We start from the raw sequence: 64,202 nt of genomic DNA on the forward strand, positions 1-64,202 counted from the left end.
GAGTTCTTGCAACAAACTATTACCACCCGACGGAGAATTTAATTCCGCATCCTTTGACGCCGCGCTGACGTTAGTGAGACGCCTAGATCGCGCACAAACCCGAAAAAACAATGAAAAATTACAATTTTATGCAAATTTTCGCGAGTTACAGGAGAATTCCTGCAACAATTTATTACCATCCGACGGAGAATTTAATTCCACATCCTTTGACGCCGCGCTGAAATTAGTGGGACGCCTAGATCGCGCGCAAACCCGAAAAAAACAGGAAAATTTATATTTTATGCAAATTTTCGCCGGTTACTGGGAGAATTCCTGCAACTATTTATTACCATCCGACGGAGAATTTAATTCCACATCTTTTGACGCCGCGCTGAAATTAATGGGACGCCTAGATCGCGCACAAACCCGAAAAAACCATAAAAAAATTACACTTCAATGCAAATTTTCGCGGGTTACAGGGGTATTTAATGCAACAAGCTATTACCATCCGACGAAGAATTTAATTCCACATCTTTTGACGCCACGCTGAAATTAGTGAGACGCCTAGATCGCGCGCAAACCCGAAAAAACCATAAAAAATTACACTTTTATGCAAATTTTCGCGGGTTACAAGGGTAGTAAATGCAAGAAGCTATTACCATCCGACGAAGAATTTAATTCCACATCTTTTGACGCCACGCTGAAATTAGTGAGACGCCTAGATCGCGCACAAACCCAAAAAACACATAAAAAATTACACTTTTATGCAAATTTTCGCGGGTTACAAGGGTAGTTAATGCAACAAACTATTACCATCCGACGAAGAATTTAATTCCGCATCTTTTGGCGCCACGCTGAAATCAGTGAGACGCCTAGATCGCGCACAAACCCGAAAAAACCATAAAAAAATTACAGTTCTATGCAAATTTTCGCGGGTTACCGGGGGAGTTGATGCAACAAACTATTACCATCCTACGAAGAATTTAATTCCGCATCTTTTGACACCACGCTGAAATTAGTGAGACGCCTAGATCGCGCACAAACCCAAAAAAAACATAAAAAATTACACTTTTATGCAAATTTTCGCGGGTTACAAGGGTAGTAAATGCAAGAAGCTATTACCATCCGACGAAGAATTTAATTCCGAATCTTTTGGCGCCACGCTGAAATCAGTGAGACGCCTAGATCGCGCACAAACCCAAAAAAAACATAAAAAATTACACTTTTATGCAAATTTTCGCGGGTTACAGGGGTATTTAATGCAACAAGCTATTACCATCCGACGAAGAATTTAATTCCACATCTTTTGACGCCACGCTGAAATTAGTGAGACGCCTAGATCGCGCACAAACCCAAAAAAAACATAAAAAATTACACTTTTATGCAAATTTTCGCGGGTTACAAGGGTAGTAAATGCAAGAAGCTATTACCATCCGACGAAGAATTTAATTCCGAATCTTTTGGCGCCACGCTGAAATCAGTGAGACGCCTAGATCGCGCACAAACCCAAAAAAAACATAAAAAATTACACTTTTATGCAAATTTTCGCGGGTTACAGGCGTATTTAATGCAACAAGCTATTACCATCCGACGAAGAATTTAATTCCACATCTTTTGACGCCACGCTGAAATTAGTGAGACGCCTAGATCGCGCGCAAACCCGAAAAAACCATAAAAAATTACACTTTTATGCAAATTTTCGCGGGTTACTGGCGGAATTCATGCAACAAACTAATACCACCCGACGGAGAACTTAATTCCGCATCTTTTGACGCCGCGCTGAAATTAGTGGGACAACTAGATCGCGCACAAACTCGAAAAAAAAACATGAAAAATTACAATTTTTACGCAAATTTTCGCGGGTTACAGGGGGAGTTTCTGCAACAAACTATTACCATCCGATGGAGAATTTACTTCCGCATCTTTTGATGCCGCGCTGAAGATAGTGAGACGCTTAGATCGCGCGCAAACCCGAAAAACAATGAAAAATTACAATTTTATGCAAATTTTCGCGGGTTAGAGGGGGAATTCCTACAACAAACTATTACCACACGACGGCGAATTTAATTCCGCATCTTTTGACGCCGCGCTGAAGATAGTGAGACCCTTAGATCGTGCGCAAACCCGGAAAAACAATGAAAAATTGCAACTTTCTGCAAATTTTCGCGGGTTAGAGGGGGAATTCCTGCAACAAACTATTACCACACGACGGCGAATTTAATTCCGCATATTTTGATGCCACGCTGAATTTAGTAGGATGACTAGATCGCGCGCAAACCCGAAAAAACAATAAAAAATTACAATTACATGCAAATTTTTGCCGGTTAGAGGGGGAATTCCTGCAACAAACTATTACCACCCGACGGCGAATTTAATTCCGCATCTTTTGACGCCGCGCTGAAGATAGTGAGACGCTTAGATCGCGCGCAAACCCGAAAAAACAATGAAAAATTGCAATTTTCTGCAAATTTTCGCGGGTTAGAGGGGGAATTCCTGCAACAAACTATTACCACACGACGGCGAATTTAATTCCGCATATTTTGGTGCCACGCTGAATTTAGTAGGATGACTAGATCACGCGCAAACCCGAAAAAACAATAAATAATTACAATTATATGCAAATTTTTGCCGGTTAGAGGGGGAATTCCTGCAACAAACTATTACCACCCGACGGCGAATTTAATTCCGCATCTTTTGACGCCGCGCTGAAGATAGTGAGACGCTTAGATCGCGCGCAAACCCGAAAAAACAATGAAAAATTACAATTATATGCAAATTTTTACGGGTTGCAGGGGGATTTGCTGCAACAGACTATTACCACCCGACGGAGAATTTAATTCTGCATCTTTTGATGCCGCGCTGAAGTTAGTAGGATGACTAAATCGCGCGCAAACCCGAAAAAACCATGAAAAATTACAATTTTCTGCAAATTTTCGCGGGTTAGAGGGGGAATTCCTGCAACAAACAATATCCACCCGACGGCGAATTTAATTCCGCATCTTTTGACGCCGCGCTGAAGATAGTGAGACGCTTAGATCGTGCGCAAACCCGAAAAAACAATGAAAAATTACAATTATATGCAAATTTTCGCGGGTTGCAGGGGGATTTGCTGCAACAGACTATTACCACCCGACGGAGAATTTAATTCTGCATCTTTTGATACCGCGCTGAAGTTAGTAGGATGACTAGATCGCGCGCAAACCCGAAAAAACCATGAAAAATTACAATTTTCTGCAAATTTTCGCGGGTTAGAGGGGGAATTCCTGCAACAAACAATATCCACCCGACGGCGAATTTAATTCCGCATCTTTTGACGCCGCGCTGAAGATAGTGAGACGCTTAGATCGCGCGCAAACCCGAAAAAACAATGAAAAATTACAATTATATGCAAATTTTTACGGGTTAGAGGGGGAATTCCTGCAACAAACTATTACTACACGACGGCGAATTTAATTCCGCATCTTTTGATGCCGCGCTGAAATTAGTAGGATGACTAGATCGCGCGCAAACCCGAAAAAACAATGAAAAATTACACTTCAATGCAAATTTTCGTGGGTTATCGGGGGAGTTGATGCAACAAACTATTACCATCCTACGAAGAATTTAATTCCGCATCTTTTGACGCCACGCTGAAATTAGTGAGACGCCTAAATCGCGTACAAACCCGAAAAAACCATAAAAATTACATTTTTATGCTAATATTCGCGGGTTACAGGGGTAGTTAATGCAACAAACTATTACCATCCGAGGAAGAATTTAATTCCGCATCTTTTGGCGCCACGCTGAAATTAGTGAGACGCCTAGATCGCGCACAAACCCAAAAAAACCATAAAAAATTACACTTTTATGCAAATTTTCGCAGGTTACTGGCGGAATTCATGCAACAAACTAATACCACCCGACGGATTCCGCATCTTTTGACGCCGCGCTGAAATTAGTGGGACACCTAGATCGCGCACAAACTCGAAAAAAAAAACATGAAAAATTACAATTTTTACGCAAATTTTCGCGGGTTACAGGGGGAGTTTCTGCAACAAACTAATACCACCCGACGGAGAACTTAATTCCGCATCTTTTGACGCCGCGCTGAAATTAGTGGGACACCTAGATCGCGCACAAACCCGAAAAAACAATGAACAATTACAATTTTATGCAAATTTTCGCGGGTTACAGGGGGAGTTTCTGCAACAAACTATTACCACCCGACGGAGAATTTAATTCCGCATCTTTTGGCGCCACGCTGAAATTAGTGAGGCGCCTAGATCGCGCACAAACCCGAAAAAACAATGAATAATTACAATTTTATGCAAATTTTCGCGGGTTAGAGGCGGAATTCTTGCAACGAACTATTACCACAAGACGGCGAATTTAATTCCGCATATTTTGATGCCGCGCTGAATTTAGTAGGATGACTAGATCGCGCGCAAACCCGAAAAAACAATAAAAAATTACAATTATATGCAAATTCTTGCCGGTTAGAGGGGAATTCCTGCAACAAACTATTACCACCCGACGGCGAATTTAATTCCGCATCTTTTGACGCCGCGCTGAAGATAGTGAGACGCTTAGATCGTGCGCAAACCCGAAAAAACCATGAAAAATTACAATTTTATGCAAATTTTTGCGGGTTAGAGGGGGAATTCCTGCAACAAACTATTACCACCCGACGGCGAATTTAATTCCGCATCTTTTGACGCCGCGCTGAAGATAGTGAGACGCTTAGATCGCGCGCAAACCCGAAAAAACAATGAAAAATTACAATTATATGCAAATTTTTACGGGTTAGAGGGGGAATTCCTGCAACAAACTATTACCACACGACGGCGAATTTAATTCCGCATCTTTTGATGCCGCGCTGAAATTAGTAGGATGACTAGATCGCGCGCAAACCCGAAAAAACAATGAAAAATTACAATTATATGCAAATTTTTACGGGTTAGAGGGGGAATTCCTGCAACAAACTATTACCACCCGACGACGAATTTAATTCCGCATCTTTTGATGCCGCGCTGAAAATAGTGAGACGCTTAGATCGCGCGCAAACCTGAAAAAACCATGAATAATTACAATTTTATGCAAATTTTCGCGGGTGACAAGGGAATTCCTGCAACAAACTATTACCATGCGACGGCGAATTTAATTCCGCATCTTTTGATGCCGCGCTGAAATTAGTGAGACGCCTAGATCGCGCACAAACCCAAAAAAACCATAAAAAATTACACTTTTATGCAAATTTTCGCGGGTGACAAGGGAATTCCTGCAACAAACTATTACCATGCGACGGCGAATTTAATTCCGCATCTTTTGATGCCGCGCTGAAAATAGTGAGACGCTTAGATCGCGCGCAAACCTGAAAAAACAATGAATAATTACAATTTTATGCAAATTTTCGCGGGTGACAAGGGAATTCCTGCAACAAACTATTACCACACGACGGCGAATTTAATTCCGCATCTTTTGATGCCGCGCTGAATTTAGTAGGATGACTAGATCGCGCGCAAACCCGAAAAACAATAAAAAATTATAATTATATGCAAATTTTTGCCGGTTAGAGGGGGAATTCCTGCAACAAACTATTACCACCCCACGGAGAATTTAATTCCGCAGCTTTTGACGCCGCGCTGACGTTAGTAAGACTACTAGATCGCGCGTAAACCCGAAAAACCAATGAAAAATTACAATTTTATGCAAATTTTCGCGGGTTAGAGGGGGAATTCCTGCAACAAACTATTACCACCCGACGGAGAATTTAATTCCGCATCTTTTGATGCCGCGCTGAAGTTAGTAAGATGACTAGATCGCGCGCAAACCCGAAAAAAACAATGAAAAATTGCAATTTTATGCAAATTTTTGCGGGTTAGAGGGGGAATTCCTGCAACAAACTATTACCACCCGACGGAGAATTTAATTCCGCATCTTTTGATGCCGCGCTGAAGTTAGTAAGATGACTAGATCGCGCGCAAACCCGAAAAAAACAATGAAAAATTGCAATTTTATGCAAATTTTTGCGGGTTAGAGGGGGAATTCCTGCAACAAACTATTAGCACCCGACGGAGAATTTAATTCCGCATCACGCCACAACGCCACACAAAAAAGTTGTTTATACACAAACGCAATGTCCAACGCAGAAATTAAAACGAAAAATATAATTGAAGTATAAACTTACCAATGCAGAAGTCATCAGGCTCCAAGGCACGGCAAATACTGTAAATAAAAAAAGAAAACATAAGTAATATTATATTCACACAGCGGAGAAAAACAAACAATCTATGCTGTTCAGTTAAAAGTTACTTACATCAGCACGATAAGTCATCCAAATGATGAATGAATCAATATGGCCGCGATACACTTACGCGCAAATAATAAATAAATTTACTAAAGTTACTAAAGTCAAGTTAAAATTAAATAGTTGATTGATGATCGAATATAATACGAATTGAAAAGTAGAAGTCCGGATAAATGATACGAGTCGCGCAAAATACGTCTAAACCATCCCGAGACCGGCACGAAACTGGCCGCAAACTACATAAGCAACACCGAGACAGTTTATGATAAGTAAGCAAGAGGTGGGCAAGGCCAATCGCGTCAATCGTAAGAGACCTTGTGCGTGAATTGCAATAGATGCGCAAACTCAGCGGCGCGTCGATAGCTCGCGACCTTATGCGCGAATTGCATTTGGCAGTTTTCCTGGGATCAAAATTAAACAAGTTGCGACACACGGCAACGCGATAAGAAAGTGTATATTATGTTCAAACATACACAATTCTTGTGTCGAAGGTTCCGCCTGCTGATAAATATAGAAATATACAATACAAGTTAATTTTACAATTTTTAGTCCATGTTATTGCCATCTATAAATGATACAATACCTAGTTTCGAAATTTAGATTAGTCAAGGTAATAAAATATTAAAATTCGATTTGCGTAATTCTGTTTTCTTATGCTGACAGATTGCCAAATTTTACATTAAATATTTAAGTAGGTAATATTTAATTTGAACATGCATCGTCTCTCGTTTACCAGGTAACACTGCTGATAATAAAAATGTCTTGCTTTTTTGATGATTTTTATAATAAAGTATTAGAATTAATATAAAATTGTTAGTTATATTCATGAAAGAATTGAAGAATATTTGCTTAAATTTACGATGCTAATATAATAAACAGCAACGGTGTGTTTTGATTCCACGAAATACAGATTCTATACTTGCAGGTAAACAAACTTATCTCTTGCGCGAAATCGGGTGATCGCACACGGACACGGTGTGCACTCACTACCACCAACAAGCAATATTTAATGCAAAACCGTGCATCGTAGCGCCATCTACCCGTTGATAATATTTATCAACTTAAAATATTCAAAACACATTTATCAATATGCAACAAGGTTGATATTGCAATGAAATTGAATACAACAAAAGTCATACACGAAGCAAACCCGTATTTAATAAATGATTCATTTAATTTTTTGTACAACAAACAATAAACATATCAGGTAGTGCTAAGTTGTTTCGTTTACATACATACATTTTTCTGCCGGTAGAAAAACCATATACCTACATGATTGAGTGATTGTCACATTTCTATCGAAATCAAGTAGTGTGGTTGTAAAAAAACTTTTCATCCGCTCTTTTTATCTGAAGTTACTGAAGATGCCCTCATTTACAGATAGAATTAAGATTCAAAAGCAAAAAGCAGGCACGAAAAACGCGATCTAATGGGAACGAATACGCAGCCGACGGAACGCGACAATATTGCAACGAAAATGTTACGACTATTTCTACTTATTTTGTTAATTGAATATAATATTATATTAATGTTACACCCTTCCTTACGTTTTCGTAGGTAAAATATTCCACACGGGGCACAAAAGATCTTGATTTAAATTAGCTATGAAATGAATACATAAAACAAAACCACTAAGAATTTTTAGCCGACGGAAGATATCCAAGACCCGATCATAAACAAGTGCGTATCTTGTAAAACCATGCAATCCTGCGCTCCACACGCAATAACTCATTAACTATACGTGCCATTTACGCGTTAATTTTAAATCTTATCTTTGCTGACCGATTCTTATCAAACTACCTACTTAAAATCACAAGAAACGCGATAAGCCGCCACGAAGACCGCCGCGCAAGTAAACGCGTGCACACCACGCCGCAGCGCACGATCGACTAAGTAAGTAATAGCACAAACAATGCTAGGCGCGCCGGACACGCTGCAACGTGATAAAAAAACATGTTGTTTGTACACAAACACCGATAAGAGTCAAAGGTGAAAACTATGAACAATTCATGTTGAGGACACAGTCTAACACAATGAAACGATTTTATATTGTGAACGTACTCTCTTATTCGTATGAACAATGTACCCTAAAATACCGATTTGAATGCAGTTTATATAAAAGGCAGTTCCGGAGATAATCACAATTTAAAAATAAATAAAAAAACATTAAAAATCGTTCTCCTTAGCTCTTTTAACGACTATTTTTGAACTTTTACTTCACGTAATTAATATATTTTATTATCTTCTTCCATAAAGAATTTTCGGAAGTTTTGTACTCTTCAATCACGTTATGACGGTGTCGATAAAAGTGACTCGTTTTCAGGCTACCGTACGAGCCTAGCGGTAAAAGTGACTCCCATTCAGAGCACCGTACGAAGGTGCCGGTAAGTGACTCGTGTTCTAGGCACCGTAAGAGGGTAGCGGTTGAAGTGACTCGTATTCAGGATACTGTACGAGGCTAGCGGTAAAAGTGACTCGTGTTCAGAGCACCGTATAAGGTAGCGGTAAAAGTGACACCCATTCGACGCTAACAGAATATCCACGGCATCTTTTGAAAATTTCAGAAAAACAATAAACATTTGCAGCCATTTTGAAGCAGAACACGACTGAAACACTACCTGAATCGCTTCAAAATCTGCTGAATTTTTAGTTGTAAATAGTTGAAACAAATTAGAATTCCACATTTTCGACTTTCTATTACACATCATTTGCTATATCATTATAAACGTAATTGGTTTCTAATTTACCATTTTTAATCAACATTACACAATTTTTCTTAAAGAGCTTATACGCTGGCGTTGATAATTTCGGTGTACTTCTTCAGCTTGCTGGCGACGCTCATGTCAACGTAACGATCGCCGATGCTCACGATCATACCACCCATGATAGTTGGGTCTACCTTGGAGGTCAGTTGAATGGTCTGGTTGCCCTTAAGGAATGACTTCAACACACCCTCCAACTTCTGGCGCTGAGCGGAATCCAGTTCCTTGGCAGTAATCACTTCACAAGTTACCTATAAAAACACATTTTGATGTTACATAATTTAATATGACTGTAATAATGAAAGAAATAAATTTACTTCTCCTCTGTGTGCAGCCATAATTGTTTTGAACGCATTGATGACACCGGAAACATTCTTCAAACGGCCGTTTTCAGCCAAGAGTTGAAGCAAGTTGGAAGATTGTGGCGTCAACGAAATCTTCGACGCAACACTCTTGAGGGCCTCAGATTTGATATTGCGCTTAATAGTCGGGTTGTCGAGGAACTCACGCAACTTGATGTCAGTTTTAATAGACGCCTGGAATTTGACCAACTCCTTCTCAACAGCATCTAGCTTCTTTTCTTTGCTGGCGGCCGAGTAGAGAGCCGTGGCATAACGGCCCTCGATGCCGAACACCTGAATGGGTGGCTTGACCATCTGAGTGGCGACATTGCTGCTGCTGAAAGAGCGTACCTAAATGTAGTGCAAACGTGCAAACTTTGATTTAGTTTTCAAGAACGTTCTGAGGAAAATGTTACATATCAATGAAATAACCTCAAAAGATATTATGTAATAGAAATTGTGGTGAAGCGTATTATTTAAGATAAATGCTTGGATATTGTGGGAAATGGCGTACTTACAATCATTGAAAGTTTGTTGGACGCCATGGCGATTAAATTAACTTAGTTTATAATGTGATCAAGAAAGTCCTGGCGCAAGATGATGGATTTTGGCCGAAAAGTCGATTGCGATTGGTTTTGATTCGCGCAGGAGACGTCTAAACTTTTGTAAATGTTGTGTTAACCACTAGATGGCGCAAATGAAATTGAACAAAATTATCCTAAACTTTTATAAAAAAAACGATTGAATTTAGAGGAAACGTTTTTTGATGTACTATACAATTAATGCCTGGACATGAAATGAAATACTTGATATCGTTGTAACAATTCAAGCTTAAAATATTTATTCGGACGCACATATGTGCGGTGACGAGTATTGTGCAGAAAACTTTCCCACAAGTATTAAAATATGAATCTGTCCTGTTATCAATCCAATAATTACTAATATTATTGCCTTCTACAAAAGATTCTATGCATATTCTATGGTTTTATTCATAAAATTGAGCAGGTTAAGTTGACAGCGAGAGCCCCCGATCTGTTACAATTTATATAACCAACAAAATCCTAATGATAACTTTCCACACCGCATTTAAAAAGTGCACAAACTCAATAAAAACATAGTACAGACATAAAACCAACCAAATATGTCGTTAATACGGCTTAATCGATATTTATTGCGACAGTCAACCAAGTGTTACTCCACGGCAGTAACCCAAAATGAAGAATACACTGCAGTGCCACACTATCCACCAATTCTGGATCCTTCTCCAGAGAAAGTCCGCGAACGCAGAAAACAATCCGAGCACGACGAGATCAAATCCGTAAAAACCATCGAAGAGAAACAAATCAAGCTCAACATGCCCAGATACTACGGATTCAAATGCTATGAATTCCATGAAGATGTCATACCCTATGACAATTTAAAACTAGCCCAACACATTACCAGAACTCACCTTAAAATTGACAACAACTTAAGTGACTACTACAAAGATATAAATGTTGATAGCATAGCAGAAAACCTAAAAGCAAAATTTGAAGATGCACTCACCATTGAATTAGATGGTTACAAAACAAGAACCAGTAAATTGGATTTATCTCCAAATGAATTAGAAAATATAATAACAGCACAAATTGTGAAACAAGTCAATAGAGCTATCATGAATAACATGGTGCAGGATTATTCTCATTTATTGGATGTCCAGGTGGATGTAGAACCAAGATTAGAAGCATTTTGGTTTGCTGGTGGTATGAATCCACCAAAAAATATAAAGAAATACAGGACAGGTAAAGGACAAGATTTTAGAAAACACACTGAAAATGATCCAACTGATAGATTGATTGCTTATGATGGTAAACCACTGCTGACACTCAGGAGTTGCATACCTTTGAAGCCTCTAATGAGTTATCAAGAGGCAAATATCGAAGATTTAGAAGTTCCAAAATGGCGGTTTGATCCCAGAGTTGTAGGAACAATGACAAAACACAGTCACATGGCTAATATACCAGGTAAAAATCAAAAGAAAACGAAAGTTATTTATTATTTATATTTCTCTAACTTTCACTTTCGTTTTGTTACAGGTTTTTGGCCCGGGGATCCGCATCACTTTGGTGTTCTATCCTATCACAAACGCGGTCATATCATTAATCGACCATATAACGACCTTGAAGATGACAAGGAAGCATTGCATCGGCAAGCAATACTTCAATCTTTCGCGTGGTTGCACTCACAAGCCAACTATCAAGGTTTCACTACTTTCAATGACATTACTTATCCCATAGTAACGCAATCAGTTATCACCAACGGCCAAGTATGGTCTTTTACTCCTATCAAATGAATACAATGCTTGTGCATGGTACAAACATCGATACCAACCCGAAAGTTAACATTTGTTACGCTACACCCGAAGTAAAACTTTTCGAAGAGTTTAAAGACGGGAAATTGGTTGGATTTAATGATGATGTACTGAAAATGTTACTAAGGTTTTACGCGAATGTTCCCGAGGAGCGTATGGGTGTGAATTTGCATCCGTATTTATCCCAGAGTGAGAAAACCATCGCGGATTATACTGATGTGGAGAAAAGGGAGTGGCTGGAGAGAGAGTACAAGTTCTTGGTGTCACATCGTCCACGATACAAGCTGGGATATGAGGTTTATAATTGGGAGAAGATTTACAAGGTGGACTTTAAGACACGTCCGATGGAACCGCGCAGGCGGCCGTTTGAATTGATGCAAAAGCCTTCAAATCGACGCTTGGATGATCGGAAACCGTTTTATATTCCTAGAGCGTTGAGGCCTGATTTGCCAAGGAATAAAGGCCGCGATGCTAAAGAATATTTTCCTTAATGTAGAATAAATTTGATAAAACTAATAAATTGTGGTTATAGATGTTTGAATATTGAAGTTCTGTCGGCGCCATCTTGAATTAATCAATTTACAGGTTAAAATTAATAATTTTCCATTAAAAACAACCGAAATGATAAAAAAAAATTATTAGTAATAACTATAAAAGTAACATCCATGTATTTATTCGCTAGTTATTCGACACCCTTAACATTTTTTTCACTTCTGTAGTGCCTGACTGACTTGTTTACACAACACATAGGTAGTACCATGTAGAAGCCATTCTGTCGTTACCAGAACCATAAAATTAACAAGTATTGCTTCAAACAAATTAGCTATTTAACCCATAACTACTAATTAACAAAATTTTAAAGAGATTTTCATGTAACACGCGATCAAACACCTAATAAACATTCATTTCTTAAACTAATCGAACAATCTGCATAGAATTACGCCCGACTGCAGTCATCTTTAATAATGTTAAGCGTTTTTCCTTTTAAAATTGTAACAAATATTATCAACAACATTCGGAAGGTCGTTTTAACTCTACACTACGCACACAACGCTCTTTCTTTCTGTTTTTTAGTCTACACTGAGCTACACATTGTACAAAAGAGTCGAAAAGGTGATATGTGGGTCTAATGGTCGGTTGTTAAACGTTTTAAAACTTATTATACACATTTCCTATGCATTTTAATAAAATTTTGTTAAAATATATTCTGTTTACCCTGATTATAATGTTCCAAAGTTAATAATATCTACAATTTTAGTATTTTTACTAAAAACTCGGATAATGTGCGATTTTTTGGTGTCACTAAATATCTACGCCTAAAAATTTGTTTGGTTGTAGGTTTCGTAAAAATTCGCATGGAAAAACAGTCTTTCATTCTTCAACTTCGTCTTTTGGTGGTGTGTGTGTCCCGAAATAATGAAGCAGCCTTGGTTTTCGGGAATATTACTGGTTAAACTATCTAATACTTATTGAGTTATTTAAACCTGCCCCGGGTTATATCAAGTTTTAAACATTCTTTAGTTACATCAATACACATTTTGTTTAAGTCGTCGATTACTTCGGTTAAATTTTCGGTAAATCGATATGAAAGCATACCGATGAATAACATTCAATTATATTTATGTTTATTACATTTAGATAAAGTTTACGATCATCAACGAATTATTAACTTGATATAGGCAAATACCAAATAGTCAGGAGTTTTTTTTTTTTTGTTAAGTCACAGTTATACTCTGCACCTAATAAATTATTGGTCCTTATTACCGCTATGTCGTCCGCCATCTTTAAGTATACCAAAGACAATCACCATTATATGAACATGTTCATTTGGCCAGCAAATGAAACGATTCAAGTGAACTTTTGACAAGTTTTACACATACATATATATACGTGGAATGTAAATCGTAAAAATTTACCTGTTAGAATTTATGCACGGACATATATTGTGTGTGATGGTTGATGATGTTGGTAACAATGTGCTCTTCGATTTCGATCCCGTTGATCATTTGTTCGCGCGTCAAGGTGACCTCGTAGCTGTCATCTGACATTACGAACACAACGCGTTGTCTTCTTGTTTGTAATATGTTACCAATCACCAACTAAGAAACAAGACACAATCAAACATCACAACAAACAAACACAAATTCAGATTTTGATGCATATACAACCAGATATACAATAAACACAAATATGTTGTAAACTTACTTTGTGTTTATATTTATTTAATGAATCTCTAGCTTTTGAGAGTAGAATGTTCTCGTCGGTTTCAAGTTTGAAAGAGACGACAAACGCGTGCGGCACCCAGAGATTCACCACAGGTGATAATAGTTTAGGAACTAGTTGTAGTGAAATATTTGGCACTGCTCCGGACTGTATCTTATGTGTAGGCTGCAGGATAATTACAAATTATGATTGTAATCAGTGTAATTTCAAGTTATTTACCATTTCATTGGAAGGAACATAAAAATCTGACACCGCCGCAGCTAAATAAAGCATTGCTTTCGGCCCCAGCGTGGCTAAACACTCACAAGCTGCTCGCAACAGCCAAAAATAATCGGCCACCGTTGTAAAATTCACGTATAAAATCCTTCCTGTTTCTTGTGCTGCTTTGTAGTTCAATAAAACAGGCGCTAGCACATCAACACTATCCGGTTTAACTAAAAATTTGATACATTTTAGTAAGATTTAAAAGCATAAATGTCCGCCATTTTGTTTTGTATTTAAAAAGGAATAAAATGACTTTTATTTATGTTTTACCTGTAATAGAAGTATCCTGTTCAGTTATCTGCAAATCCAGCATATCCATAAACTTCTGACCACTGAAGTGTCTTGTAAAAGGCTCCAGAGACTTTAGTCGATGCATAAATATGACTGAATATCCATGTTCTAGGAAATATTCAGCAGATGCAGCTCCTCGCATGCCAGCACTGAAGTTATCCACAAACCTAACAGTATTGTGCTCTAAAGGAACCGTTGTTCCTCCAGACTACAATATACAACAAAAATAGACATTTAAAAATATATATTCACTATAAAAATGTGTTTATAACATAAATTAATAAACAAAAATATAAAATCAGTGAATCCAAGAAGAAATATGTAAGGTTATGTTTAACATTTGAATGTTGCATTAAATAAATCATTATCACTGACCGTGATGAGCACGATCCGCTGGCCGACCTTGCTCTGGCGGGCGCAGAACTCCTTCAGCAGCGTGCGGTTGTCCTCGAAGTCCGGGGGCGGCAGATGAGAAGCGTAGAATTCCTCCCATTGCGAGGCCATTATTGGCTGCATATCGGCTGGCAGAGACTGCGGCGAGCGCACGCATAGACTGATTGAACGCGCGAGCGTGCGAGCTCAAGGGTCGGATTTCGGACTTTCGATACTTCCGACGTTAGGAAATAACATTATATGCGGAATATAATTACAAGCAGAGGTGAATTTCCATGGATAATGCAAGATTAACTATCTTTAGCTGTGTAGGTTAATGGGATATAAATTACCCCTGCAATTAAGGACGTAAATGAAACTAGTATTGATATTACGGTTTAAATTTAAACTCATTTTGTTGCTATAGTATAGTTTTAGTCAATTGCAGTTTAATATTCCAATGAATTTGTAGTTTAATGCGTAAAAAAGAACAAATTTTATGTTTTAAAGATGGCGGTTTTTTAAAATGGTTAAAATTAGGTAATTTTAGTGATTTTTGATGCGTAAACTTATATAATTAGCTATTTATGGTTAAGAACTCAAAATTAATTGTAAAACTTAATAAATTAAGAAATATTTAAATTATTTCTGTCAAAATATAGGTTAAAATGACAGTTAACCTCAAAATCATTTAAATTCTTGAAAAAAACGCATAACAAATGGAATTTTGCTAAACTTAACCTTCTATTCTAACCTATAATTATCACTATTTGTGGTAATATCACCATTTTTTATTTACAGAAACATGTCAAGATGTTACATTTGCATCGATTTTACGCATTTTTTCACATTTATCATTGAATTAAATAAGATTGAACTATTTCATACTATACTCCACTGACAGCTTAAAATTTAGGTGCCTCTGACTTCATCTTAGAGTAATCCACATTTGGGGAGTAGAACTGTAAAATAATTATAGACCATAAATATAATATGTTTTTATACAATAAAGATGTAAAGATGCAATTACTTTGTATTGTTTGTTGTTGGCATACTCTTCATTGGAGATCTGACCAGTCCTGTTCCACTGAACATCAGGGTTCCTGGTAGCCAAACGGAGCGTGTAGAAGAGAGCTCCGAAGCATCCCAAACCAGTACAGACGTACAATGGAATCAACTAGAATAATTTAGATAGGTTATTTAATGTGTTGCAGAAATTACGTCGTTGTAACGACGGAAAAATGTATTTATATAACCACAAAATGCGCCCGAAATATAAATCGACTTTATTTTGGTGTTAGATGCGTAGAAATGAATACTTACAGCCTTGTGCTTCTTCAGCGACTGCAAGCTCATGCCCTGCATGTTGGATGGGTTTTATCAGTGTGTTTTTGAAGGAAAATCGAAGAGTTTCGGCGCACCGAGTGGAAAATCAGCTGCTGACAGCGGAACGATGTGTTATGTTGTTATGCAAATGAAAATCGATGCCAGTAGAATGAGGTAGGTAACGTGCGTTGCGTGAGAGCGCTAGAGATGGAATGATGCACGGCCATCTTGCAAGGGTCAAGAGGACTGCGCTAAGCAACACAGCGTTATGTAATTTGTTGAATTTTAATATTAAACGTGGATTTTCTGTGATACTCTAACTAAATGTATATAATATTTAATAAAATATATATGTTTGTAAAAATATGGTGGTGTATTGCTTCTGCAACGTGGATTTATATTAAAACGGTTGAAAGTGTTTTGACTAGCGATTTGTGCTGACAGAAACTTCAAATTCTTCATTTCAAAAACTGTCAACAGCTATAAATTTGAAAAGTAAGACTAAGATATATAATACATATTTTGGAACTATTTTATATAATGTTGATTAAGCAAATTATTGGAATATAAAGGAGTGACAACAAAAGACTGCACATAAAAATACTAAAAATAGCATTGACTAGATTTAAGTGATGTTTATTACGATTTATCACTAATTTTATATTGAAGCCACCCTTGGCTCCGGCGCCCACTTGCGGCGAAGTCCGGAACGCCCACAGCATCCGCGACCTACAACCCCCAGCAGAAGAGGCCGCATCCCAAGCCGACGAGCCACGAACACCGCCGACCAGACCGCGCTGAGGGTGCTCAGCAAGGGATGCTGAGCGACTCGGCCTCTTTGCCATCAACATCGCTCGACGCCGCACGTACTTATCGACCTCTTCCGAGCATCATCAACAACCAAGCACAACCTACGCATCATTTTGGCGCAGTCGGTAGGATTCGAAGAGGTATGCAACAATTCCATAATTGACCTACGATTCGGTAGAAGTACGCGCCCCAAGATGGCCGCTCCCGCTCTCGAAAAGTACGCGGGACGTAGAACCATGCAAGCCGAGTTATGGCTGAACCTCTTCGAAGTGGTTGTCTGCGGCAAAACAGACAACGAGAGGGTAGCCATGCTCATGGGCTATCTCGTGCACGACGCGCTGTACTGGTACGCAATGGACGTAGCTCCACGAATGGGCTCCATCACATGGGCGGAGGTCCGACACCAGTTAATCGCGCGGTTCGGCCGTCCAGTGCCCGTCCCGCTGGTGCAGGCTCAACGCCGCGTCCTAGAGCTCGCAGAATGCCACAACAACAAGATGAGCTTCGTCGGCACGCCGCCGGCGTCGATGCCGCCCAGCCCTAGCCCGCCGATCAATTATCACATGGACCCGCCTAACTTGCCGCCGGCGACCAGCCCGCTTTTACAAAATAACCATTCGCATGACGGTGGGCCGATGCCACCGCCTTCCTCTACGCCCAACCCGCATCATCCGCTCACCGCTGGCCCGCCGCCACATGAGATGATGGATAACGACAGCCACCCTGTCGATGTCGACTTTCGCCAGCTCACGGTCCACCGACGGACCCCTGGCCAACTACAACAAACGCTCTGCCTCACCGCAGATGCCCAGCTGCCGCCTAGCATCTCCACCAGTGTGGGTCGCTTCCCGCAGCTGTTCGCTACCGAGGATGCCGACGTCGGCCGCATCCCCGATGTGGCTCACCGCGTCCGCCTCGAGCCGGGCCCCGCACCCGCCGCCCGCAGACCCTTCCGGCACTCCCAGCCAGATGCCGAAGCCATCCGCGCCCAGGACACCAAGGTCCCCATTAGGAGGTCCACGTCACCACCCCTCAATGTCGTCAGCACTGGCTCCGATGGCACGCCGATTGACGAGAGCTCACAGCAGTCGACCCTCCCCAGTGCTTCTGCGGCGTCCGGCGAGGATCCGCAGTGCACGACGCCCAAGTCCCGCAAGAACGACATGAGCCACTACAACCATCCCACGACGCCTCAGAGTACCGTGCCTTCTCTAGGTGTCGCGGGCATGAACTCGATGCACGAAGAATACGAGATCAGCAGCCCCAGCTGGTCGCGTACTCCTACATGTCCAGTATTTAAAACTCATCGGCCACCTCAAGAAACCTACCGTTCGAAGAAAACGGATAGCCACGGCAACTTCTATGGAATGGACGATAATCCGGATCGCCGAAGATGGCTGGACAAGCTGCTCGCCTTTATGGAGGAGCGCCGCACGCCGATCACAACGTGTCCGACGGTCTCGAAGAACCCGCTCGACCTCTTCCGGCTGTACATGTTTGTGAAGCGACGTGTCCCCTGGCACCAACCCACGCGCCATAAGCTCACGGCTACGAGTAGTGGCCCCTACGTGGTCCTTCGGTCCCTAGGACCCACGCAATATCAGCTGGAGAGGTTCTGCGTACGGACCTCACTTCGAGAGGGGGGAATGAAGCCACCCTTGGCTCCGGCGCCCACTTGCGGCGAAGTCCGGAACGCCCACAGCATCCGCGACCTACAACCCCCAGCAGAAGAGGCCGCATGTCAAGCCGACGAGCCACGAACACCGCCGACCAGACCGCGCTGAGGGTGCTCAGCAAGGGATGCTGAGCGACTCGGCCTCTTTGCCATCAACATCGCTCGACGCCGCACGTACTTATCGACCTCTTCCGAGCATCATCAACAACCAAGCACAACCTACGCATCAATATACTAGTTTATTGCTGTTAAAATTGCTAATTTTAGGACAAGCAGTTTGTAAAATATTTTTGTTACAGCTAATAATCTGTTTATAATAATTATGTTTATTTATTGGGGGAATTAAAGAATATTTAAATAAAATTGCAGTAAAGTTATAAATTGTAACTTCGTGTGTTTATGCAGCATGTAAAACCATGCCTATCTGTTTATCTGAAGACAGTGCGCAGAAAAGAAGTTGAATCTTTCTGATATTAACAACAACAAACCTTGAGCCGAGAAATCGCCGCATGGAATTAAACGCAAATACGTGCATCCTAGCGCCATCTATGATCACTCCTAGTTATTACCAATAAAATCAGTACCACGAACAAGTAACTCATATACGTGAAGGTCTGTGAGAAGTATTCAAAAATGCCCTGAAAGAAAGATATTAACTATATCCACAGATTTTAATCTGATTTACATTTAATATAATATAAATTTTACAAAACTTTTAGGAAATCCATTTAAAGTTAATGGATAATGACTTGCAGATTTAGCAAGTTGTGTACCAGTCAAAATAATAACTTTTTTTTGACGTACTTTTAGTACTTTTAGTAATGAAACCATATTAAGTATCTAAACTAACTTAAGACCATATAACACAGAATTAAACAAAATAAATACTTTCACATAAACAAACAAAAATACAAACAATATAAGAGTAACTTAAAGTAAATAAACTCTGACAAATCAATTATCAATGTCCATCGGGAAATATTCAAGCAGCGACCGCACAACATCCGTTTGCTGCATGTCGTGTGAAGTTTGCATATTCCTATACAAAACAGGACAATCCAACGAATTACAACAAAGATCAGTTGATCTTCCACAACAAGACTCACAAATCTAAAACAATATTAAACATAATAATATTAATTACACAATCAAAATAATAAATATAATACAAAAAATACCTTTCTGCAAGTAAAATAATTCCTTTCCCACAAATGTATCTTCTTATGCAAAGCGACAATCGTCGATTGTGGATTATTAAGGCACTTTGGACAGAGGCCATCTTTAGTCTGCACACCGCAGGACGCACACGCCGCAGTAGCAAAGTATTGCGAAATAGTCGACTTGGGTCCTTTACTGGGACTACCAACGTGTAAGTATTGCACTTGTTTTCTTGGCATTTCATTAAACCAGTTGAATAAATCAGCGCCAATCAACTTAAAACATCTATTAATGGGTGGAATAATTGCTTTAGTAATATAATAAAGCGCATTGGGACGTAAACTGGAATCTTCAAGAAGATCATAAGGAGATTTCACTAATTTGATTAGTGGTAATCCAGGCGGACCGTTAATTATCACATAAGGCACACGTTCACCACTACGTGGCTCTTTTCTTTTATCGGAAGACATCCATTTTCTATTTTTAACCACAAAAAATTAAAAATTAGTGATTGAGTAATTAAAATGAAAAAATAATTTACCTGGTTAATTCTAAAGCTGGAACGCATGCTCCAGGACGATATCCTTCACGTCCTCGATACTCTTTCGCAAAAGTCAAGTCCTGAATACTTACTCGTCCAGTTAAAATTTTATTAAACTGTTTGAGGACGTAGTTTCTCACTTCGGACACATCACGATTGTCAAAAAGTAATTTTAAACACTTTTCAAGCATCTAAAACGAAAAACTTTATAAAAAACATTCAATGAACAAATAAAAAACTTACTTTTGATGCAGCAGGACATCCATCCCTCCTAACAGTCTCAATACCTTTCGCTTCAAACTCCGGAACTTTTTGTTCTTTACTCTCATACATATAACCAACATACCGCTTCTTTGTCTGCAGAATACATGGTTGATAAACCTTCTCCAATTTTAATCTCACCGGACTCGGATTTGCATTCGTAACAGCCTCGGCAATCTCCTCGCCAATTTTAAAAGCATCTTCCCGGGATTTCCCAGCGCACAACACAAACATTGAGTCTGTATCACCGTAAACAACTCGTGCTCCCCATGTTGTATTTTGTTCCACTAATTTTATAGCTCTCTGTAAAGTTTCTCGTCCTTTCGATACAACACTATCAGCCAATTCACACGCTGGCATCCTTCCACTGAAATTCGCAGCGGTGTAACCATAAGTAACATTAGCGATTAATTTCAATCCTAGTTGCCTTGAATGTAGGACTTTTTGTAAAGTTTTGTTGCCTTTGTGTTTTTTCATAGATTTTTTCACCATCAGGCGTGTATCTAAGATTTCCCGTAACATCCTAGGCATTATTCCGGGTCTTACAGAATCTTTCACAAATGCAACACCAGCGGGTGAAATATTCAATAAATTCGCTTTCAGATATTTCCCAATTAATTTCTTAGAAACCTCCAATTCATAAGCACCAAACTCAAATTTCGCATCAGAAGCTAAATGTTCTACACGTCCAAGACAAGTGGAGAAACAATAATTGTATGCAATCATCATGCTTGGATATAACGATTGAAAATCCAGCACAATCACTGGATCTTTATAGAATTTCGACTCAGGTTCTAAAATAAGTGGTAGAAACTCCGGTGCTTTCATATGCGCACGTTGTTGAACATTCGGTGACACCGGAATGAATTTATAAGGTTTCGCAAGTCTCAGCATCATGGATTCCACACGGAATTGTGATCCTCTGCTTAAAACTTCATAGAAAAGTATACCAAACAATCGAGCTAACTCAGATGTACGCCCGATTAAATCATAATGATCTATTAATCTAAACGCACCTTCGACTCGATACAAAAAATAATCAACCGTACGATGTCTGTACTTGGAAGACTTGTGATTCCACCACAAATATAATTCTCTAGGTGAATAACGTGGTACACGCTCATGCAGAACATGATACGCTAAATTCTCAAACGTGTAGGATTGCAGCGCGATTTCATGTTTGAGAATCCGCCATAAATCAATGACAATCCGCCCGGTGACCTTCAAATGCGAGTGATGTTCCTCGTGAGTTTCTTTCTCTTCAGGAGTAGGTTGCGCTTGTTGCTTTTTATCGGTTTCTTTAATACGTGAGAGTAGAATAGGCATGTTTAAACCCAGGACATATCCTCGATCAACAAGATATCCCCATGAAGCCTGTTCGATTTCATAACCCATTAAAATATCAGGATTCCAAGCGTGATATAATTCTATGAACTTTTTAAACAATGACAATTCATCAGCTACTGTAAAAGTGTATTTTGTGAGTGGTATTCCTGTTCCCGTCAGGATATTACTACCATCTGATGATTCAGGACTCACACAGATGAATCCTTTGAGGAAATGTTCTGTTTGTTCTTCAGTACCAGCTGAAGAAACTGTAGAATCTATACCTACACCTACACCTGATGATGGAGGTGATTTATCAGGTATATCATTGGCTAAAGCAAAAAATATCACTTTTACAGAATCAATTTGTGGATCGGGAAGTTTATCCCCACGACATTCAGCGTGTAGTTCCATGACTAAAGAAGTAATATATTGATAAATGTCCAAAGATCGCGCTTCTTGTAAATTCTCCAGCGTCATTTTGAAACCATGAGTGTTGTTTAATGATACACCAGAGATGGCGTGACTGTTATCCCACGAAGATTTATTTAATCGTGGACTTGTGACTTCCAACAAGTTTTCTTTATCTTCCAGAATAGTAAGGCCTAATAATTCGGTTGTTTCGTGATCTTGGACTTCTTTACAAGTCTCTTCTTCGGCATCTTCCACTAGAACTTCTCTTTTTTTCTTTGAAGAGTGTTTTTTCTTCAGAAGCCATAGTTTTACTTCCTTTACGCTTGGTGGTTTCTTTACGGGTTGCATAAATACTGATTTACTTGTACAATAAGACAATTTCAATTGTTTGAGTTCTTTTTGATTGGTTGCGCCGGATATTATCTTTTGATAATCTAATAAAGATTTAAACGAAGAGCGAAATTCTTCGTAATGATGCTTGGCTAGTATTTTCAATGTATTGTAACCGACATCAACTGCTCCAGTAACATGTTTGGGATCACTATAGAAAGGATCTTGATATTTATGTTGTGGTATATTGTAAGTCGCCATTGTTTCGGTGATTACTTTCCAAGATGGCGGTTTGTACTTTGGGGTTATGTATGCGCATGTACCGCTTTGTTCAAAACTTGAATTTAAACTTACAGTATCCATTTGGCCGACATCTTGTGCATCATAGATGTCTAAATGTGAAGTTAAGTCTAATATATTTATTGATTTATTCATATTACTCACTTCTTCTTTTGGTGTTGGTGTTTGTTCTGCTGGTGTGCCGCTAGATGCAAACATAATGGCACTTTCAAAAGACGCAGGACAGTTTGATGGTCCTGCTTGTACTAACATTCGATTGGCGATGTCGTATTCATCGGCTTTTGTTAGTAATTTATTCACTGGTTCATCTAGAACAATCTCGGTTTGTATTTTTTCATGTATTTCAACTTCTTCTGGTTTATTTTGTGATGTTGACTTGATAAATAATGAATTTTCACTTGTTTTGGTATTATGACTATCTTCGAATAAGTTACATTGACTGTTATATGAATCCATCACGTTATCAGCTGGTTGGTTTTCTTGATATGGTGTAATCAAAGCTTCCAGTGATGAGGGAAGTGTTAATTCATCTTTGGATTGAGGTGTAACTGTCTTTACTAAGTTTTCTTCTTTTTCTGATATGTCTTTAGTCATATTTTTTATTATATTATCACTTGGGGATGAAAATAATTCATCTGAATCATTATCATCAATTATCACCGGAATTTCTCGTTCTCTAGCGGTAATTTCACTTATTTCTGTTTTATTGCTAGTTTTTCGTTCATTTTCGTCAACTTGTAATGTAGATTTCGATAGAATCTTTTGTTTAAGTTGTGATAAAGGCATAACATTATCATTTTGCGTTGAGCCACTCTCCGGCTTGTAGCGACACTCAACTTTTTCTTCAATAAAAGTTTGATTCGAGCCCAAATCGAAGTTTAGTATCCTTGATGCAGCATCTACACAACGACTACATAAAAATTAATTAAAACATTACCACAAACAACTAAATTTTATTATTTACTTCTTTTACTTAAAAATACAAAATGGCGGATATAAATTAATACTTACTTCACAGTATTCACTTGTAAACTTTTTGCAGTCTCCGCTCTTGTTCTTCTAGGTGTACGTGGCCTCCTTGGTGAATTCCTTTGTAAATTCATCCTTGGAGAATGTTTCATTGAATGTGGTGACTGTGTGACTGTAATATCCAAAGTAGGATATTTAATTTCTTCGGCTTTTACAACATTAGCACGACGTCCCCTAGCCGCCATCTTGTTATGACTCCGCAATGATCTTTTCCTCGTGGTAGTGATACATTCATCATCATCACTCGATGATGAATCATCATCAGCTCCATCTAGTTGTGGTATATTCTTTCTTGCTCTCAAATTATACTGACATACATGTGGATTACGTTTGTAATATTTCCTTAAATGTTTGGTTAATTCACGTTTTTTCATTCGTGGAATATTAACTACACACTTCTTTCTCTTAATTCTGTCTTCCGAACGTAAAGTTAGCTCTGGAGGAAGAATATTCGACGTTGTTTCATCGCTCTGATTCAATCTGGATCGAAAATCAGTGTATGACACATCTGCCGAGGCAATCTCCACGTCTATTTTGCTGGATTGTAATTGGCTCTCGGAAAGAACAAGATCCAACGCTTTCCTTTCGCCGGAATAAGTGAAAATCGCCGATGTGACATCCTGAGTCTCATCCATTTTTGTTGAAGTTCTTTTGAAAGAACCTGAACATCTCTGGCTGTAATTTACTTCATCTTTCTTTAAATGTTTATTCAAGATCTCTTCGGGGAGTTGTTTTACAACAACAGAACAAGTTGCCATTGTAGTTTTATTGTTAGTCTCAGCTCTACTGGGGAAATAGAAACCTGACATATTTAGATCTGAGATAGTCGGCGACACCGAATGCAATTCAATATCATTCATAACAAGATCATCAAAAACATATGATGTATCATCTTCCGATTCGCTATCGCCATCATCGCCATCTATCTGAGGAATAAACTTTTTATACGCGGAATCACGAGGTGGTTCAAGAACAACCGCAACTTCAGTGCTGACTTCTGAAATTCTTTTTTTCTTATGCCTTGTCGGTGATAATTGTAACATTTCGGTGATGTTCAACTCAGAAGCAAGCGAACGCGTTATCCGCATACCAGTTATGCGCCTGTTTGTTATTCTACCCGAACAACTCGCATCTCCAGTTGTATGTCTCTTCTTATATCTTATAGATCGGAAATTAGGAATGTAATCAGGACCCAAACGATCTATTAGCTCGTCGTAGTCTGCACCATCTGGAATACAAATATCCACGACATGTTTCTTCAAATTTTTCACTTTAAAAACACAAGATTTAGTTTCAGTGTCACTGTCGTTATAAGATCCGCCATCTTGATTTTGTTCCTCAGAGAAATCTGATGAGGTTATAGACTTGGATGGGATCAAAATATTTGATAAAACATGAACTTCTGATTTGCGCTTCTGATTTAAAGCATTGTCTTCTGATACACCTGAAGTCATTTCATAACTCCACTGTGTGTTCGGATACGTTGACCTCAGAATATTTGAATATTCGATTTTCAGCAGCCATTTCATGTAATTCAGACTGCAACGAAGAAATGGTCTTTTATGATCCCTAGGGACAATTCGAAACCGCGGATTTAATCCTTTCTTCAGTTGTTGGATAATTACATCGTCCTGGATGATTGCATCGTAGAGTAATGAAGTATTATGGGACAATTTTCGTGTTTTTCGTAGTTTCTGTACTTTTTTCAAGCATTTATCCTCTTTAGGAACATATTTAACTAACTGTTTATTACCAAAGCATTGGATAATATTGTTATTATTATCATCAGCAGATTTGGATGAAAATGAAGACACTGAATAAGAATTGTCCTGACTCACATGAGATGAAATGGATGATGAACAAGATGGCGACGGTGACATTGACGAATCATCCAAAAAAGGCATATCTAAATATTTCTGTTGTTGTTGTAGTGGCTGCTCATTGCTAATCTGTTTTGAATATGTATAACTTAAATATGTTGGAATTTGTTTGTCATTTGTGTTGACTTTTACTGGATACACAACAGTTGTAAGCTCTAAAGGAGATCCGTCTTTATGCAACTGTTCCATATCAATTTGTAATTCATTGAGATCAATGGAAATCCTTTGTTTGATATTATTATCATGTGATATTGGTGTTGAATCAGATATGTGCAATAAGCAAGATGTGTTTTTTGGTGTACCTAGATGATTTGTAAGCATGTAAGCTGATAATTTAGCATAAAACTTTAAAAAAAATACCTTGTTCTGATAATGTTGGTGTTGATTCTTCTGCTACAGATGATGATTCATCTTCAGGATAGTATATTTCCGCATGTTTCGTCGTACATTTTCCTTTCCTTGTTTTTCCCACAGGAGTTGATACTTTTATAGTCCTAGAGCGCAACTTGTACTGTTTTCTTCTAGAATAATTAATAAAATGTTGATTGTCATTAGATACAAAGTGGTACAACACTCACACCATGTTATGGCAATCACTTTGCACTGTTTGCATAACTTATTATCTGTTCAAATTAGTTGGAAATCCGTTGAAATCAGTTGAAACAAACGCAACGGTGACTTTCACAAAGTATAAGACATAACCTTAACGAATTTTAACACTACCGGCACGTGTTTTTAACAGTATTTTCACTGTTTCTCACAATGAAAACTGATACTTTATGGTTTCTTTCATTGTCTAGATTATTATTTGTTTATTTACAACGTATATCAAGGTCGTATTTTGCTAAATCAGCAAGAAACACGAGAAATTCACCAGCAGATTTGAACCATACGAACACGACCTTGAATTATGCGCATGTACGCAAGTTTACAGAACGCCAATGAAATATACAACATTTATTTTCTTTCCATTTCTTTCATATCTAATGAATTCATAAAATCCAACAAGGTAAAGTTTAAATCGTCATCATTTTCATCAGGTTCATCCTCGTCGGCATTTGTTTTTCGTTGTGAGAGGACACAATCATCATCCAATTCATCAACTGTCTGTTTATCATTGTCATTGTCATTATCTTTCCAAAGCTGTAAAAACATTTGTGCATGCTCCTCTAATTGAGTATTATCCAACACAGAAATGTCTAATAAACTAGTCTCATTCAAAATAGTACCACTTGTACTTGTTCCACTACTCTGTGATGATTTACTCTTCAATAAAGCTTTCAACTTCTCTTTATAATTTAAATCGGTTATTGTAGGTTCAATGTCAACTCTATTTTGCGTCAGATTGCTTTCAATGACTTCACCTTTGCCTCTACCATCACGCTTTGTTTCCTCGTCTCGTATATATTGTATTCCTGGATTGCACGGGACATTTCCAGGAATGATGTCGTATTGATTGAGGATATCTTCAGCAAGAACGTCAAACTCTAAAGGGCAAACACTTTGTTTCTTTAGGGAAATGTCGTTGCGGTAACGTGGTTTGGCAAAACGGACGAAATTCATGCCGAATAAGTTGTAATCGATCATAAATTGTTGTTTGTAAGGAATGTGACATTCAAAAGGTTGAAATACAGATCCCATTATGTTGCCACTTTGTAACAGTGTACTAGCTTTCTTTATCATGCTTGGATTGTAGAAAGAAAGCTTGAAGAAACGATGTTCTTCGTTGTGATAGCCATAAAATGGTCTAAAACAATAAAATGTTCATGTTTTTGACTTATAATCACAAATTTTAAGAAAAATACGTTGATTTTGCTACCAACTTACATTCCTTGCTCTAAAGTAATACTATACACATGTTGTTGACTTGATGTTGCTTGATTGAATGTAATATTGATGGCTTTATCAAGTGCTGAAGCCATTTGATAAGCAACTGCACTAGGATTGCTGCAGTCTTTGTCACAAGGTACATAGAAGTATGGAAATATGCCGTGAATATGTACACATGCTTTAACACCTAAAAACAATATAAAATTAGGAATTATATTTAATTTTAAACATGTCATTTTATACCTTCATATGTAGATCCATAAATTCTTATGATTGGTAGTCTTTCAATGCTTGCAGCTCTAAATGCGGACATGAAAGGATCTAAATCTTTTACTGGCGAGTGTAAATAGTGATCCATGCATACAATATTCACACTTATGGCAGAATCAGACATGCTTCTTCTTTTAAAGTATAGATATACAAAAATAAATTCGATTTTTGAGTGAAAATCATCTAAACTAGCGCAAATTAAGAAGTAAACAGAAACATAACCTTATTAAAAGTAAAATAATATTAACAACGCTAGAAATAAGTAATAGTTATTAATTACAATGCTTGTTTTCATATATTTTGATGAAGATAAAACAAAACGATTGAATATTGTGTGAAAACTTTGAAACTTTTCAATTTGAAACGTCAATCGTTCAACTTCGTGTATGTTCGTGCCTCCATTTTCTAAACGGAAGTTTCATTCTTCAAACGAATCAGCTGTACTGTCAGTTGAGCATGTTTGAGCGAACGACTCATACGAAGTTCAAATCGTAACGGTTTTTTTCCACAATTTTTACACATACCTCAAATTACTCGCTTAGATCAATTATAACCCGCTTAGAAAATAGAAATAGTGCACAGTGCTTTTAATACAAACCCACGCATGCGATTAGATATATTTTTTGCATATATTTAATCCCCGTGCCCTTTTGCATCGAGATTTTTGTACTCGAAGCAGGTATCCATAATGGCGCAATTTAAATACGTCAATGAATTGCAGAGCCTGCTAAAACTGGACGGGCCGTTGACGAAGGGGCCGATGCCTCGCTGGCAGAAAAAGGCTCTCGAACAATCAGCGAATTCAACGATGAATTCCTCCAAGAACGTGACGCTCAACACGAGTAGTAAAACTCCAACGAAACGCAACGGTACTGATGTGCTCAAGCGTAGAAGTCCCACGGGTAAGACACCCTCGCAGAACAAATCTCCAAGCCGCTCACGAGGCACAACCCCGAATAAAGGCAACAAAACGCCGACAAGTTCCGGCGATCGTTTTATTCCATCTAGAAGTGCTACAAATTTTGATTTGGCACACTATAAAATAACTCATGACACGGAATGTGAGAGTCCTACACAACAAGAAATGCAGGTAGTATAAATTTACATGTTTAATTTGCTTTATATTAATTTTTATGTGATTTATGTAGAGAGTAATGTGTGAAAACATCCAAGGCTTGGACATAAACAAGAAAAGAGTCTTAGCTTACCAAAAGAAGGCCCCAACTGCACCTGATGGCTTCCAGAACCCTATGCGAGTGCTCTTCAGCCAAACAAAGACACCAGCATCGGTGAAAAATGCATCCAGATACATTCCACAAGCCCCGGATCGTGTTCTAGACGCGCCTGAAATTGTAGACGATTATTATCTTAACTTATTGGATTGGAACAGTAATAATGTCCTAGCTGCTGCACTTGGACCCACCGTTTACCTATGGAACGCAGGTTAGTGTAATAAAATGGTCGGCAACCAACAACACACAAACATGGCGTCGATTTAACTTACAGGAACTGGCAAAATCGACTGTTTAATACAACTAGAAGGCAATGATTACGTCTGTTCGGTTGCCTGGGTCCAAGAAGGCGATTATTTAGCTGTGGGAACCATTAATGGCACCGTAGAACTCTGGGATTGTGCGCAACCAAAACGCTTACGTATAATGGACGGTCATTCCGGTCGTGTCGGCGCTCTCGCTTGGAACAACTACGTTCTAACAAGCGGTTCACGTAGCGGACACATCATCCATCATGATGTGCGTCAGCGCGATCATATCCTCACGACAATCCCGGCGCATACTCAGGAAATCTGCGGGTTAAAATGGTCTACAGATGGTCGATTCCTTGCTAGCGGTGGAAACGACAACACTCTGCATATCTTCGCCGCCATTTCAGGCTCATGTCATACGGGTAGCGTACCTTTATACACATTCACAGCTCATCAAGCCGCTGTCAAAGGCTTGGCATGGTGTCCATGGCAGCCGCATATTCTCGCCAGCGGTGGCGGTACTGCCGATAGACATATTCGTTTCTGGAATTGTAATAACGGCACAATGGTGAATGCAGTCGATACAAAATCACAGGTTTGCTCAATTCTCTGGTCAACAAATTACAAAGAATTAATTTCCGGTCACGGATTCGCCAATAATCAATTGATTATCTGGAAATATCCGACGATGACACGCATTGCGGAATTAACCGGTCATACTGCGCGAGTTTTACACATGGCGATGTCGCCGGATGGTTCATCTGTCATGTCCGCCGGCGCGGATGAAACACTAAGACTCTGGAAGTGTTTCGCTAAAGATGCCACCAAAGTGAAGAAGGAAACTGCTAAAGCGAAGACGAGCATTCTCAACAAACAATGTATTCGTTAGTTTTATTTAATCTATAGCAATTTTTTTTAAAATATTTTACCCTTAACTTTATTTGACACTGAAACACAACACAAATACCTGTAAGAAATTAGTTGATTACTTTTCTATTGATTAATTTCAATGTTTGTGACTGTATCTACTTCATTGTAACAATGACACTACGACTCAACGCATTTGCGCATTTTAAACTATTAATTAACTTTGAGAAACTAATAAATGGTGAAATATCCACTATAAAAACACATCACATACTTAAACAGATCATAAAAACTGTTTGTTTTTTATGTAAACTCTTACTACTCTTGTGGATGATTTATATATCTATAAATTATGTCGAAAATATCAAAGATGTGCCAAATCGTATTCAGGCAGCTGTTGTAGCAATCTCGCAATTTTTCATAACATTCGAATTTTTATTACTTTCAAAGCGCCGTTATGTTTCTCTGATGAAATGTTTACATAACCTGCAAAATGTTAACGAATTACTATCGAAATGTGCTTGTAATCAACTCAAAAACTACGCAAAACACAATTTTATGCTTTTGATGTTCACCGGATATAAAACAGTCCACAGGACGTTTGTAGCCATTGCTGTTAAGCATACCTTCATTGCTGTTTTGAATGTTTATTATAATACACAAGCGTATTTCAATGATTACGCATTGAGTGTTTATATGTTTGTTGGTTATGTTGCGTTTATATATTGTGAGACATTCATGGCGACGATTATTTCTTACACCACAAAAGAGTATTATACTATTAATGGTTTACTGAAAGATTGTTCATACTCACAAAATGGCGTTGTGATTAAAGATGAAAGCTTTTTTGTGAATCTTGCGACGTGTTATGGGTTGTTGCATGATGTTCTGGAGGAATTCACAGCGACATTTGGGTTGTTTACAATGGCGAAGTGGTTTATTGCGTTTGTAGCGTTGATTGCCTATCCGTACGAAGCTATTGTTGCACGGAGTTATTTTGTGGTTGCTCTACCATGGATGATTGTTAATTTCGCTGGGCTTTTGGGTCATTTGAGTTATGAGGATTTCATTCAAGTAGAGGTGAGTGTTTTTAAAGGTTATTTAAAGGTTACTTCAACCAATAAAGGTTATAACCTAAAATAAACTCAAAAATGACAGGTGACAATAATACACTCGATAATTTTAAGGTTAGAATAATGTTTGTGTGATGATACACATGTAACATATACAAACAAGTTAATAATTAATTAATTAATGTATTAATGCTTTCTACAAGCGTTTTTTTGTTATTAATTCGTGGTATTTAGTCTCGTAGCAATGGCACGTGTTGAAAATGCGTACAAACAGTTCAATATTTTAATATTTATTGAAAAATATTTAAATTACTCATTTTCACACCAAAAATACCAGAAAATTTTGATTTTTGGGTATTTTTTACTTAAATTATTAGTATTTGCAGGTTTAACTTATATTTCTGCCGGTGTTTGGGCGAATGTTGCAGATATAAGCATATTATACACTACTTTTGTGGTTATAACCACTCAAACGATCGTTATCTTTGATTTTTTGATAATTTGCAACCGGAGATATTTGTGTTTACAACAAAGTGTTGATTCATTGCAAACTATTAATAATTTATTAGCTAAACATGTAAAATCTAAGTCTGCTAAGTCATTTAGAACTAGTCGTAAAACGAGGTTATCCAAAATGGCGTACATATTAAAATCACGCATCTGTGTTTGTGAAAGAGTTCAAACACCGACTAGCACATTCATTTTTATATTCTCCAAACATTCAGTACATGTTTTAATCAATATTTTGACAAATGCCCAAATGTACACCCAAAATTACACATTACTTTTATACCTCACGTTTAGTTACATCTCAGTCGCATATTGTGAGGCATACATCGCGGCCATCTTAGGTTATGTGTTGTATAAGTATCGAGAAATAAATTGTATACTACGTGAGTTTAGTATATTGCGTAAAAATAAGGTTATGATGGATGTAGGAGCAGAAGACAAAATGTTTGTGGACATTAGTCTCAGTTACGGACTGTTGCATGATATTATGGAAGTGTTATCGGCAACAACCGGATTATTCACAATTGGAAAATGGTTCATTGCGTTTTTATCGTTGATTAGATATCCGTATGAAATGATTAGCGAGGGGAAATATTTAATTCCGAGTTTGCCATGGATGATTCTTAATTTCTGGGGACTTTTGGGGCATTTAATAGTTCAGGAAACTATTAATATCGAGGTAAGTTTATGTAAAATATCGGCATTAATATCGGTATACCGGTATTATTTTTTTATCTGATATCGATTTTCATTAAAGTCAAATCCCGGAAAATATAAAATAAAATTTTAAGAAAAACCTTTAATACCGGTTTTTTTCTTTTGATTAAAAATACCGGTATTTCGTTAATACCGGTATTTAATTCAAAATTTACATAAAAAATTAGACTTATAAAATTTTTATTTATATTATATCGACATTTTGATTAAAAAAATACCGGTATACCGAAATACCGGTATTGAACTTAAAATTCACGTATCACACTACACATTAATAATTATCCGTATAAAAAATGAATATAAACAAACGATAAGAAAATTAAATTAGTTCATCCATAACAACAAACATTAATATAATTACTGATCATTTCTGATAAAGAATAAGAAATTAGTACATAACCTTACTTATTGCAAGCATGGCAGCTGAAAACGCGCGTCGCCATTTTAAACTTTTAATAATCCTAACCAAATTAACCGGTGTTTATACTTTCGACAACGGAAAACATCGCTTATTAAACTTCATCGTATATTTATGCAAAATACTTTTTATTCTGTGGTTGATGCAAATTTCAATTTCGTATATTTTATACAATCAAGACTATTACGCGCGCTTACAAGTGGTTTTTATCGTCATTTCTCAAATTTTAGTGATTTGCGACTTTTTACTAAACGCAAACTGTCGGTATTTATGCTTAAACAAAAGCATCAATTTATTACAACAAGTAAATAATTTATTAAAAATAATCAATTCTTCTACTTCTAAAAATAAATCGTTTACTTCGTTTTATCTTGATTTTTCTGTTTCTATCAAATCTATTTTTACATCAGCATTTGTTTTGCACACAATCAGTGCTGTTTTCAATTACACTCAAAATTCTTCTGGATATGAAGAAAATAGGTGTTTAATAATATATTTAGTGATGACTCATGCTTCGTTGACATTGGGTGAAGTGTTCATGGGCAGCTTAATGAATTACGTGCAGAGTAAATATTGTATTATCAATAATTTGTTAAGCGAGATGAGTGAAAGTGAAAGTGGTGAAAATGAATGTTTGGTGCATATTGCAACGTGTTACGGATGGTTACACGAAGTTTTGGAGGAAATAAATAATACGATGGGTTTATTTGTGATTGCAAAGTGGTCCATCGCGTATCTGTCGTTGATTGCATATCCGTACGAAGCTATAGCAACCGGGAATTATCTCTGCAGGACTTTGCCATGGATGGTTATTAATTTTATGGGGCTTTTGGGGCATTTAACGTGTGAAGAATTTATTAGGATTGAGGTAAGGTTAGACTTAAAAATATGGGAATTATGAGTTTAATATCGGTATCTCGGTATACCGGTATTTTTAAAATTAATTAATTATTATACCGGTGCGTATTGAAAGCGATAGTTAAAAAAATACCGGTATTAATACCGGTATATTACATCCCTAGTTTAGATAAGCTCTTAAATATTCTCAATCAAAGTTACTAACCGCAAAAAACGTCAAATTACCATTTCATACCGGTATTTATTTAAAACAGTATATCGATATTAATACCGGTATTTCACATTCCTAAGTAAAATATACCGTGAAAATATACTGCCAATTTCAGTCAATTTTGGTTGCTAACCTCAGAAAAACGTCAAATTAACGTTCAATATCAATTACTGTCAATTGAAGTTGCGAATCACGTTGCAAATCTATAAAAAAAAAAAAAATTACCATTTAATACCAATATTTCACCAAAAAATACCGGTATATTGGTGTTAATACAGGTATTTCATACTACCACCCGATTAATTAACGTTTAATTCGTTTAATGAAATAAAAATAGATGAAAATAATACAAACAAATGTAAATTAATACGAGAAACATTAGATAATTACTAACATTTAGTATCATTTTTGTCTTGGGCATTAATATACTCTATAACATTCATAACCTCAGATCGTGGACATGTCACAAATGTCTAAAAACGCTTACGTAGATTTTAAATCATTAATAATATTAGTTTCTATCATAAACTGTGGAATTTCCATAAAAACACCGAGAGTACTAAAACTTATTCTATATTCATGCAAATTAATCATATTTCTGTGGATATTATTGAATTCTTTGAAACTAGTTCTAATTAATGCAGATTTATATATGAAAATACAAGCTGCGTTCATTATATACACACAATTCATCTTACTTTTTGACATTTTATTATTTTCAAACCGGCGTTATTTATTTCTAATGAAATGTGTAAAATTACTTCAAAAAGTTAATAATTTACTAGGAAAATGTACAATACAACGATTTAAAAATAATTTTAGTGTTAAAATCGGCCATAAGATAGCCATCATTTTCATTTTGCACATAATCAGCGCCACTTTAAATTTCTTCCAACATTATTCATTATACACAAGTGAATTAAGCATGTTTATGTATTTAATATTGACTTATGGATCAGTAGCATTTTATGAATCAATCTTAGCATCAATTTTAAATTATGTCTTGTTAAAATACCGTGAAATTAATAATTTCTTAGGTGAATGTAAAAATTGTGAGGTTATGAGTGGAACTAGTGAGAATTTCATAGATGTCGCTACGTGTGTCGGGTTACTACACGACGTGTTAGATGAGTTGTATACGTCGATGGGTTTATTTTTATTAGCAAAGTGGTTAATGACGTTTCTTTCGTTTATTGTGTGTCCGTATGAATCGATTATAGAAAGAAATTATTTCGGACGAACTGTTCCATGGATGATACTCAACTTCATTGCACTTTTAACTCATTTAAACACTGCGGAGTGTATTAAATTAGAGGTGAGTTATTTTAACACAACATAACCTTAAAAAGTAGAATATTTAGTAACAAGTGGTTAAATGGGAGTTTTAGTCACGAGTGTTTAACAACGTTTAGCCACGTGATACTATTTTTCTACTTTCACTCTATTTTCACGTTTAGTTTTTGTTTTTGAACTTTATATTTTAAATCTTCGAAACTCGCTCGCGCCACTACTGAGAAATGTATGGTTATAAAGGTCGCGTGAGTAAAGTATTTTAGTCACGACCTTTCCGCCCATATTTAAAGTACAACTTTTTATGATTCAAAAGCGTAGAAAAATTGACGCTTTAAAAGTAGAAGTAGAAAAACACTATTTATTTTATTTTTGGATGATTGAAAGTGAAGAATAAAAAAGTTTTAAAGTGATTAAGTTTATGTTGTGATGTTATCGATGTAACAACACAAAGAAGCAAGACTAATTACTTTATAGAATAAAACAGCAGTCGGTAAATACACAAATGTCTCATAAACATTGAGTGAAATTTGTGGACACAAACATTCTCAGTAAAAATGCAGAATAATGAGTATCTTAAACATTTTAAACTAATTATTATCATAACTAATGTGATTAACTATTCAACATTTAATTTGTGTACCAAAACAAGTAATAATGTAACAAATATTAATAGTATAAAAGTTATTGCATTGAAATTCATACATTTTAGTGCAAAATGCTTAATTTTTAGTAATTGTTTAATTTTGACTTATATTAAACTAACTGAAGAGTTAACCGTCGATGAAGTTTTACTTTTAATTGATTTATTCACATACAATGTGATAATATTTGATACTTTATTTATGCCGCATAAATTATCACATTTTGATAAAATATTATTCATACTGAGTGAAACAAATCAAAAAATTTCTAAATTAAATATTGAATTATCCATTAAAAATGGCGCCGGTTGTAACACGAGGTTAATTTCTTTGATTCTTTTAGTTTTAACCTTAAAATGTTCAATAATGATTACCTCTGACTTGATCACTTATTATGATTTATATAAAGAAGATCCTTCCGAGTTTATTTTTTACTTTGTCGGTAATAATTTAGTAATGTTTAATCAATTATTATTACTCGTATTCGAACTGGATGTGTATAAAAAGCTTAAATTTGTGAACTATTATTTAAAAAGTGTTATAACTACGAGAAGTGAAGATAATTTAAATGTGTTGGAAGAAGTGTATGTGAACGTTTTTAAGGTACAGCGCCATCTGCAAGGGATGTTTGGAGTGTTCTTGCTATCAAAATGGCTGATTGCATTTAATAGTACATTATCGTATCCGTATTATTATTTGTATGATGAAAGTTCAACGAGTGGATTCTTTTGGTTGTTAGCGTGTTTTGCTGACATCTTGGCGCATTTATTAATTGTGGAATTAATTAATAATCAGGTAAAAATTATATGCACTTATGTAGAAAATTGTTTTAACATTAATTGAGTTAACAACAAACTCCGTATTACGACAAAACCGGTAAAAACCGGTATTTCGGTATACAATACGCAACCAAAATTTTATACAGATGCCAATCCGCGGAAAATCTCAATATTTGGATAATTTTTTGTAAGGTGATAAAATACCATCATTATAAAAAGTTTCATTTAACAGTTATTGTGTAGTGCATCTACATTACCGACACTTGTGATGATTGTCTACATTTTTGTTTGTTATAATTAAAGTTTGATTAAATTTCGATCGAGTGCAACGATAAAACAACAAAAACACGTGTCCAAAGATAACTATCTCTCTTTTTCTGTATATCCACACAAATACAAAGTGATATTAAAATACAAGATGGCGGCCTACACTACAGACGTGCGCGAATATTTTAAAGTGATAATTATTACAAACCGATTAATAAATTGCTCAAGTTTTAATCGAAAATATCAAAATTTGAATTCACTACTTAAATTTATTCATTTGTTACTAAAATTTTTATTATTTTTAGTTTATTATATCTTTCTTGGTGCATAATACGTGACCAAACTCTAATCGATGGTGTCTTATTATTTAACGATTGTTCAACGTATCTTATTCTCATCATTGACGTTCTATTCAATTATCGCAGATATCAACACTTTGAAAATATCATTACCAAGTTCAAATTCGCGAATAAAGATTTAAATCACGTTTCAATGAAAATATCCAACCGAAAAGTAAAATATAAAAAATCAGTTCTTATTTATTGCGGGTTAATATTATTAATGAAATATATCTTAGTAATTATTTTTGATACATTGACGTACTTCGTCAAATTTATGGACAATCCTAGTGAATTTTTCTTTTTTAATATCGGACATATTTTTAATTTCTTAAATGAAATACAATTATTGAGTTTTGAGTTAGATGTGTATAAAAAGTACAAAATTTTAAATAGATTATTGAAGGTGTTGTGTGAGGATAAAAATAAAATAGTGGAATACTCGTATGATGAAATTTTCGGAAAATTAGGTGCGGTTAATTTTCTGTTGAGTGATGTGCAGTGGGAGATAGACAGAATGTTCGGGTGGTTTTTATTGGTTAAGTGGTTCACTGCGTTCAACGGGTTGCTGGAATTTCCTTATAATACTGTGGCGGGAACTTCGACTGTTGCTGGGTTTATCTGGAGTACTGCGTTTTTGATTGATATTTTGTGGCATTTGGTTTGTGTGGAACTTATTAAAAAGCAGGTAAATGATTTTAACCTCAAATATAAAGTCAATAAAATTAGTAATGTAAAGTTGGATATTTTGACAATGTTTTTAAAATTAATTCCCGAAGAAAGTTGTTTTGAGATGCAAATTTTCAAAAATAAACGGTTTTTGATTGTTTTCTTTTTGCAAATGTCTATAACTTGGTAGAAATATGATGCTTGAGACTTTTCAAGTAAATTTTCCCTTCAAACCTTATTTTTCATTAGAAATTACTGAATAACCACATAATATGATCCAATAATTATTTTTACAACATTTATCTAATAATCTATCACTAATTCCGCAATTTTGAAACATAAAATCATGATAAGCGCAATATTTTTCCCATATTTTCTGAAAAACCTATTTTCACCAACTCTGACTATATTTTACCATATTTTTAATTAAAGAAGCTCGAAAAATGCATAAATAATTAACGAAATAATTAGTAAATAGCTTTCAAAAGTCGATAAATTAATTATCCGATAAATACAAACTACACACCACTAGTAATTCCTACGTTGTCCAAATAATAACACGTAAATTTCTCTAAAACAATGCTCTATCATCGCTATAAATATTTAGTAAAAACTTACGTCATCATGGGTTTAACCCCCTACAATTACGACCCAACCACAAAACTTTACGAAAAGTCCCCAAAACGTGTGATAATCACATGGATATTTAAACTTATCTTAATCATAGCAATATTAAACAAACCAAAATTTAGTAGTGTAAGCCTAGGAGCAATTGCCGATGCAATATTCTATGTGGAATCATATTCGTTCGGAGCAATGGCAATCTATATGTTACTATGCTTCGAAAAAGACTTTGATATAATCATAAGAATTATCTACGCGTTTCATCAATTCGACGAAATATTAAAAGTTAATATGGAAAGTAAAACAGAAATATTATCACCAAACAAAGTATTCATTTGTTTATGGTCGTTATCATGCGTATTATACATTGGCATGCAACTTGGCGATGTCTTTAGTTACATCTAGTTGACACACCATATTATAATTTAAATGAGTATTGGTATTTCTTGATTACTAGTAATCTAATGATGGTTTGTTTGCCTGTGTTTTTAACCATTGAAAGAGAATTCGGCGAAAAATTCCAAGAAACTTCGTTATTTCTTGATAAAACAACAAAAAACAAATTAAATTTAAACGAAGATTGTTTAAGAAATATTATAAACATTTATGTATTATTGAATAATTTTCGATTGGAATTTCATCATCGAATAGAATTATTCATGCTCGTAAAATTTGTGCATGGATACATCTCGGGTATCGGCTCATTATATTACTGGTTAATTTTGGACAATTCTGGCAGTTGGACATGGATGGCGCTTGTATTCACTGAGATTCTTCTAATAACGTATCTTGTGGAAAGGGTCAATAAGCAGGTAATGAATGTTTGTTTGTTTTGTAGTGTATTGTTGGTTGCCTCGTATACTTTTTCTACGACGCAATAAAATTACTATTTCAATACTTTACTAAGGAATTAGTTAGTCATTTCGTTAATTGATTTCAACGCGTGTGGTGTAATTATCCATCATTTGATTAAATTCAGATCGAGTGCGATGATAAAACAACAACAACACTTCTTTAAAGATAACTATCTCTTTTGTCTACGTTTGAAAAGCGGTTTTGTAAAGTCAAAAATGTACAACACTTAAAATACAAAATGGCGGCTTACACTACAGACGTGCGCGAGTATTTCAAACCGTTAATCATCGCGAATCAAGTAATAAATTACTCATTTGTTAATTTCAAGTTAAATTCGACTAAAAAACAAATTAAATCTTACGAATTTCGAAATTTTGTTTTAAAATTGCTTCATTTTCTTATAAAAACTTCAGTTTTTGTTGGTTTACTACTTTTGACTTGGTTTATCACCAGTGAACAAGATCCTATCGATGGATTCTTATTATTTATAGATTGTTTAACTTACATCATCCTTATTATTGATGTCTTATATAATTATCAAAGATATAAACACTTTGAAAGTATAATCTCTGAATTAAAACTATTAAATATTGAATTAGAATACTCTTCAAGAATAATATTAAATAAATCAGTGCAATATAAAAAGTCGTGTTTTACGCACTGTGTAATAATATTGCTGATAAAATATTTGTTGGTGATAACGTTCGATTCTCTAACGTATTTTGAACATCCTCTGAATAAATCATCGAAATTCATATTTTTCAACATCGGACATATTTTTATCTTTCTAAACGAAGTGCATCTGTTAACTTTAGAAGTGGATGTTTATAAAAAATATAAAATCTTAAATGATCTATTAGAAAACATCGGTTTCGATAATTTTCGCGTGCATATTTTGATAAAATTACGCTCGGTCAACCGCCATCTTGCTGTTGTGCAGTGGGAAGTCGATCGAATGTTTGGTTACTTTTTATTAACCAAATGGTTGTTGGCGTTTAATGGATTACTTCAATTTCCGTACAATACTATAGCTGGTACTGAAACTATCGCTGGTTTTGTTTGGAGCACAGCGTTTTTAATCGATGTTTTATGGCATTTGGTTTGTGTGGAACGTATTAAAAACCAGGTAATTTAACATAACATAACCTCAATTATTTCTACACATCAACATATCAGCTCAAGTCGGTAAAATAGAGCGCTATGTTTGTATTTCTAAAATTTTATAATTTACTTGATTAAAACATAATTATTTGTGGATATTAATCAATAATAATCAAATTACTTACGTGATAAACACATTTAACTTATTAAATGTGGAAATAACCACTGGAAATACTCATTTCATACAAAATGTCGCTCGTGAACATCTATTTCACAGCTATTTCAAACTGCTGATAACCTTAAATAATATAATTTACAAACCGAATATTACATATTTTATATGTAAACGTGTAATAAATCACAACTTACGTGTATTTCTACTGAAATTCTTGCATTGCTTACATTTTCTTGCTAAAATATGCATTGTCATCATCATGTCGTGCTGTGCACTGACCGTGACTCTTCGTAACGAACATTTTGTCGACGCAACATTAGTTTACAACGAACTCATCGTCCATATGACGATTATAATCAACACATTGTTTGTTTCCAAGAGAATGTATCAGTTTAATAATATACTCACCAGTCTGCATCGTGCAAATCAACATTTATCAACACAATTTAGTGAAAAATATAAAGAAACAAAATTTTATAACCTGCTTACTCTGTTGACCTTGCGTGTAGTTGTGATTTTGACCGCTGACTTCGTGACACACGCGGCAGAGTACAGAAAATATCCGCAAGATGTCGTATTTATCCTGACAGCGTACACTTTTACTTGGTTCAATGAGTTGCATATGTTACCATTAGAATTAGATATTTATCGAACTATAAAATATATAAATCAAACTTTAAATGAGTTTATAAGTCGTAATACCAATGATAATTGTTTTCTGGAAGCGGTAGACATTGCTTATAGAGAAGTACAAGATGCACAGAAGTGTGTAGACAAAATGTTCGGTATATTCTTAGCAGGAAAATGGTTTTTAGTTTTCAATGCAATTCTGTCATACGCGTTTTATTTGGCGATGGGCACAGCTACTTTCGGTGGACTTTTATGGTCACTGGATTGTTTTATTCCTATTGTGACTGGGTTACTATTGGTGGAAGGTATTAAAACACAGGTTAGTAAAATGTCGATAATGTAGATTCCTATAATATAGATATGACCTAGGGAAACGTCGATAATATAGATATCTAAGATGTAGATATGGTATAGTATTAATTAAATGACATAATAATCGATAATAATGAATTCTTCGCGTAATTAAAAGTAGAAATTAGTAATATTTAGGTTTTCTCCGAATCAAGACGTATATTTCAGTCATTTAAACATGTTTAATAATCGGTATAATTTATTGGTGGAAACAAACGCCATTTTGGGTGTGACGCCATATTGTTATGACTCCACAACGCAACTATATGAAAAATCACTTAGACGTGTCTTATTCACATGGATATTTAAAATATTTATCATTCTGGCGATTTTTTATAAACCCATACATCGAAGAGTTGCAATCGGTGTAATCGAGGATTTAATTTTTGATGTTGCAACGATGTGGTATGGTGTAATGGGCGTGTTTGTTTTATTACGATCGGAAAAAGATTTCGATGTTGTGGTTCGCACCATAAATGTTTTTCAAAAATTCGACAAAATGTTTGAATCAGAATTTGAAAATGATAAATGGCCGCCGAATAAAACATTTATTATCTTCTGGATATTAGAAACAATCTTATATGGATGTTTGACAGTTGGTGATTTTGTCAGTTATATCTTCATCGATGAGCCATTTTATTACTTAACAGATTATTGGTATTTTATAACCACATTCTTCTTGATTATGTTGAATTTTCCTGTTATTTTATCAATCGAGAATGATTTTGGTAAAAAATTTGAAAGAAGCGCGAAATTTTTTCTATATTCAAGAAAAAATGCAGAAAACATGAGTCAATCTATTGAACATATGAAAAATATTTATGTTTTACTGGTAAAGAGTCGTAGTGAGTTTCATCAACGTTTTGAGATGTTTATGCTTGGGAAATTTGTGCATGGATACATTTCAGCTATCGGATCATGTTTCAATTGGTTAGTTTTGGGTAATTCCAGCAGTGGCATATGGATGGCGCTAGTGTACGCTGAATTGTTATTGATTATATATTATGTTGAAGTCGTCAATATTCAGGTAAATTTACTTTCATTTTATTTCCATCAATTTTCATCAATTTCCATAAACAATTAATATTTTGATTTTAAAGCAAAAAGAGATAATAATAATGAACTGCAGCGCCATCTGGGATTCAATTATTTAGTTACAATTATGCTTGAATGCCTATATAAATTAAAGTTTTTAATTTTACAGCATTTAAATAATCATTTTAATATTTTATGAATTATTCTGCTATTCTAGACAATGACGAATCCAAAAAGTCATAAATCATCAAAATCTGTCCAACCGTTCTTGAGTTATAAACGTTTTAACTAACTATACATGTTTTTACACATATAACCATCGGTAAAACAGTTTTAATTTAATATACACACATATTACGCCACCTATAGTTGCCGAACCAAAGTAATCCTAACAAAATTAAGTGATTACTAATTACTTGCGTCAGTACGTACGTAGTTAATTAATTGATTCTTTAGAAACAACACATTTTTGTATTATACGTAGTTAGTAGCAAAATGGCGACCGCCGCGCAACATTTCCGCTGGAATTTAACACTGAGTATACTATTTTGTTTACATCGACCGAGACCTAACCTAAAACATAACCTACTGATATACACTATAATTTTTCTTCGATATTTTCAAATTGCGTTGATTTTCATCGGTGTAATTTTAGCAGTAAGATTTGCATTGCTATATTCATTAAAATACGCTGCGTATTTATTTGACGTTGCGGTTAACCACGCATTAATGGCGGCGTTCATCTGCATTATAATCCTGTCATACGCCAAGTCAAAGCGTGATTATACTACCATAGTGAAAATAATTGAAAATTTAAACCAACTGGACGAGAAAATTCAAAAATTCAAAAACAACGTTTGATAAGTTTTATTAATGAAGATTTAATTACAAAACAATATAATAAACATGATTTTAAACTGTTTTTCTGTATTTTAACTACCATGTTGGTTTGTATGCTTGGAGCAGATTGTATACAGTATGATTATGCGCCTTTAATGTATTACATGGCGTATGTACCTGGATATACATTGTTAATACACAATGTGACTTTTATTGCCATGTTTCAAAGAGTATTCATGAGGAAATATCAACTGTTGAATTCTATACTGATGACAATTGCTAAAGGGAATAGTGATGTGAAGTGTTTTGATGAATTTAGGAGGAAAAACAAAATGGCGGTTTTGTTTGCGCGCGAAATGTGGAAGAATTTGAATGAAATGTATTGTGATATGGTGCGGGTGTATAAATTAATTGTGTTGTGTATATTTTTGGTGACTTATGTGGCGATGATAAGCAATGCTTATTATATGATCGTCTCGAGTACAGTGTCTTCGTTGTTGTATGAGTTTGTTGGTGTGTCGACCATTTTGTTGGTTATTTATACTCAAGAAATGCTGAATGCAGAGGTAATTTTAATAGATATATTAATATTTTATCTTAATTGTTATTTTATTGATTATATTTGGAGAACATGATAATTATTTTTATTTTAAACTCAACATTTAATTAATTTTTACTCAAAACCTTCAGTATGTGTCGATTTTATTAATAATATTTGCAATTTTATGTTAAAACAAATGAAAAATGCTAATGTTGCTCTTTAGCGCCATCTAGAATTCAATTACTTAGCTATAATTATGATTAAATTTCTATATAAACTTCTATCTCTTATTTATCTCACTTTAAGTAATAATTCTTAATATTTTAATATTTATTCTGCTATACCAGACCAAAACAAGTCTAATAAAGCATATAACAGCAAAATCTGTTAAGCCGTTCTTGAGTTATAAGTGTTGTAACTAACCTAATTTCTTAATAGTCATAAAAAACCATAAAAAGTATTGATATAATTACATTATTAGTTACTAGCTTTAACCCTTGGCTTCGCTCGCGAATATCTAAAATAATGAAGTTGCTTCCGTACGCGTCTGTAGTCACAGAAGAAGTAACAATGCAGTAGAATGGCGGGAAGTTTAAAATGGCTGAAAGTATAGTCTATGGAAGTATAGTGTACAGTCTCCATAGTGTAGTCAATTGGATTTGATGTTGACGTAGCTATCGGTGATACAGTGCGATGGTACTATAGTACCTACTTTGAGCTTCATTGCTGAAATGCTAGATGGCGTTAAAGTAGTCAAATAGCCAGATGCAGAGGTATTATTGGCTAAACAATTTCTTTATTTTATTTTTAAGATAATTTGTTTTTATTAAATAAAGAGTAGCCTATAACCATTCGGGGACCAACAAGAATATGTGTGCAAATTTTCATGATGATCGGTTAAGTAGTTTTTGCATGAAAGTGTAACATCAGGACTTTCGCATTTATAATATTAGTAGGGATGTTACGTTTTTAAGATGTAGGCAACCAAACTAACCGTGAAATATTGCCACGAACGTGTTGTTACACAAAAACCCTTTTTCTTCATTAATAAGTTAAACAAAGTTGACAAATGTCTCTTAATTAAAATTACCCTATATTCTTTTTTAATTAACGGTTAATAGAATATACTTTCATCAGTTGAAGTGATCATAACCTACGAAAATGACACCAAAACAAGCAGCAACTAAATATTTCCATGCTATTATGCTAATAAGCACTATATTATTTCTAAATCGAAGAAAATATTCATCCAATACGAATATTAACAATAATATTATTTATCTTTTACAAAATTTAACTGTCATATTAATAGTTTGCTTAAATGCGTATTCAACTTACACGAATTTGTTTTTAAGAGAGATTACTATGTATTTCACCAATGAAGTGAACGTATTTGTTTGCATCATGCTAGTGTTATCATTTCTAGGCATTGTATTAGTTTCTTACTTAAATTCGCGTCGAAATTATACAGCTGTGAATGATATAATTCAATTACTAAACATGGCGGTTGAATATGTTGAAAATTTACGCAGCCATCTTGAAAAATTAAATATTTCTTTAAATATTAATAAATCTATACAATATTCACCATGGGATTTTCCTGTGATGTCTGTTGGGTTTATGTTTTCTTATCTCAGTGCAAGGGTTGGTGATTATTTATGGTACGGTGATGATAGTCTTGATGTGGCGATATCTGGTGTATTTTCTTGTGGGTTTCTCTTGGTCATGCAAACTAATATCATTATTATGATGTTTCAACGTGTTTTGTATAAGAAATATAAATTAATTAATTTGGTGTTGATAAAATTAATCAAAAGTGCTAAGATGAGTGATGACAGTAAAGAAATAGTTGAAACTGTTAAAAGTATTTGGAATATGTGTGATAAAGTGTATAAAAAATTAATCGATGCGTTTGGGGTTAATATGATAATGATGTTTATTAACTCATATATGGGATGCATAAGTAATTTGTATTACGTGTTGGGTGGTGAGTGGTCAGCGTTTATTTACGGAGTTAAACTTTGGTTGGAAATTGCTTCGTCTATTTATCTTCAGGAGCTTCTTATCAATGAGGTAAATTATTTATTTTGTGTTATTATGTACGAAATGAAGTTATAATTGTTTATATATTGATATTTAGTTATATAAATAATAATAACGATGAAATAATACATAGAATATTGAAATAATGTTTGTTGATTTTATGGATGTTGGGTAGATGGCGCTAGGATGCACTTATTTGCATTTAATTCCAAGCGAAGTGATTGTGTATTGTCTGTTTGAATCGGTGAGAAATATATCGTATACCTGAGAGATCACGCCATTTCGCGTCACTGATAAGTAGTTTGTTTACATTTAAAGAAATTGATGTTGATATTTGCAATTCTTGACAAAAACTACACAACAATGCAATTTACTATTTTCTATTAAATGTAAATTATTATTTGCTAACAGGCTTATAAATAGTTATATTTTTTTGCAAATAGTAAAACTTTGTTTTAAGAATGATTATAAATCATACAAATCAAATATTGCAATGAAATATTGAAATTGTTTTCAATTAATCGTGTTTTATAGTGAACTTAATAAAATTTTAGTTAAATATTGCAAAAATACTACTTTTTATCAAACAGTAAGAAATTGAAGATTTACGTGATATAGATCTAAATGTAATGAGTAGATAATATGTCTGTGTGAATTCATACATTACATTCACTTTATTTACATATATAACTCTTTGAGGTGTGCTTAGATGTCGCTAAGACGCATACGAGTATATTGGCATTAAATTCGCCGAGCGGTTTCTTCCACTCATTCCGCGTTTATATCACTGCGTTGAGCATTTGTTTGGTATATTTACGTGTGCGAAGGATATGAAGCAGTCTCAGTCGATTCGTGTGAGATCACGCGGTTTTGCAGTGCAGATAGGAATGTTTATAAACACAGAAACTAAATATAAAAACCTATAAATAAGTGCAGTTTACATGGTGTATAATTGATCAAATTGATTTAATTTCGTCGTAATATTAGGTAAGTTTTTAAAAGAAAATTTATAATAACAATAACATTATCTCTTTATTATTATGTTTATCGTTTATCTATACGGCAATACGTTCTACGTCTTTCACTTCATTAGAAATGATTAAAATATGGATTTTTCAATTAAGTCTTCCGCCTAATCGATAGATAATCACTTATAGATAATCTATTAATATCTAATAATACTTGTACATACTTTTTCAATAACATTATTTACAAACCATCACTAAGGTCACAATACACGAAGTGAACATAACCTAAGTTTTAAAATGTCAACCCCAACACCAGCAATTAAATACTTCCATCCAATCATGATATTCAGCACATTACTATTTTTAAACCGTAAAAAACCTTCAAGAAACAAAAATATCACTTATCTAATATATTACGCAAAAAGTTCAGCAGCCATTTTAATTGTTTTCTATAATATCTACTCAATATTTGCGAATTTAGCGCAACCTGATTTAAACGTATTTTCTTCTATTGATGAAACATTCTATATATTCATTTGCATGTTTCTTATGTTTACGTTTTTCGCGATAATATTTCTATCATACATAACTTCAGCACGAAATTATAAAATGGCGACTGAAATGATTGACACAATTAACATGACGGATCAACATATTGAAATTATAGGCAATCACCTTAACAAACACCTCAAAAGTGTCAATTTTATCAAACAATATTCATCTTTGGATTATCCAGTGATAATAACTTGGTTTACACTGTGTTATTCAGGTGCAAAACTGGCTGATTGCATGTGGCTTAGTGATGATAGTCTAAATTCCGTGGCATTCGGCGTGTTTTTCAGCGGAATGGTTTTCTTCATTTATAATGTGACTATAGTTTATCTCTTTCAACGCGTTTTAGTAAAAAAATTTAAATTATTAAATTATGTACTGTTACAATTGATAAAAAATGATATACAGAGTGTTGATCAAATAGAAATAATTAAAAACGTAAAAATTGTATGGAATTTATGTACTGGAATGTTTAAAAATTTAATTAGTTCTTTTGGGATTAATATATTGATGATTTGCATGTTGTCATACGAAGGAATGATTGCAAATATGTTTTATATTCTTCATGGAGAATGGTCATCATTCTTATATGGTTTTATTTCGTTTACTGGGATTAGTTCATTGATTTGGATGCAGGAGGCTATAAATATTGAGGTAAAAATTAATTAGAATCATATATTTATGACTATAAGTTCACTAATATCCTTATCAACTTTCATGGCTTATTTAACACCCTGTATGCTAAATTTCTGTGCCAAAAAGTGGCCTATTTGCTTTTCCTTGGTCAAAAATATCTCTAAACTAAAATTTATTAAAATTGGTTAAGTGCCTTATGTGTGAAAGAGCCACAAACAAACAAACAAATAGTCAAAACCATTATAAACGTATTTTAGTGTCTTCAATTTAATTAATATTGATTCTTATTATCATTTAATTAATATGTTCTTTTTCTTATTCGTTCGTGTTAGTTAGACTCAACATAACCTCTAAAAATGTCTGCAACACAACCAGCAACAAAATATTTCCGTTTTATTATGATAATCAGCACGTTATTATTCTTAAACCGTAAAGGCCCTAAAGTAATATTTTACACCCAAAATTTAACAGCTATCACAATAGTTTGCATTAATATATACTCAACATATATAAATTTATTCGAACGCACAATACTAATGTACTATGGCGATAGTTTTTACAAATTTGTCAGCATTTTAACAATGTTTACACTATTCGGAATGGTGTTAATATCATACTTTAATTCCACAAGAAATTACACCACATTAACCCAAATGATTGAAAAACTAAACATGGCGGATGCATATATCAACAAGTGCTGCCATCTACGCCAAAATATTGCATTTTCAAAGAAAATTCACAAAGAAATCGAATTGAAACAATATTCATCTCTGGATTATTTATTTATAATAATATGGTTCACATTAAATTATTTAAGTGCAAGAATCGGTGATTATTTATTATACGGCGTGGATAGTATAAATATGGTCTTATTCGCCGTGTACTCCACTGGTTTGGTTATGTTTATGCATAATATTGCTGTTATTCTGATGTTTCAACGTGCTTTACACAAGAAATCACAATGGATAAATTTAGTTTTATCAGAATTTATTAATAATAATAATAATATACAGAATGTTTATTATTTAAAACAAGTGAAAAATGTCTGGGATTTGTTCAATGAAGTGTTTAAAAACTTAATCAATGTGTTTGGTATAAATATTTTGATGGCTTTCATTGCTGCATACGTTGGGTTAGTCGGAAACGCGTTTTATGTCCTTCAGGGCGAATGGTCATCAGTGTTATATGGATTCATCTCATTAACAGGCATTACTTCATTGATATACCAACAAGAAATACTTGAAAATGAGGTAATAACAATTTATTGATGAAGAAATTGATTAACAATTGCATAATCTTATTGTTTGATCAGTCATTAGTTGAAAAGTCATTACTAAATTGTTGTTAATATAATAATAAACATGAATAGACATTCATTTTCTATGAAAATGTCTGCAACACAACCAGCATCTAAATATTTTCGGCCTATTATGATAATAAGCACGTTATACTTTCTAAATCGTAGGAAAGATAATAAATTAGTTTATTATCTACAAAATTTTATAGCGGTGATGACTGTTTGTGTGAATTTATATTCAACTTATTTAAATTTATTTGATGGAGATATTAATGTTGATGATTATGACAGTTTTAAGACAATCATGAAGTTCTTTTTGATGTTAGCGTTAATGTCAACTGTATTAGTTACATATTGCAACTCTGCACGTAATTACAAAATGGCAGCTGTATTAATCAATAAATTAAACATGGCAGATAGACATATTGAGATGATAGGCAGCCATCTTAACATAAAATCAAAAAATTTAGATTTAATCAAGCAATATTCATCTTGGGATTGTCCATTGATAATAAGTTGGTTTACAATGTCTTATTTAGGTGCTAAAATTGCTGAGTACATTAGGTTTGGTGATAGTCAAAATTTTATAACATTCACTGTGTTTTTAACCGGAATGTTTTTCTTCATTCATAATGTGACTATAGTTTTTCTCTTTCAACGCGTTTTAGTAAAAAAATATAAATTGATAAATTATGTGTTGGTACAATTGGTAATAAGTGATATACAGAGTGTTTATCGCATAGATATAATTAAAAATGTGAAAATTGTGTGGAAATTATGTGCTGAAGTGTTGAAAAATTTTATTAATGCATTTGGGATCAATATTTTGATGATTTGCATGTTGTCATACGATGGAATGGTTGTAAATATGTTTAATATTATTCGTGGTGAATGGTCATCACTTTTCTATGGTATTATTCCATTCAGTGGGATTATTTCAATGATTTGGGTGCGGGAAGCTATAAATATTGAGGTAAAAATTAATTTCAATCATATTTAGCTTTTTTTTTATATTTAAGTATCATTTCATCTCGCTACAAATGTGTATATTTTATTTAACACCATGTATGTTGAATTTTTCTGTTTTAAACCAGCCTATTTGCTTTTCCTAGACTCAAAACACATCTAAACAGAAAATTATTAATATTAGTTAAGAGGTTTATGCGCGAAAGCGTCACAAATAAACAAAAAATATCAAAAACAAGTAAAATATTTATTTTATTGACGTAAATATATTTAATATTGCTTTTTACCATCATTTAATCATCATATATAACTCTAAATGATATATAATTCCCAATTTTACTTTTATTTATTATTTAACACCCTATAAGAATAATTTTTGTGTCAAAAAGTAGCCTATTTACTTTTCCGGGATTAAAACTATTTCTATACCAAAACTTATCAAAATATCTACAGTAATTTGATTGTGAATGCGTCACAGACATACAAACAAATACTAAATAGACCTAAAACAAGTATTTTATTGACTTCAATATATTGATTATCACCATCATTTAATTAATATATTTGCCTTTTGATTAGTTAAAGTGAAGTTACCCATCAATAAACAGAACATAACCTTTAAAAATGTCTGCAACACAACCAGCAACAAAATATTTTCGGCCTATTATGATAATAAGCACGTTATTCTTTTTAAATCGTAGGAAAGATAATAAATTAGTTTATTATCTACAAAATTTTATAGCGGTGATGACTGTTTGTGTGAATTTATATTCAACTTATTTAAATTTATTTGATGGAGATATTAATGTTGATGATTATGACAGTTTTAAGACAATCATGAAGTTCTTTTTGATGTTGGCGTTAATGTCAACTGTATTAGTTACATATTGCAACTCTGCACGTAATTACAAAATGGCGGCTGTATTAATCAATAAATTAAACATGGCAGATAAACGTTTTGAGATGATAGGCAACCATATTAACATAAAATCAAAAAATTTAGATTTAATCAAGCAATATTCATCTTGGGACTGTCCATTGATAATAAGTTGGTTTACAATGTGCTATTTAGGTGCTAAAATTGCTGAATACATTCGATTTGGTGATAGTACAACATTCACTGTGTTTTTAACCGGAATGTTTTTCTTCATTCATAATGTGACTATAGTTTTTCTCTTTCAACGCGTTTTATTAAAAAAGTATAAATTACTAAATTATGTGTTGGTACAATTGATAATAAGTGATATACAGTGTGTTTATCGCATAGAAATAATTAAAAATGTGAAAATTGTGTGGAAATTATGTGCTGAAGTGTTGAAAAATTTTATTAGTGCGTTTGGGATCAATATTTTGATGATTTGCATGTTGTCATACGATGGAATGGTTGTAAATATGTTTAATATTATTCGTGGGGACTGGTCATCACTTTTCTATGGTATTATTCCATTCAGTGGGATTATTTCAATGATTTTGGTGCAGGAAGCTATAAATATTGAGGTAAAAAAGTAAAAATTAATTTCAATCATATTTAGCTTTTTTTTATATTTAAGTATCATTTCATCTCGCTATAAACGTTTATATTTTATTTAACACCATGTATATTGAATTTTTCTGTTTTAAACCAGCCTATTTGCTTTTCCTAGACTCAAAACACATCTAAACAGAAAATTATTAATATTAGTTAAGAGGTTTATGCGCGAAAGCGTCACAAATAAACAAAAAATATCAAAAACAAGTAAAATATTTATTTTATTGACGTAAATATATTTAATATTGCTTTTTACCATCATTTAATCATCATATATAACTCTAAATGATATATAATTCCCAATTTTACTTTTATTTATTATTTAACACCCTATAAGAATAATTTTTGTGTCAAAAAGTAGCCTATTTACTTTTCCGGGATTAAAACTATTTCTATACCAAAACTTATCAAAATATCTACAGTAATTTGATTGTGAATGCGTCACAAACATACAAACAAATACTAAATAGTCCTAGAACAAGTATTTTATTGACTTCAATATACTGAATATTGATTATCACCATCATTTAATTAATATTTTGTCCTTTTGATTAATTAGAGTGATGTTAGCAGCCAAGAAAGAGAACATAACCTTTAAAAATGTCTGCAACACAACCAGCAACAAAATATTTCCGTCCTATAATGATAATAAGCACTTTATTATTTCTAAATCGCCTGAAACACAATAAAGTATTATATTACCTACAAAATTTCATAGCAGTGATAATTCTTTGCGTAAATTTATATTCATCATATATAAATTTATTTGATAGACACATTAATGTGTATTATGAGGACCATTTCAACAAAATCATCAGTTTTGTTTTTATGTTTGGATTAATATCAACTGTATTAGTCACATACTACAATTCTGCACAAAACTACAAAATGGCGAATATATTAATCAATAAACTTAACATTGCGGACGAATATTTTAATATTATAAATAAACAATTACAGAAAAAAGTGTTTAGTGACCATTTAAACACACAATACTCATCATGGGACACTCCTATAATATGCATATGGTTTACAGTGTGTTATATCAGTGCTAAAATTGGTGATTATTATTTTTATGGCGAACTCAGTATAAATTCAATAATATTCGCTGTATTTTTCACCGGTTTAGTGTTATTTATGCATAATGTTGCTATTGTGTTAATATTTCAACGTGTCATCACAAAAAAATTCAAATTAATTAATTTAGTGTTATTGGAATTGATAAGAGATGATATACAGGGTGTGAAAAATGTTAAAATAATGAAAAACGTGAAAATTGTGTGGAATTTATGTAATGAAGTTTTTCAAAACTTAATTAAAACGTTTAGCGGAATTATTTTGATGGTAGTTATTGTTGCTTTTGAGGGAATGGTCGGGAATACGTTTTACATTTGTTATGGCGACTGGACGTCAGTTGTTTATGGATTTATTTCGTTAAGTGGTATTACTTCATTGATTTTTCAACAAGAATTACTCATAAACGAGGTAAAAACACATTAATACCTTAGAAAAACATAATTATCTTAATGAATATTAATTAAAAATTCAATTACTTAATATTTTACTTTATTTTTCATTTGTTGTGCACGATAAAACATGGCGGAGCGGTATTTTTTACCTGTTATTAAACTTAGTGAATTTTTGTTTTTAATTCGATCTGAAAATCATAGAAAATTAAAAATTCAAAATACTTTTATTTTGTTTATTATATCTTTTATTTTTTATTCTTGTATAAGTTTCTACAAACACTCTATAACATTTCGTGATAATATATATGATTCAATATTAACACATGTTTTTGTTTTTGGTTATGTATTATTTATTATCATAATTTACTACAGATCAAAAAACACTTATATTATTTCTAATAAAATTATAAAATTACTTATTAAAATGGATAAAAATATACTTAAAATAAACAATCAAATTACCACTAAATATATTTTAAAGCCACAATATTCAAATTTTGATTTTTTGAAATTTTTTGGTTTTTATTTTGTTTACTACACATTTACTTATGTAAATGATTTAATAGATCGTGATTTTATTAATGATTCTTTCGACGTTACTTTTGTGTTTATTCAGTTACACCTTGTATTATTTATTACGTCATTATTAATGTTTCATAGTGCTTTATACAAAAAACGTAAATTCATTAATAATTTACTTCAAAAATTAACAGAAAATAAAAATATCAATAAAAACATATTTAGTGTTATTGTATCACTATGGAATGACTGTGATCATATACATAAATTGATAGTGAATGCACATGGACCTATTTTATTAGTGAGGTTAGGTGGTATTTATATTTCCCTGGTCGGAAATGGATATTTCACTGTTGAGGGAACTGTCAAAACAACAAGCGCTGTGTTTTTCTGCTTGGGTACTTTTTGGACCCTGTGGATTATAACCTATCATATTGAAAAGAATATTAATGAGGTAAAACACTTATTAAACGCTAATTAACTTCATAAATTTATTGTTTATTTATTTGTTAATGTATAGGATTAATTAATGTTCGAATGTAAACATTTGAATGTGAATTGCTAGAAACTATAGAAGCCATTTTGTTTTATTGTGTTGTTTCACGTGTATCATGAGTGCCGAAACACATTTCAAACCGTTTTTTGTTATAAGTCGATTCTTGTGTTTACATCGACATGATACAACTCAAAAAGTGTCTATAACTATACTACAGTATATAATAGTCGCCATTTTAATAGCGTTGCATATATACAGCGCCATTTTGTCCGTTGACGCATATAATTGGGATGCTTATGATAGATTTCTACAAATTTATCTTGCAACATTTTTTGTTACGTTTGTATTCGTTACTTATTTATTATCAAAACAAAATTTTTGATTTTTACAAAAATAGTCGAAAATCTCTCAGAATTTGACAAAATTAAACCTGATTATAATGTTTGTAATAATTTTTATCCAAAATATGAAATTTTATTTGTTTATTTATGTTTTACATGTTTATATTGTTATTTAATGACTGTGGATTTTTTAAATTTCGTTGAAACTGAATTAACTTACGCATTATCATATTTTTTGTTTATGTTTAGTTATATTTTGATTGTCCACTTTGATGTTCTGTTTATCGTGTTTAATGGTGCATTATACAGAAGACACAAATATATTAATAGTTATTTTTTAAATGGTTATGAAAACTTTGATTGCAAAATAACAAAAAATGTTGGTGATTTTAAAAAAGTGTTCTGTTGACTTAAACACATGTTTCGCATGGTTTATGTTGGTGCAAGTCATTATTGGATATATGACATTCATTATAGCAGCATATTATATTTATGTTGATGGAAAAAGTATTTTTTCGGATACAGTTGGGTTTATTGAGAGTTTCAGTGGAGTTTTCCTCATTACTTTTATGGCTGAGATGATATACAAAGAGGTATGCAATATTCATAATGTATAATTGGTTGCCTATAGTTATTTACACAACATATCAATTTATTAATTACAAATTAATTGAATGCATTAATTAATTGTTTGTTTATTTTGTTTTATTGATTTTTTTATGACTTTCACTGTTTGTACATATATTGTGGTTGATGGTAGCAATTTTTATTTTAATAATACGTGAATCATGAGTGCCGAAGCATATTTCAAGCCGTTTTTCGTTATAAGTCGAATATTGTGTCTTCATAGACATGAAAAATTTCAAAAATTAAAAATTACTGTTTTACAATATTTCATGGTCGCCATTTTAATAGCGTTGGATATATATAGTGGTATTTATTCCACTGATGCTTATTATTGGGATGAATATGACACTTTTCTTCAGACTTACTTTACTTCAAGTTTTGTTTTGTTTGTTTTCGTGATATATTATCAATCAAAGCAAACTTTTTGTATAATTACACGAATTGTTAAAAATCTAATAGAATTTGATAAAATTAAACCGTCATCTCAACATATCGGAATAAATTTTTACCCAAAACACGAAATTTCAATATTATACACGTGTTATCTTATATTGTATGTTTTTGTCATGATTGTGGACATCATGAATTTCATGCGATCTGAATTGAAATACGCTTTTTCTTATTTTTTATTTTTGTTAGGTTATGTTTTGAGTATTCATTACGGGGTTATGTTCATCGCGTTTAGTAGTGCCTTCTACAAAAGATACAAATATATTAATAGTTATTTTACATCTGGTTATGAACATTTCGATTTCAATTTAAACAAAATGGCGGTGATTTTGAAAAAGTGTACGGATGACTTGAACGCAGCTTTCGCTTGGTTTATGTTGGTACAAGTCATTATTGGATACATGGGATTTATTGATGTTGGATATTATACATATAAAAATGGAGTACAATTGTTTTTGTGTGCTGTTGGGTATATTGAAAGCTTCAGTGGTGTTTTTCTCATTACTTTGTCAACGGAAATGATCTACAGAGAGGTATAGAACTTTTCTAAGTGTAGTATTGGTTGCCTATGTTAATTTTGATAATGTTATTTTTTAATTTATGAAGTTATTGAAGTTCAGAAACGTGTTGCGGGTTAATATTCATGCAAATTATTGAATTTATCCATTTAAAAGTTGTTAATTGTTTTAAGAGGCAATTTGAATGCTAATTGCGATTATAGAAACAATTTGGTGTATTTGTGTTTTGCCAAATCACATTTCAAACCGTTTTTCGTTATAAATCGTGTATTATGTCTGCATCGACATGAAAAAACTCAAAAAGTGTCTAGAACTATATTACAATATATAATAGCCGCCATTTTAATAGCGCTACATATATACAGCGCCATTTTGTCTGTTGACGCTTATAATTGGGATGCTTATGATAGATTTTTACAAATTTATCTTGCAACATTTTTTGTTACGTTTGTATTGGTTATTTATTTATTATCAAAACAAAATTTTTTGATTTTTACAAAAATAGTCCAAAATCTCTCAGAATTTGACAAAATTAAACCTGATTATAATGTTTGTAATAATTTTTATCCAAAATATGAAATCTTATTTGTTTATTTATGTTTCACATCTTTATATTGCTATTTAATGATTGTAGACTTTTTAAATTTTATTGAAACTAAATTAACGTATGCGTTATCATACTTTTTGTTTATGTTTAGTTATATTTTGATTATCCACTTTGATGTTATGTTTATCGTGTTTAATTGGGCACTATACAGAAGACAGAAATACATAAACAATTATTTTTTACATGGTTATGAAAACTTTGATTACAAATTAACAAAGAAAATGTTGGTGGTTTTAAAAAAGTGTTCTGTTGACTTAAACAATTGTTTCGCGTGGTTTATGTTGGTGCAAGTCATTATTGGATATATGACATTCATTATAGCGGCATATTATTTATATGTTGATGGAGTAGAAATATTTTCGGACACTGTTGGGTTTATTGAGAGTTTCAGTGGAGTTTTCCTCATTACTTTTATGGCTGAGATGATTCACAAAGAGGTATGCATTTTTCATAATGTATAATTGGTTGCCTATAGATATTTACACAACATATCAATTTATTAATTATAAATTAATTGATTGCATTAATTAATTGTTTGTTTATTTTGTTTTATTGATTTTTTTATGAGTTTCACTGTTTGTACATATCTTGTGGTTGATGGTAGCCATTTTTATTATAATAATACGTGAATCATGAGTGCCGAAGCATATTTCAAGCCGTTTTTCGTTATAAGTCGAATATTGTGTCTTCATAGACATGAAAAATTTCAAAAATTAAAAATTACTGTTTTACAATATTTTATTGTCGCCATTTTAATAGCGTTGGAAATATATTGTGCAATTTATTCAACTGAAGCATATTATTGGGATGAATTTGATACATTTCTACAAATTTATCTCACTTCAAGTTTTGTTTTGTTTGTATTTATTATGTATTTTCAATCAAAACAATATTTTAGCATTATTACACGAATAGTCAAAAATCTCATCGAATTTGATGAAATTAAACCGTCATCGCCGCATATCGTATCAAATTTTTATCCAAAACATGAAATTTCAATGTTATACACGTGTTATCTCATTTTGTATGTTCTTGTAACGATTGTGGATATTATGAATTTCTTGAGATCTGAATTAAAATACGCGTTTTCCTACTTTTTATATTTGTTAGGTTATGTTTTGAGTATTCATTACGGGGTTATGTTCATCGTGTTTAGTGGTGCTTTTTACAAAAGATACAAATACATGAATAGTTATGGTTATGAACATTTTGATTTCAATTTGAATAAAATGGCGGTGATTTTGAAAAAGTGTACAGATGACTTAAACGCAGCTTTCGCTTGGTTTATGTTGGTACAAGTCATTATTGGATACATGGCTTTTATTCTAGTTGGATGTTATACATATAAAAATGGAGTGCAACTGTTTTTATGTGCTGTTGGGTTTATTGAAAGCTTCAGTGGTGTTTTTCTCATTACTTTGTCAGCGGAAATGATCTACAGAGAGGTATAGTGGAATATTGGTTGCCTATGTTAGTTTGCATAATGGTATTTTTAATTTATGAAGTTGTTGAAGAACAAACACGTGTTGCACGTAAATATTATTGCAAATTATTATACTTTTCCAGTTTTTAAAGTAGTTAGTTATTATAGAAGCAATTTTGTGTATTTGTGCTTTGCCAAATCACATTTCCAACCAATTTTTGTTATAAATCGTAGATTATGTCTATATTGTCATGAAAAAACTTTAAAAAGTGACTATTACTATACTACAATATTCAATATCCGCCATTTTAATAGCGTTGCTTCGCGCTACTGCGCCATTTTGTCCGTTGTCGCATCTAATTAGTCAATAACCTAAATAAACTTTACCTCTAGGTAATACTATTTTTCTGAACGTAATATTGGATGCCAAACATAATAAATATTTAAATTAACATAATTTACATAATGTCATGTTTTAATTTATCAAATTAATGATAAACAAACACTTGTTGCACTTAATATTATCTAGTTATTAACTGTTTTTCTCGGTAAGTTGTAAACATGACAGTAACAAAGCCAGCAACAAAATATTTTCGTCCCATAATGATATTAAGCACGATATTGTTTTTAAACCGAATTAAAACACATAAAATCATTTACTTTTTGCAAAATTTTGCTGCATTTACAATAGTTTCTTTTAATATGTATGCAATATCAACAAATTTATTTCGAACTGATATATTAGTTTATTATCATTATACTTTTGACAAAATAATTACTTTATTAGTAATGATCGGATTATTTTCAACGGCGTTCGTAACATATTTTTATTCATCCAAATTATACACAACATTAAACTCAACAATTGATCTATTTAACACAGCGGATGAATACATAACCTCAATGAACTGCTATTTCGAAAATCTGCAACCAATCGAACAATATTCACCTTGGGATTGTCCTGTTTTGGTAACATGCTGCACATTGGCTTTTCTAAGTAGGAAAACAGCTGATTTTATCGCGTACGGTGTGAATAGTATAAATTCAGTAATAGCCATCGTGTTTTTCACTGGTTTAGTCACGTTTTTTCATAATGTTGTTATCATGGTTATGTTTCAACGCGCATTAGTAAACAAATACAAATTATTAAATAATATTTTAAGTAAGGTGAATAAAAATAATATGCAGAGTGTTCATCGTGTTGAAGTAGTGAAAAATGCCAAAATATTGTGGGATTTGTGTAATGAAGTATTTAAAAACTATATTAGTGTTTTTGGGGTTAATGTTTTAACGATATGTTTCGGTATGTACATTGGTACAGTTGGAAATGCTTATTATATTATTTACGACCAGTGGACGTCTTTTGTGTATGGAATTGAAGGCATAGCAAGCTTGGCAGTGTTGATTTATGCGCAGGAATTGGTTATTAGTGAGGTAATGTAAATTTAGTTGCATTATAAATACTTATATAAACAATATTAAAGAAACTGGTAAAAAATTAGAGGTTCAATGTTTTGATCAATACCGGTATTTAAGAACCTAAAAACCGGTCATACCGTTAATACCGGTAGGTATTTAGAAATTTTTAAAAGATAACTTCGGGAACAAAATTGTATTAAAAAATATCAAAATTTGAAAATAAACACCAAAATACCGGTATACCGGTTTTAATATTGGAAATGCAATACCGGTTTTCACTTTTCAAAATTTTAAATAAAAATAAAATGCATTTAAGCATTCTTACTATTAACATATTGATATCTTGACATATTAATCGCATTAATACCTTTTATCTTTAAACGGTATTATCTCATTACCACCTACGCAATAAATTCCATCATAATAATGGAAAACGTTTGTTTTCAATTTATGTCATACTTTCCACGTGGGCGACCATGTAGGTATTCATTTGTCTTCCACCTTCAGTTTGTTTATTTGACATCGAAAACATGGCCGAGCAATACTTTCAGCCACTTTTTAAACTCTCTACAATTTTGTGTCTAAATCGTCCCACAAACGTAAATAATAGAATCTTCTACGTGCAAAAAATAATACTTTCGGGAATTATTGCCGTTACTACCTATGTATTCATTAATGTGTTCATGTTTTTCAATCAAGATGTTACCAATATTTATGACTCCATCATACGAAACTCTATGTTACTTGGATTTTTCGTTTTTGTAGTGCTGATTTACGGTAGATCGAAATTTATTTATCAAAAAACACATGAAATAATTACATTGTTTAATATAATGGACGCAAAAATACATAACATTTACGGTGAAAAAGAAACAAAACGTATTTTATCCAAACACTACTCGAGAACCGATTTTTTCTGGTTTTGTTTTATTTGTATCTTATTATATTCTTGCGAATGTTGCCGATTGCGTGTCGCATGACAGCGTGGTGAGTTTCACTGATTTAGCATTTAATTTAATATATTTACATTTTGTATTGGCAATATCATGGATTGTAATGATACAGAGAGCATTATACAAAAAACAAAAATTCATTAATCAAATTCTTCAAAATTTAAACATAACAGAACAAAAATTGCATCAAAATCCAAGAAAAATGCTTAATTTATTTAATACCCTATGGAAAAATTGCTATAAAATACATAAAATGTTGGTAAACATCTACGGGCCAGTGTTACTAGTGAGGTTATGTGGAATGTACATGTCGCTGGTCTTCAACGGATATTTTGTTGTACTAAAACCAGTTCCGAACGGCAGCGCCATCTATTTTTGGGGCGGGACATTATGGACGTTGTGGATTATAACCTACCACGCGGAGAAAAATACTACAGAGGTAAACATTAATAAATTTATCAGCACCCACACAGGAAATAACAATAAACATAATTAATTGTATTACTCGGTATTACAATCATGATATTATCTATATCAAAGGCTTTTTTCTGTTTTCAATTTATTTGATGTTGAGGTGACTTATTGTCAGTGTTAAAGTTGTACTCATGTGAAGTGAACGCTATTTTGTTTAATTTTATTTCCATATTTGTTTAGCAATGAACACCGATGAATATTTTAAGCCAATTTTTATTATAAGTCGTTTAATTTGTGTTTATCGTCTTGGGAGACTTGAAATCATACAAAATGGCGTCGTTATTGTTTTACTTTCATTGTCAATTCTCTGCGTGTTTCATGCTGATGGCACTTTTACGTCAAATGATTCCATATTGGATAGATTTCTGCAACTTTATATTACATCAAGTTATTTGTTTTTAATTCTTATTATTTATTCAAATTCAAAGAAAACTTTTAAAACTTTAGTGAGAATTGTTGATGATTTTATAAAATTTGACAGTTTAAAACCATTAAAGCCATTTTGTAATTGTCAAAATTTTTACCCAAAATACGAGTTATTTATTATTTATGCTTTATTTATATTTCTATATTCTTTGATTGTAGCCAGTGACATTTTGAATTTTTTAATTTATAGGTTAAAATGTCCCATAACCTATTTTCTGTTTTCTGTTGGTTTTGTTTTGATTATTCATTACTGCGCCATGTTTGTTGTGTTTTATTTGGCGGTGTATAGAAGATATAAATTTATAAACAGTTATTGTGAGAGTAAATTTGAAATATTTGATAAAAACATAAACAAAATGGCGGTTATACTTCACAAGAGTTTAATGGAATTGAACGCCATCTTTTCATCGTTTGCACTAGTACAAATCTGGATTGCATATGGGACTTTTATTTCGATTGGATTTTATTCATATCAGGATGGGTTGAAGCCTTTTGTTGATATTGTTGGTTTTGTTGAAAGCCTCAATGTAATTGTGGTTATTACATGCTTAGCTGACATGATCTACAACGAGGTAATTAGGTGATTGGTCTATTTAAAACAGTCAACATGGACTAGTTTCAATTGTGTCTATGGTTTTTATTTAGTTTAAGCCCAAGTATTAACAACATCAATATGAATGAGAGTTATTTCAAGTTTATTAATTTTATCGGACGATTTTTGTGTCTTAATCGGGAGTGTTTTATTGGTAACAGTGGAAAAATTCGATTAAAATTTGGTTTAGTAATATTACAACATGGCATCCTGGCCAGTTTGATATTTTTGACAATATATAGCTGCAATTTGACAGATGAAGTTGATGAATGGGACGGTGTTGAATATTTCGTACAAATTTATCTTATTATATTTTATTTTACTTATATAATCATAACTTACTACCAATCAACAAAAACTACAGGAAAAATATCAAGTTTTATCAAAAATTTAGAAAAAATTGACGGAAAATTTAATAATTCTAATGATTTTTATCCAAAACATGAAGTTTTGATCATATATATTATATTTACACTTCAATATGGTTATCTTATCATATATGATATATATTGGCTAGGTTATGTCTTAAACATTAATTATTCATCTATGTTTATTATATTTTATATTGCTTTATATCGACGGCATAAGTTTTTAAATAATTATTGTGTTGTGAGTGTAGACTATAATACAATACCTAACCTGGTGTTGTTACTAGACAAGTGTAACAGTGATTTGAACGCCCTCTTTGAGTGGTTTGTGTTACTACACTACAGTATTGCATATATGACATTAATAACCGTATTATTACACATTGGAGAGGATGATGTATGGACAGCTGTAATTAGTGTCTTGGATAGTATCATCAGTCTAATCATCTTTACTTTTTTAGTGGAAATAATTAAACTTGAGGTAATTAAAATAATTGATTCATATTACCCAATAAAATAGCATGTAACGCCATCTATTGGTGATATGACATACAAATATTAATTAATTCCTTAACGTGTTCATTAATTTTCTTATTTGTTTAGTATTAGTTTGCATGAGTAGCTAAAGTAATTAATAGCTAAACATTAATTAAGCATTTTTACATTTTGAGGTTAGTTTCGCTTATAATGTCTCACAAAGTAGACATAATTTTCCGTCCGATTATCTTCTTTCGTATAGTTTGTTTCCTTAAAAACTTTACACAAAATAGCCGCTGGTTTATCTTCATTAACAAACTAATTACCATTTTAAGATATTTATATGTAATCATCACGTGGTATGTTGTGTGTCGTCAACATGTCTCAATGCCTGATATATTCGAAAATGCATTGCAATGGGTCCAAAAAATAACTTGGGGATTAAGCACAACGTCAATCTATTGTTTTACTACTGTTTCATCTTATCACATTACCAATATCAAAACAATCATGAAACAAAATGGCCACTTGTGTGAAAACATAACCTCGCCTTTCACCTTCTGGTTTATTATATATTTCTTATTGTATTTTGTTCAATGTGCAATGGATTATCGTGTTTTCATGGAGACTTATTTAGATTATTACTCGATGGATCAATATTTTATCATGGTTCTTGGATGTATATTAAGTACAGTGTATAATAGCACGATTTATACTTTAGCTAGTTTGATAGCTCAACAATATCAACAGTTAAATAAC

At 33.5% G+C, this 64,202-nt stretch overlaps 6 protein-coding genes across 6 annotated transcripts; 2 read left to right on the top strand and 4 right to left on the bottom strand.

Moving 5' to 3' along the window:
- Positions 1-8,935: 8,935 nt before the first annotated feature.
- Positions 8,936-10,044, bottom strand: ATPsynO (ATP synthase subunit O, mitochondrial). Its single transcript, XM_065315039.1, has 3 exons — positions 9,887-10,044; positions 9,345-9,719; positions 8,936-9,278 (listed from the first exon to the last, which is right to left on the bottom strand). The coding sequence occupies exons 1-3, from the start codon at positions 9,911-9,913 to the stop codon at positions 9,051-9,053; spliced, it is 630 nt and encodes a 209-aa protein (XP_065171111.1). The 5' UTR covers positions 9,914-10,044; the 3' UTR covers positions 8,936-9,050.
- Positions 10,045-10,250: 206 nt separating this feature from the next.
- Positions 10,251-12,259, top strand: mRpS30 (mitochondrial ribosomal protein S30). The gene is given in 3 exon segments (XM_065315037.1): positions 10,251-11,371; positions 11,444-11,677; positions 11,680-12,259. Coding segments are annotated over 3 exon segments (1,626 nt in total). The 5' UTR covers positions 10,251-10,509; the 3' UTR covers positions 12,210-12,259.
- A 116-nt stretch (positions 12,260-12,375) lies between these two features.
- On the bottom strand, positions 12,376-15,110 carry Ppcs (phosphopantothenoylcysteine synthetase). The gene is made up of 5 exons (XM_065315038.1): positions 14,872-15,110; positions 14,476-14,704; positions 14,161-14,375; positions 13,924-14,106; positions 12,376-13,817 (listed from the first exon to the last, which is right to left on the bottom strand). The coding sequence occupies exons 1-5, from the start codon at positions 15,010-15,012 to the stop codon at positions 13,638-13,640; spliced, it is 948 nt and encodes a 315-aa protein (XP_065171110.1). The 5' UTR covers positions 15,013-15,110; the 3' UTR covers positions 12,376-13,637.
- A 527-nt stretch (positions 15,111-15,637) lies between these two features.
- On the bottom strand, positions 15,638-16,383 carry ND-MLRQ (NADH dehydrogenase (ubiquinone) MLRQ subunit). The gene is made up of 3 exons (XM_065315040.1): positions 16,192-16,383; positions 15,899-16,045; positions 15,638-15,830 (listed from the first exon to the last, which is right to left on the bottom strand). Exons 1-3 carry the CDS (start codon positions 16,231-16,233, stop codon positions 15,774-15,776), a joined length of 246 nt encoding a protein of 81 aa, XP_065171112.1. The 5' UTR covers positions 16,234-16,383; the 3' UTR covers positions 15,638-15,773.
- Positions 16,384-19,348: 2,965 nt separating this feature from the next.
- On the bottom strand, positions 19,349-28,299 carry PolZ1 (DNA polymerase zeta catalytic subunit). Its single transcript, XM_065314154.1, has 9 exons — positions 27,992-28,299; positions 27,746-27,935; positions 26,883-27,665; positions 26,279-26,439; positions 24,021-26,220; positions 20,622-23,919; positions 20,379-20,569; positions 19,858-20,314; positions 19,349-19,789 (listed from the first exon to the last, which is right to left on the bottom strand). Exons 1-9 carry the CDS (start codon positions 28,140-28,142, stop codon positions 19,634-19,636), a joined length of 7,587 nt encoding a protein of 2,528 aa, XP_065170226.1. The 5' UTR covers positions 28,143-28,299; the 3' UTR covers positions 19,349-19,633.
- A 407-nt stretch (positions 28,300-28,706) lies between these two features.
- On the top strand, positions 28,707-30,632 carry fzy (cell division cycle 20 protein fzy). Its single transcript, XM_065313419.1, has 3 exons — positions 28,707-29,108; positions 29,167-29,461; positions 29,525-30,632. Exons 1-3 carry the CDS (start codon positions 28,707-28,709, stop codon positions 30,388-30,390), a joined length of 1,563 nt encoding a protein of 520 aa, XP_065169491.1. The 3' UTR covers positions 30,391-30,632.
- The last annotated feature ends 33,570 nt before the right edge of the window (positions 30,633-64,202 follow it).

The sequence above is a fragment of the Atheta coriaria genome, unplaced genomic scaffold, assembly GCF_025399875.1.
Source record: "Atheta coriaria isolate IRGN ID8LTWV9N9 unplaced genomic scaffold, Caltech_Dcor_3.1 hic_scaffold_10_pilon, whole genome shotgun sequence".
Classification (NCBI taxonomy): Eukaryota; Metazoa; Arthropoda; class Insecta; order Coleoptera; family Staphylinidae; genus Dalotia; species Dalotia coriaria.

Excerpts from the sequence above, each read along its gene's own strand:
- PolZ1 (XM_065314154.1), bottom strand. The coding sequence starts at position 28,142 with ATGTCTGATTCTGCCATAAGTGTGAATATTGTATGCATGGATCACTAT. Across the intron at positions 23,920-24,020 it reads TTACAAGTGAATACTGTGAA|TCGTTGTGTAGATGCTGCAT; the intron begins GTAAGTATTAAT and ends ATTTTTATGTAG. Across the intron at positions 20,315-20,378 it reads CCAGCTTTAGAATTAACCAG|AAAATGGATGTCTTCCGATA; the intron begins GTAAATTATTTT and ends GGTTAAAAATAG.
- fzy (XM_065313419.1), top strand. The coding sequence starts at position 28,707 with ATGGCGCAATTTAAATACGTCAATGAATTGCAGAGCCTGCTAAAACTG. Across the intron at positions 29,109-29,166 it reads CTACACAACAAGAAATGCAG|AGAGTAATGTGTGAAAACAT; the intron begins GTAGTATAAATT and ends TGATTTATGTAG. Across the intron at positions 29,462-29,524 it reads CGTTTACCTATGGAACGCAG|GAACTGGCAAAATCGACTGT; the intron begins GTTAGTGTAATA and ends TTTAACTTACAG.
- Ppcs (XM_065315038.1), bottom strand. The coding sequence starts at position 15,012 with ATGCAGCCAATAATGGCCTCGCAATGGGAGGAATTCTACGCTTCTCAT. Across the intron at positions 14,376-14,475 it reads ACAGGATACTTCTATTACAG|TTAAACCGGATAGTGTTGAT; the intron begins GTAAAACATAAA and ends TCAAATTTTTAG. Across the intron at positions 14,107-14,160 it reads ATGTTCCTTCCAATGAAATG|CCTACACATAAGATACAGTC; the intron begins GTAAATAACTTG and ends ATTATCCTGCAG.
- ATPsynO (XM_065315039.1), bottom strand. The coding sequence starts at position 9,913 with ATGGCGTCCAACAAACTTTCAATGATT. Across the intron at positions 9,720-9,886 it reads CCAACAAACTTTCAATGATT|GTACGCTCTTTCAGCAGCAG; the intron begins GTAAGTACGCCA and ends CACTACATTTAG. Across the intron at positions 9,279-9,344 it reads TGGCTGCACACAGAGGAGAA|GTAACTTGTGAAGTGATTAC; the intron begins GTAAATTTATTT and ends GTGTTTTTATAG.
- ND-MLRQ (XM_065315040.1), bottom strand. The coding sequence starts at position 16,233 with ATGCAGGGCATGAGCTTGCAGTCGCTGAAGAAGCACAAGGCT. Across the intron at positions 16,046-16,191 it reads CGCTGAAGAAGCACAAGGCT|TTGATTCCATTGTACGTCTG; the intron begins GTAAGTATTCAT and ends AAATTATTCTAG. Across the intron at positions 15,831-15,898 it reads CCAACAACAAACAATACAAA|TTCTACTCCCCAAATGTGGA; the intron begins GTAATTGCATCT and ends ATTATTTTACAG.